Genomic DNA, 72,089 nt, shown 5'->3' on the forward strand with positions numbered 1-72,089 from the left:
GAATGCTTTCCTTCTTGTCACGTGTCAAACATTGATGTCTACTTTATCAGGGTTATTTTTTTGGTAAAATGAGCAAAGTACGACACAAAAATACCCAGTCTACCTTTTGAAAATATTGACACGATACGACATGACTCATATTTAGGGCATGACACGCATAACCCATATTATGAAAAACACGAAAAAGAGTCGTGCTAGCACGACACACACAAATTTACATCACTATATGTAAATATGAATATGTGATCATTAAACTTTAAACTTGTTTGAATTGAGAATATAAAGCTACAGGCCCTAAACATAAAAACTCTTAGAACATTTTTTGTATTTACTTTTTTTTTTTTTGGAAAGCTAATTAATAAAAGAAGAAATAATTAAATCAGAATAGGCAAGTCTGCGTTGATAGCAACACAAGCAACAAAGGGAAACTCTTTATTCCAAATAGCACAAAATCTATTATCAATAACATATTTGGCTAAACAATGAGCAAAACAATTAGCCTCCATCCCAATAAATGAAATAAAAACTAGCAAAGCTAATACTAAAAGTTAAGAAGTTGTTTTGCTGTATTTTTAGTTTTTAAAATTGTGTAAACAAAAAATAATTTTTATTATTTAAAAAATTTAATGGTGTTTGGCTAGTATTTTTTAAAAATTATTTTTAGATTTTTTTTACTAAAAAAAACTTTAATATTTTATACCATATCACAACATGAACCCAATTCACCCAAATCCAAACTCGAGATCTGGCCTTGAGACTCGAATCCTGGCCTAAACTCGACCCGCTTTGGACTTGGACTCGATCCCAGATCTCAGACCTCAGACTTCGGACCTTGACCAAGCCTCAGACCCCAAACTCTGAAAATAACATTTTGATGTTTTTGATTTTTAGTTTTTTTCTTAACTCAATTTTCAAAAAATTGTTTTTAAAAACAAACCCCGTTAGTTATTTATATTCATAATTTAAAAATTAAAAAGAGTTTTTAAGTTATGAAACCAAACAACCTTTAAATTTTTAATGTTCAAAATATATTATTCAAGTCTCTACAATAGCTAGTTTTGCCCATAGTCAAAGAGATGATATTCAAACAATCAGACTCAATAACCACGTTGACCAAACCAAGTTCCGAATTGAGTAGCAACTCCTTAAGGACCAAAAGTTCAGCGAAAAGACTATCAAAATATGTTTGAAAGACCCTGCTTTTGGCACCAATGCATTTACACCACTAGAAATGCTATTGCAACACTGCATATTTCACCCTTATATATCTTCGATCTGCATCTACATTGACTTTAATTATACTCACAACTGAGAGAGTCTATTATTTGGTGTCTGTCTTCTCTTTGCAGATGTTAAGAGTTAGCATGTTGCACTTCTTTAAAATATTCACAGAAATTCCAATACCAATCCACCAAATATTATGTATTTGGTTCTTTTTTCCACACCCTCATTTTATTTTTGACATACCAGTGCTGCTAAGTTAGGACTAGAACAAAAAATCAAAATCATTCTTATCAAGACAGCTCCACATATGAGAGATGAAGAGAAGGGGATCTTGCTCTTCGCATTCTTTTGGCAAGGTTTTTATATTTAGTGTCAATAATTTCAAATAATTCTTACTTACACTGTAATTATATATGCGACATGAGTAGATTATTTTTTTCACAAGAAAATAAATAATACCACTACAAAATTGCACCCTTGAATATTTTTGTCGTTAAAATTCTCTCAAACTTTTGAATATTTTGGTGGTGTTGAATATAGGATTTTGTTTAATTAGTTTTATTCCATGGCTAACCAAATGCTAATATGGTTAATCTCATTAGCACCACATATATTAGGGGTAACAAAATGAGTTTCGACACGGCACACGAACACGAACACGACACGAATTTTACGGGTTAGGGTTGAAAAAATTAGACGCGAGTCGAAAACGGGTCGACACGATTTGACACGAAATAAAAACAGATCAAACACTACACGATCCGCTTAACACGAATGTGACACGTTTAACACGATTTTTTTTAAATATAATAAAATAAAAAATTAATAATAATAATATAATTATATAAAAATATATATTTAGTGATTCAATGTTAGTTAAAAAATTTTAAATTTAATTTTCTTTAACATGAAAATAAAAATATTTTAATTTTTTTCAATTTTTATTATATATATAACAAACTATATCTATTTCTATATAAAGTGTGCCTATATAACCGAATTCTTGGTTTATGAGAAATTCATGGGTAACTTCTTATTTATATTAAAAATATAATGGTTTATTATTAAAAATAATATAATTTATGAGAAATTCATGGGTCACATTTTATTTATATATAATAAAATAAAAATAAAATAAATCTCATTAAATTCAAAAAAAAAAAAAGAAACATCATTAAATACAAACAAAAAAATGACTCAACATCAAATCTTCAATTACACGATACATGTAATTACTCAAACATCACATCTTTCAATTATAAAAAAAATGACTTTTTAGGAGGGAAAATATGGTTGTCTAATAGAGCTAAAACAATATGTTTCCAGTGTGATGAAAAATTAAAGCAACAATTTTGTTAATATCAAAAAGTTTAATTCAATTAATCTTATAATCTTAATTTTACTCTTTCTAGAATCAATATTTGAACAATAATTTGAATTAATCTTATAATCTTAATTTTTTAATTCAATTAATAATTATTTGTCACGTAATTATTAAGTCTTTTCCCTTTAATTTTCCTTTTGTTGATGATGCTAATTTATTCATATTTTGATTTCTACAATTTTTGTGTTCAGACCATTAAAGTAGTGTTCTACTAGGGGATCTAACGAGTTTTGCCATTCGCTAATGGCCTCTAAGAGTTCAAATTCCAGTATTGTATAAATCTTCAATTTGTTCTATTTCTTATATTAACTGAAATTTCGTTACTTTTTTTTTTTTTTTAATTTACAACTTTATTGTTTATATCTTATTAGGGACATTCATGAAAATTAGGGTTTCTTTAAAATATACAATTAATGAGCATTACTTTTTGATCATACTGTATTTTCCATAGTTGAAAACCTCAATAATCTCTATCACTTGATATCAAATAAAATAAAATTATCATGATGTATATATTATGGTTATTTAATGAGTAATTAGTGTGTTAAAATTGTCAAGCTGATATTTAGAATTGTTTATGTTAGGTCCTTTTTGGCAATTTAGTTGTCAAAATATTTTTTAATTAATGTGCATTTTATTGAGCATTCAATTTGTTTTTATCAACTCTAGACCTTTTTTCCAGGGGGAGTTGTGGTTGGTTAGTACTTGTGAACATATCTTTAAAAGTTAGCTTGTTTTTGGTTTCTTTGTGATATTCGATTGTGTTACTCAGGGGGAGTAGTATCTTTTGCTCTTGCTAACTTTGCTGTGCAGGTACTTTTTGTTAAAAATTATTTTGTTCATCTAAAGTGCCAAAGGGGGAGATTGTAAAGTCCTTTTTTGGCAAGTTAGGTGACAAAATAATTTTTCTTTTTTATGGTAAGATTGCTTTGCATTCATTTTCGAAATCTTACCTCTTTATTCGGTTATTAGTTGCCATTTTCCTTGTTTGGAAAGTTGCACTTTCAGCTGAACTTTCCTTTGTTGAAAACTTCTCAAAAGAGAAGGAATTCTCTTTTGGAAAGTTGTCTTTTTTAGGGAAACTTTGATTATTGCTTTTTCCTTATTAATTTCGATTGTATCTTGATACAATCAGAATATCTAATCTGTTTTTGGCAGGAATCAAGCATTAATAGAGGATCGAACCCGATTTTAGTAAGTTTCCCGTTTCTGGGCAGATCTGCTTCGTCAGCATCCGAATCTGATGTAGCAGATCGTGTTTCTTTTGGAAAGTTTGTGTACAGTTGCTAATTCGAACTTGTGGTTGCCTCTTTGGTTTCTATGATCTATAAATAGAGCCTAGAGAGCAACCATTCGAATTACCTCTTCCATTATTCATTTTCTACATTTATCTTTTGAGAGAAGAGAGTCTTTCTTTGTTTTGTGAGAGCCTAGTTGTTCATCTAGGTTCTAGTTGTTCTATTTCTGTTCTTACTCTATCCTAGAGGTTGTGAAGAACTACTTGACTGAACAAGAGATTGGTCTTCGGGAGAAGACTTGTTGAAGCCTTACTTCGGGAGGAAGTAAGCACTTGGTCTTCGGGAGAAGACTTGTTGAAGCCTTACTTCGGGAGGAAGTAAGCACTCACACTTCAAAGACGAAGGGAGTTCGGGCTTGAAGGTGTTTCAAGAAGTCAGATTCATAAAGTGGATTACAAAGGATTGCGGCAATACTTTAGAGGGAGTCTAAACTTGTTTAAGTCAATTGTCTTTGTAATTTTGATACTTTATTAATTGATTTCATTCTCTGGGCGTGGCCCCGTGGACTAGGAGTGTTCGGGAGAACACTGATACCACGTATAAATCTCTTGTGTCAAGTTATTTATTTTTCTGCAAATATTTTATATTCTGCCTGTTCAGATTTGCTGTAGCAGAATTACTTTCTGCTGCTGCAAACGCGTACAGTTTTTATATTTTCTTATATACAACTGACATTTGCAAAAACACGGTTTTTCATTTGGTATCAGAGCGGGACACTAAACTCTTAGTGTGGTCCTATAACATTTTTGTTAGAATGTCATTTTTTGCAGAAGGAAGTTCTATTTCTAGACCACCATTGCTTAATGACTCTAACTATCCTTATTGGAAAGTTAGAATGAGGGCCTTCATCAAATCTCAAGATGAGAAGGCGTGGAGAATGGTTCTATCAGGTTGGTCTCCTCCAGTTGAGACAGATTCTTCAGGTAATACTACTATAAAATCTGAACTGGAATGGTCTATTGAAGATGATAAACTATCTGCCTACAATAGCAAAGCCTTGCATGCTATCTTTAATGGTGTAGGTGAGGGTTACATTAAACTTATATCATCTTGTGTTTCTGCTAAGGAAGCTTGGGAGATTCTTCAAACTCAGTTTGAAGGAACTTCTGATGTGAAAAGATCTAGATTTATCATGCTTCAAACTAAATTTGATGAGCTTAGAATGTCTGATAATGAAACTTTAACTGAATTCTATGAAAAATTATCTGACATTGCTAATGAATATTTTGCTCTTGGAGAAAAGCTTGATGATTCTGTTCTTGTGAGAAAAATTGTTAGAGTTCTTCCAGAAAGGTTTGATACTAAACTTCTGGCAATGGAGGAAGCTAAAGATTTTAGCACTATGAAAGTGGAAGAATTGATGGGTTCCTTACGTACTTTTGAATTAAATCAACAGATTAAACAAAAGGACAAACCCAAATCCATTGCTGATAAAGGTAAAAGTATTGCTTTGAAAGTTGCTGATAATGAAAATTCTGATAGTGAATGTGATGATGAGATTGCTTTATTAACTAAGAATTTTCAGAAATATATGAAAAAGATGGGAAATAAAAAGAATATTTCGAAAGGCTCAAAAGGTAATACTTTCATTAAACCATCTGTCTCTAACAAAAAGGGAATTCAGTGCAGGGAATGTGAAGGTTTTGGGCATATTCAAGCTGAGTGTGCAAACACTTTGAAAAAGAATAAGAAAAGTTTCAATGTCACTTGGAGTGATGATGAAACCGAAAGTGATGAAGATAATTCTGAAAATGTTGCCCTAATCTCTGTTATGTCTAATGTGTTGTGTGATTCACAGGTGAAAGCTAGATTGGTATGTCTGAATAATACCACCGAACAAGAGGAATCAGATTCAGATGAGTCTGAAATCTGTGAAGAGTCTCTTGCTGAATCATACAAAGTCATGTATGAAAAATGGATTCAGGTTGCTTCTGAAAATAGAGAGTTGAATAAATTGAATAAAAAATTGTCTCATCAGATTGAAATGTGTGAATTGAAAATAAAAGAGTATGAGACAAGTTCTTGTGATAAAGATGAAAAAATCACTCTCTTAAAGAAGGAACTTGAAAATTTTAAGAAAAATGTTCAAATGCTTAACCCTGGATCTTCTATTTTTGAAAAAGCTCAGAATGCAGGTCAAAGAGGTTTCGCAGGCCTTGGTTCAAATGGAATGGAAAGTTCTGGAGTCACGAAGTTTGTAAAATCTAGTGTTCCAACGAATCACTCTGAGGCTACAAAGTCTGCTGTAACAGTTTCACAGCCTGTCGCAGCAAGAGCAGTTTCTGATGCTGCAAAATCTCCAGGATTTTCGAAAAGAGTAAGATCTCAGGTAAAAAGATTTGTTCCCACTTGTCATTTTTGTGGTAGAAAAGGACATATCAGACCTAAATGTTTCACGTTGAAAAATCTGTTTAAAACAAATTATTTTGATAATTTGGAAAAATCTCAAAAGAAACATAAAGGTTTGAAACAAATATGGGTGAAAAAGAATTGTCTAGCTGGTTTTTCTGATAAAACTGCTGCATCTCAAATGTGGTATTTTGACAGTGGTTGCTTAAGACATATGACAGGTGACAAGGACTTTTTGACTAACATTCGGCCTATGCAATGTGGAGAAGTCACTTTTGGTAATGGCCTATCTGGAAAAGTTGTTGGTATGGGAACTCTAAATTTTGAAGGGTTACCTAGACTGAAAAATGTGATGTTAGTTGAAGGACTGAGGGCTAATTTACTTAGCATCAGTCAAATTTGTGATCAAGGGTTTACTGTTTCTTTTGATAGTGATCATTGTTATGTTCTGAATGATGACAATGAATGTATCTTGCAAGGATTTCGATCCAATGATAACTGTTACACTCTAACCCCTGTGTTTACTTGTCATTCAGCTATCAACAACACCACAGATCTGTGGCATGCCAAGCTTGGGCATATTAATTTTAAAAACCTGAAAAAATTGTCAAATGTAGGTATTGTCCGAGGACTTCCCAAGCTTGGTAAAGAAAGTGTTGGTAAGTGTGAACCGTGTCAACTTGGGAAGCAATTAAAAAACACTCACAAGCCTGTGTCTCATATCAATACCTCAAAAGTATTGGAATTGCTGCACATGGATCTTATGGGTCCAATCCAAGTTGAAAGTTTGAATGGTAAACGATATATCTTTGTGTGTGTTGATGATTTCTCTCATTTTACTTGGGTAGATTTCTTAAGAGAAAAATCTGACACGTTTGATGCCTTTAAAACTTTTTGTCTGAGATTAAGAGTTGAGAAAGGTTGTAATATTGGGAAAATTGTTCGAATTCGAAGTGATCATGGTAAGGAGTTTGAAAATTCTGTGTATGATGATTTTTGCAAGTCTACAGGTATAACTCATGAATTTTCAGCTCCCAAAACTCCTCAACAAAATGGAGTTGTTGAGAGGAAGAATCGAACATTGCAGGAAATGGCAAGAGTGATGTTAAATAGCAAGAAGTTGACAAAGCGCTTATGGGCTGAAGCTATTAACACAACTTGCTACATAATAAACAGAGTGTTTATTCGTCCAGGTACCTCAAAAACATCTTATGAAATCTGGAAAGGTAAGCGCCCCAATGTAAGTCATTTTCATGTTTTTGGATGTGTGTGTTATGTCTATAGAGATCGTGAGCATATTGGTAAATTTGATGCTAAAAGTGATGTTGGTGTGTTTATTGGATATTCCTTAAACAGTAGAGCTTATCGTGTTTATAACATGAGAACTCAAACTGTTTTGGAATCAGCTAATGTGGTTGTTGATGATTTTAGAGATTTTTCAGAGTTTTCCACAGAAGCCAAGATAGATAGTCTCATGGATACTCCTCCAGAAGTTGCAACAGCAGATCCTGATGCAGCAGAACCTATTGCTGATGCTGCAAATGACGAATCTGCTGCTGCAACTGAGACTGGAGAACCAGAACCGTCTATCTTGACTCATCCAAACATCATCACTGACTCTATTCAGAAAGAACCAAGCACCAGAGTCAAACTGAATCATCCAAAAGATCTCATCCTTGGAAATCCTGAAGAAAGCATGGTAACTCGCAGAAGGTATATTAATTTAATCAGCTTTCTTTGTTTTGTTTCTCAATATGAACCGAAAAATGTGAAGGAAGCCATGACCTTTGAGGAATGGCTCAATGCAATGCAAGAGGAACTCAACCAATTTGTTCGCAACAAGGTATGGATTTTGGTCCGAAGACCAAAAGGTATAAATGTAATTAGAACAAAGTGGTTATTTAAAAATAAAAGTGATGAGTTCGGTACAATTGTGAGAAACAAGGCTCGTTTGGTGGCACAAGGGTACACACAGGTAGAAGGTATTGATTTTGATGAAACTTTTGCTCCTGTTGCAAGATTAGAATCAATTCGTTTACTTTTGTGTATTGCTTGTATTTTGAATATTAAATTGTTTCAAATGGATGTGAAATCTGCCTTCCTAAATGGTATTTTGAATGAGGAAGTTTATGTTGAGCAACCAAAAGGATTCGAAGATCCTCAATTTCCAGACCATGTATACAAGCTTGAAAAAGCTTTGTATGGTCTGAAACAAGCTCCTCGAGCTTGGTATGAAAGGTTGACTCAATTTTTACTTTCTCATGACTATCGCAGAGGTAGTGTGGATAAAACTCTTTTCATCAAGCATATAAAATCTGATTTTATCATTGCTCAAATTTATGTTGATGATATAGTTTTTGGTTCTACATCTAACCATGAAGTGCAGGTATTTGTTGATCAAATGAAAAGTGAATTTGAAATGAGCATGGTTGGTGAGCTTAATTTCTTTCTGGGTCTTCAAGTGAGACAAATGGAAGGAGGTACATTTGTATCTCAAAGTAAGTATGCTAAGAACCTTGTCAAGAAATTCGGCCTTGAATCGGCTAAGCAGGTAAGTACTCCAATGAGCACCACACTGAAATTAACAAAAGATGAGAATGGAGTAAAGGTAGACACTACACTCTATCGTAGCATGATTGGAAGTCTTTTGTATTTAACTGCTAGTCGTCCTGATATCTGTTACAGTGTGGGAGTGTGTGCTAGATATCAAAGTAATCCTATGGAATCTCATGTATCACTCGTAAAAAGGATTATTAGATATGTTAATAGCACTCGATTATGGAATTTGGTACTCAAAAGATACTAATTCAAATCTTGCTTGTTTTAGTGATGCGTATTGGGCAAGTGTGCAATGCTGATGATCGAAAGAGCACAAGTGGAGGGTGTTTCTTTCTTGGGAATAATGTAGTATCTTGGCATAGCAAGAAACAGAATTCCCTCTCCTTGTCCACTGCCGAAGCTAGAGTACATAGCTGCTGGCAGTTGTTGTACTCAACTATTGTGGTTGAAACAAATGTTGATTGATTATGGGTTTGAATTAGGTGTTTTGACTATTTTTTGTGATAATACTAGTGCCATAAATATTTCCAAAAATCTTGTTCAACATTCTAGAACAAAGCACATTGATATAAGACATCACTTTATCAGGGAACTTGTTGAAAATAAATCATTGCAATTAGAATATGTTGATACTGAAAAACAATTAGCTGATATTTTCACAAAGGTCCTAGATGCAAGTCGCTTTGACTCCCTCAGAAAGTCTTTGGGAGTTTGCATTGTTTAATTTTATCATGTTCATAATTTTTGTACAATAGTGTTATGTGATTCTTCTCTAGCTTTTAATCTCCTATCATTGTATTTTGACAAATCATGTTTATGCTTTTGGATTATAATCAGTTAGGATCTCATTCTGATCATACTTTGTGATGTTGTGTTAAAAGGTTCATGTTACTCTTTATTTGTGTCTAGGATTAAATAATGTACTTATACAGAGTTGAGCAATTTTTGTTTCAGTCTTGTCAGGCCCCTTGCTAGAATAGAGCTACCCATACTGAGGTGTGAAAGCCATCTGTTGAGTAAGCTGGAACATTGTAATTAGCAACTATGATGAGGATGCACTACCATAGAAAAGGGCTACCTTCAGTATGGTGTGAAAGCATCCAGTTGCGGGATCAAATTGAAAAAGGCGAAAATAAAAAATCTTGCCAAGGACAATGATCCTATTTTCACTGCACACACTTATGTCTGACAAGTGTGTTCAAATTTGTAAGTCTCCTCTATTAAAATTAAATTGATAATCCTGGTTCACAATTTTTAGTAACATGCATATCTTTTTCCTCAACATCAATTAAGTATGATTTGTCCCTGAGATACTGATTAGTTATTTTCTTTAAAAGCATAACATGTATTGTATTTTGTCAATTGTCAATGATATTGGATTTCTTTGCTTGATTCGAATCACATATATCTATTGTGCACATTGTATTTTATTTTCGGTTTTAATTTAAAAAAAATATATATATATAAAAAAAAAATTAAAATAATAAAAAAGAGGGAGGCGAGTGACTTGCTTCATGGGTTAAGGAAACCTTGTGCCTAAATGGTAAGTATCAACATTCATTCTTCTTTGATTTATTTTTGATATGTTTCCATTTAAAGATTGATCTTTTATATGGTAATGTGTCTTTAATCTTGAAGATTGACTTATTTTTGGAAATATTGTTGGTAATTCTAGTTTCCTTTTATTTTTTTTAAAAAAAAGGGGGAAAGAAGTTGCAAGGAGTGGGCAGTTTCCTTTTGTAATCGTGGGCTGGTGGTTTCTCAAATATGTTAAAATTGGTTTCCTTTTTGCTAAACTCTCCCATGTTTATTTCAACCAATTTTTGTCATTCACTCTCACCACCTACCCGATTCTATTTCTTTGTCTCTCTTGCTTGTTTGCTGTTCATTGTCTCTTTCAGATCAAAATGGTGAGAACAAAGAACCTAGGGCATCCCAAAAAGGAAAATGGTGGAATCTAAACAAGCCCCCTCAAATGCTCTTCTTGCTGCTCCAATCGTCTTGCTGCCATGGAGGAGGTTCAGCAAGAGATGTCCAAGCAGTTGTCCTCATTGATCAAGCTTTATGGGGCATAAGTTTTCTTTCTTTTTGTTTTTGTTAGACATATTTCTATATTTTCATTTCTTTTTGTCTTTGGCCCTTATAGATAAACAAAAAGGGGGAGTAATTGTATACTCAACTGTCTAGGGGGAGTTGAGGTTTGTGTTTGTGTTTGTGTTTGTGTTCATCTTTGGTCGAAGTTAGCTGTTTATTTTGGTTTAATGTTGTGCTTCTCAGGGGGAGTTTTTATGTTTATTTTGCTAACTTTGTTTTGTAGGTGTTTGTTAATTAATAATATTTTGATTATCTAAAGTGCCAAAGGGGGAGATTGTTAGGTCCTTTTTGGCAATTTAGTTGTCAAAATATTTTTTAATTAATGTGCATTTTTATTGAGCATTCAATTTGTTTTTATCAACTCTAGACCTTTTTTCCAGGGGGAGTTGTGGTTGGTTAGTACTTGTGAACATATCTTTTAAAGTTAGCTTGTTTTTGGTTTCTTTGTGATATTCGATTGTGTTACTCAGGGGGAGTAGTATCTTTTGCTCTTGCTAACTTTGCTGTGCAGGTACTTTTTGTTAAAAATTATTTTGTTCATCTAAAGTGCCAAAGGGGGAGATTGTAAAGTCCTTTTTTGGCAAGTTAGGTGACAAAATAATTTTTCCTTTTTATGGTAAGATTGCTTTGCATTCATTTTCGAAATCTTACCTCTTTTATTCGGTTATTAGTTGCCATTTTCCTTGTTTGGAAAGTTGCACTTTCAGCTGAACTTTCCTTTGTTGAAAACTTCTCAAAAGAGAAGGAATTCTCTTTTGGAAAGTTGTCTTTTTTAGGGAAACTTTGATTATTGCCTTTTCCTTATCAATTTCGATTGTATCTTGATACAATCAGAATATCTAATCTGTTTTTGGCAGGAATCAAGCATTAATAGAGGATCGGACCCGATTTTAGTAAGTTTCCCGTTTCTGGGCAGATCTGCTTCGTCAGCATCCGAATCTGATGTAGCAGATCGTGTTTCTTTTGGAAAGTTTGTGTACAGCTGCTAATTCGAACTTGTGGTTGCCTCTTTGGTTTCTATGATCTATAAATAGAGCCTAGAGAGCAACCATTCGAATTACCTCTTCCATTATTCATTTTCTACATTTATCTTTTGAGAGAAGAGAGTCTTTCTTTGTTTTGTGAGAGCCTAGTTGTTCATCTAGGTTCTAGTTGTTCTATTTCTGTTCTTACTCTATCCTAGAGGTTGTGAAGAACTACTTGACTGAACAAGAGATTGGTCTTCGGGAGAAGACTTGTTGAAGCCTTACTTCGGGAGGAAGTAAGCACTTGGTCTTCGGGAGAAGACTTGTTGAAGCCTTACTTCGGGAGAAAGTAAGCACTCACACTTCAAAGACGAAGGGAGTTCGGGCTTGAAGGTGTTTCAAGAAGTCAGATTCATAAAGTGGATTACAAAGGATTGCGGCAATACTTTAGAGGGAGTCTAAACTTGTTTAAGTCAATTGTCTTTGTAATTTTGATACTTTATTAATTGATTTCATTCTCTGGGCGTGGCCCCGTGGACTAGGAGTGTTCGGGAGAACACTGATACCACGTATAAATCTCTTGTGTCAAGTTATTTATTTTTCTGCAAATATTTTATATTCTGCCTGTTCAGATTTGCTATAGCAGAATTACTTTCTGCTGCTGCAAACGCGTACAGTTTTTATATTTTCTTATATACAACTGACATTTGCAAAAACACGGTTTTTCAGTTTATAATTGAATTGTTTCTTTGTCAAAATTAATATTAAATATATTTATATGTTTATAGGTTTATCTATTTTCTCTTAGATCAATCATGCTCATATAGCAAAAAAATCATACTCATATATACATGTTATTTTCATTTTGTAATTTAGATCTTCTTAGTCATTATTTAGTTCACTTAAACCTTTTCCGATTATGGTAACTGAAGTTTTGTTTCTTTTAGGTACTCCATTACAAAAATCTGTATTACATGTATTATTTATTTTTTACTATGAGGAGGTGGATTTCTTTATTGAGAAATATATAGCGTGACAAATTATTGTTCATATATTGAATAATTATTTTTGAATAATGGGATTCATATATATAACTGTGTATATTGAATTCTTTATTCAAATAATTATTTTTTATTTTTACGTGATTATTTATTGTTCATATATTTAGAACCCTATTTGGTTAAAGTTAAGATTATAAGATTAATTAATTTGTGATTTCTTCATATACACATAATAATAATCTCACCTAATAACTAATAATATTTTTTGTTTAATTTTTAATTGTATAACTTTCAAATAACATAGAAAAAAATTAGCATAAAATATAGTATACGTGCCTTGCACGTAGCTTTTTGCTTAGTATACGTAAATGTATATAAGTTTTCTAATGGAGCTTAAATCTATTATTTTTCTCTATAATTCTAGCTTCAATAATAGACACGCCACGATGTTTTGCGGGTCGGGTTAGGGTTGAGATAATTAGACACGAGTCAAAAAATGGGTCGACATGCTTGACACGAAATAAAAAGCGGGTCACATAAAATATGAAACGAGCACGACACGATGACACGTTTTGTCACCTCTAACATATATAAGTTAAATTAAAATTAATTTAAAATTTAAAAAATATTTTTTGATTTTTTGAAATTAGCAATTAATAAGAAAATTTATTTTATTTTATTCTAATTTATTAATTATTTATAAAGATACATCATTTTAAATTTTAAATTGCACATGTAATATTGATATTGATGTTGATATGACAATGACAAATCAATCATATCAACATTTTATTGTCCATATGAAATAAAATTTAACTAAAGATATATTTTAAGAATAATTTAGAGTGAATTTTTTTAACAGGTTAAAAAATTAAGAAGACACAATTTCGGGTAAAAGTCTTAAGTAGCGAAAATAAAATTCAAATACAAAAATCTAACTAGAAATTCCATTGATTTATATACATATATAACATATTTATTTATATAATTCAGTATTAAATTAATACACAAAAATGTCACCCTGCAACCAATTGATGTAAGCTCAGTTTCATCTATTTCCTTTCAATTTGAAATTAGCAGGCCTATATAAAAAACTCTCTCCGTACTAGCTTCTGTACCCGAGTAGTGGTGGTGCGCGTTAGGCTCTGTACTGGTGGCAGCTGTCGTCCCCGATGGCGGGGAGTGGTGGTGCAGACCCTCTGAGGTGTCCTGGGTTTTTTAACCTATCCTCCGTTAGTGAGGTAATGTATTCTCGATCCTCCTTCACTTTTCAAAATCTTGAAATTCTCTGCTTAGTTTCTCCCTGGGTTTGGCTACGGAGTGAGTGCGAAGGTGATTTGGGGTGGTCTGTGCTTAGTTTTCCGGTTCGTATGGAGGCTCGGGTGGGTGTTTCTTCAAAGGGGATTCCGATTGTTGAAGTGATGGAGGAAATTGAGAACTTGTCTTTTGATGATTTTGCTCTTCAAATAGAACCAGACGAATTGACTGCAGCGGACACCATTGCTAAGTCCCTGGTTGGTTGATTTTTTGCTAAAAGAGGTGTTTTCAATGGTACTCTGAGGAGTGTTCTGTCGGGTATGTGGAAACTGACCAGAGGATGGCGTCTCCAAGAAGTGGACAAACAGAGGAAAATCTTTGTGTTTAGGTTGCAGAAGGCCTCCGAAGCACAAGCGATTCTGCGAATGGCCCCTTGGTCTCCCTGTAATGGGTTTATGCTCGTTTGCCAGATGCCACAAGATGGAAGATGGCAGTCTGCGGACCTTAAACATACTGATATCTGGGTTCGGGCTCTTGAAGTTCCTACTCGTTTTCTAACTGATGCAGGGGTGGTTACTATGGCCAATCGTCTGGGCACTTGTGTTTTTGCTTGTCCTACCAGGAGGGGAGGGGTCCTTCTTAATGATTATCTCCGATTCCGGGTTCGTATTGACCTTGAGGCCCCTCTTATGGTCGGTGCTTCTCTACCCGATGAAGGCCATAAGAAGATTTGGGTTTATTTCAAGTATGAGAGACTCCCATTGTTTTGTTACAAATGTTGGTGGGTTGGTCACGAGGAAATGCACTGTTCTGGTAAGAAGAGGCTGTTGACTTTGGATGATGGACGACCGGTCCCTCTATTTGGGCCTTGGCTCCGGTTGGGTTCACGTATTGAGAATGGCTTTTCTGTGTTGGAAGCTGAGGATATTGTTGTTCGCGATAGAATGGAAAGGGATGCTAGACCCAAGGAGGTCCTACCCCTTTGCCCGGGAATGGAGCCGGCTCTGGTGGGGACTCCTATTATGGCGGAGGCGATCCGTGAGCAAGCGGAGTTTGGGTTGGGGGAACCGTCGACTAAAAAGATCAAGGGAAGTGTGGCGAGTCTGAACGATGACGGGAATGCCTCTGGTGCTGGTAATTCGGGGGGAACTCTGTGAAGTCTGCTAGTCAGACGGAATGTTTGAAAGTGGTGGTCGGGGACCAGACGTTCTCTGTGCGCAGGCCTTCAGGGGATCCGGTGGGCCCGCCACCTTCCAACCTGGATGGACCTACTTTGGTTGCCCCATGTCCCTTGGTGTTTAAGGCTCCGGCTGCTAAAGATGGGCCTAGGAAGAGAGGTCGGCCCAAATCAAGAACCCCTTCTCTTGTTGGACCAAAAGGGGTGGCTACCAGGCCTGTTTTTGGGATTTCTTCTCCCCTGGAGGGCTTTCGGTCTGGGTCCAAGAGAAAGAAGGGCCCTGGGTTTGAGTTCATAGGAGAGTCGACTTCGGAGGGGGGTCATTCGGCCCAATTGGGGGGAAACCCGGTCTTGGCTGGTGATGTCTTTTGCAAGGTCAGTGAGAACTCCCCTGGAAAGGGCCGGGTGCAACGGGGCAAGTCTGTGAACAATATCAATGGGGAAGATGGACTTGCATTTGTCAAGGTTGGGAGGCGCCGGAGTGATGATGGCAGTTCAGATCAGTTTCGTGAAGTTAGAAGATGTAGAAAAACCATTGAGGAGGCTACTAAACCGGCCAGTCTCATTGCCCTTGAGAAGGACGATGGCGTGCCCGATGATGCTCGTGACTGTTCCACTTGCAATCCTGGTGCGAAAAATGGTGCCGACAAGAGTTTGGTAATTTTATCTGATTCTACTTCTCTTTTATCTGATGCTAATGTGATACATACCCAAAGTGTGGATGGTACTATATATCTGGAAATTCAGGATTTTACTGTGGCCGAGGAAGCGGGCCTTACCATGCCCCCCACAGCTCCATGATTTTCTTGTCGTGGAATTGCCGGGGCTTGGGGCAAGCTCGGGCAAGACAGGCTCTGCGGAGTCTGGTGGCGGAGGTGAATCCTGATGTCCTATTTCTTATGGATACTAAAATTTCTAGTAACAGTATGCGAAGTTTATGGAGAAGGCTTGGGTTCTCTAGGGCTTCGGTGGTGGATGCCCAGGGCTCTGCTGGTGGATTATGTCTTTGTTGGAAATTGGGTGTCGAGATAGAAATCCTTGGGGCGGATGACCATGTGATATGTGCTAAATTCTCTAATGTTCTCAATAAGCCCCCGTGGGTTGCTTTTTTTGTCTATGGCCCTCCCTATCGGGGAGCTCGTGCTGATTTCTGGGAAAACTTTGGTCTTCAGGTGGTGTCTCTTAATGATCCTTGGGTTGTAATGGGAGATTTAAATCTGGTTTTGAATCAGGCTGAAAAGTTTGGTGGTAATTCGGTTTCTGATGTTGAAAGTGCTCTCCTTAATGACTTCTTGTTAGTTTCGGGTGGCATTGATCTTGGGAGTGTGGGTAATTTTTTCACCTGGTCTAATAAGCGGCAGTTCTCGGAGCTTATCAAAGAAAGGATTGATCGAGTGATCGGGTCTCTTGATTGGATTCTGAGTTTTCAGCAAGCGGGGGTTAAATCTCTTACTATTAAGTCCTCTGATCATGCTCCCATCTTGCTCGATCTGATGCTTGATCGGGATAATTTCCAGAAACCTTTCAGATTTCTTGATGCGTGGACGCGTGACCCTGCTTGTTTTGAGGTTGTTAAAGAGGCTTGGCAGATTAATGTTCGAGGGGTTCGAAGCTTTCAGCTTATGGCAAAGTTGGCTTCTACCCGTAAGCATCTGAGTAAATGGAACAAGGAGTGTTTTGGCTTTTGCAATGAGAAACTGAGGCTCTTGGACAGGTTACTGTTGGAGATCCAATAGAGACCACCTAGTGATGATAATATGAAGTTAGAGGCTGATGTTTTGCTGGAAATGGAGGAAGTGTCTAACCGCCTCAATGATATTTGGCGTCAAAAGTCCCGGGAACTTTGGTTAAAAGATGGAGATCGCAATACCCGGTTCTTTCATACGTCCACTGTGATTCGACGGAAGCGGAATTTCATCTCTGCTATTTCGGAGGATGATGTCCATTGGATTAGTGGTAGGCGGGATATTGGGGATTATTTCACCGAGAATTTTCAGCAGGTGTTTACCTCGGTCAATCCCCCGGTGGATGAGGAGTTGATTGGCATTATCCCACCTATGGTGTCTTCGGTTATGAATGATAGCCTTACTAGTATTCTGTCGCGGGATGAGATTAGACGGGCTGTGTGGTCCATGGGGCCGCTGAAAGCGCCGGGTCCTGATGGAATGCATGGTCGCTTCTACCGTTCCCATTGGGAGATTGTGGCGGATGATGTGATTGGTACGGTCTCTGAGTTTTTCCAATTCGGTAGATTCGTCAAAAGTTTGAATCGAACTTTCATTGTTCTCATCCCCAAAAAGGAGGGGGCTAAGAAATTTGATGACTTCCGCCCCATCTCGCTATGTAACTTTACTTACAAAATCATCTCGAAGATCTTGTCTAATCGGCTTCGGGGCATTCTCCCAAATCTCATTTCGCCGCTACAAGCTGCTTTTGTTCCGGGTCGGTGGATTGCTGAGAATGGTCTAATTGCTCAAGAGATTATGCATTCTTTCAACAGGAAATGCTCTGGGGTGGGATATGTTGGGATGAAACTCGATATGTCTAAGGCATACGACCGTATGGAATGGGGTTTCTTGGACCGGGTTATAGATGCTTTTGGATTTTGTGTGAAGTTTCACCAGTTGATTGCTTGGTGTGTATCCTCGGTTAGCTTTTCTGTCTTGCTCAATGGCGGACCGCTTAAACAATTCTTTCCTTCTCGGGGTTTAAGGCAGGGCGATCCCCTTTCGCCCTACCTTTTTATTCTGGGAGTGAAGTCCTATCACGGTTATTGTTTCGTGAGGAGGTCAATGGAGCTATCCATGGGTGTAAGGTTTGTCCCCAAAGTCCTGCCATTTCTCATTTAATGTATGCGGATGACACTTTTGTTTTCTGTAGGGCTAATAGTGGGGAAGTGGCTCGGGTTCAGGATTGCCTCAATAAATATTGTCTTTGGTCGGGCCAAGTAATTAATGTGGCTAAATCGGCGGTGGTTTTTTCTAAGAATGTCCAGGCTGTTACTATCGGTGAGATTTCTGATAGCTGGGTTTTACGCCTCTTTCCTCTGAGGATAAATTCCTGGGGAACCCCCTATTGTTCTCTCGCAGTAAAAGGAATGACTTCCAGTTTGTGGTTGATCGTGTAAAGAATCGCCTTGAAGGTTGGCGTAGTAAACTATTGTCTCAGGCGGGTCGGACAACCTTGATCAATTCGGTTATCGCTAGTACCCCGATCTACACTATGTCCACTTTCTTGCTTCCTAAGACTATTTGTTCTACGTTGGACAAGTTGGCTCGTAAATTTTGGTGGGTCGGGGCCACGGGTAAAAATAGATTCTTGGCGCTAACAAGTTGGGATTCTATTTGTTTGCCTAAATCTTATGGTGGCCTGGGTATCAAGAAGTTCTTTGACTTAAATATGGCCCTCATCTCTAAACTGGCGTGGGGCCTGGTTAGTGGCAGTATTGCCCTCTGGTGTAGTGTGTTCCATGCGAAATATTGTAAGAGGGGAGATACTTTTTGGAATTGTCCGAACCCTTCCCCTGCCTCCTTCTCGGCTTTGGGTATTTTCTCTTGTCGGGATTTCGTCCGCAAAGAGAGTTGTTGGTTGACTAATGATGGGGGGGATATTGATCTTTGGTGCTCTCCTTGGATCCCGTGGCTATCCTGGGACGAGTACTTGGCTGCCTTCAATCCAAGAATTCGTGATCCCCAGCTTAACACTCTGAGTCCTCTCCTTGATGACGAGGGGGTTTTGCCTCGTGACGTGTTGAATCTATGGTTTATTCCCGAGGTGGCGGAGAAACTGGGAAAGTTCAGATTCCTGGGAGGTCTCTCTAGGAATGTCCTGGTTTGGAGAGATTCGCTTGATGGGCGTTTCTCGGTAAAATGTGCGTATCGTACGTTGATCAAGGGCAGACTCCCGATCCTTAATGGAATTTGGAAGAAGATTTGGGGAGCCCCGGTGCATTTCCGCACCAAATTGTTCCTTTGGAAAGTTGCTCGAAACATCCTTCCCTGTGGCCAAAAACTCCATGATGTTCTGGGTTCTGCTTCTTGTTGTGTTCTCTGTGGTGCCGAGGAGGATTCTTTACTGCATCTCTTCTTACACTGTGGTGTGGCTCGCCATTGCTGGTTGGGAAGCCCATGGGGCATCCGAAGTGACTTGCTCTCCTTTAGTTCCCCTCTGGAGATGGTTCATTGGTTCTTTGACCCAGGTATATCTGAACCCGACTCATCCTTTAACTCTTCTCTGTTCCTCTGGTTTGCTTTGTTTTTGTGTGGGGTCTTGTGGCAAGCCCGTAACAAGGCTTTCCATGAGGGAATCCCGGCTTGTCCTTCGGCTATCCTCATTCAGGTTCAGCGATTGGTGGCGGGGGCAGGTGAGTCGGGTTTGGGTAATACCGTTCAGCCTCCCATTGGTGATGTGGTCCATCAACATGGGGTAGTCTTACCTGCCCATGAGTTTACGGTCTATTGTGATGCGGCTGTCCGTGGGGGCACGGGTTTTTTTGCGGTGGTGGCATTTGATAGCGAGAACACTTTGGTGGCTGCGTTTTCGGCTAAAGCCCCGGTGTCTTCCCCTCTCGAAGCCGAGACGTTGGCCCTCCACCATGCTGTCTCCTTCTGCTCTCTGCGTGGCTGGGATACTGCTGTGGTGTTTTCGAATTGCCAAGTCCTCGTTGATGCGGTTAACAAGCGGGTGGTGCCGGATTGGAAGCTCACCCATGTGTTCCTCTCTCTGTTTTCGGAAGTTTCTTTGGGGGTGTGTGCTGGGGTGTTTTGGATTCCCCGTAGGAATAACGAGGTGGCTCACCGCCTTGCTGCGCGGGCGGCCACCTTGGATGTTTGTCGTGTGTTTGGTGTTGGGGAGGTTGCACCCCTGTTGCAGCCATGAACTGATTCTTGTTTGTTTCTTGGCTTTTGCCTTTTGTTTTAATGAAGTTTTTTCCCAGCCGAAAAAAAAAAAAAAAAAAAAATGTCACCCTGCTGTGCCTACATTACACTTTTTACATTACTGTGTAAATACCATTGACACGATCATGGGTTAATTATATTATATATTACTTTTATTTGAAACCGAAATAAGTGTAGATATACGTCCAATTAATTTCATCCTATGTATACTAAACTAATATAAATAAGGAAGTAGTATCTTCGAGTTGTCCAAACAATAAATAAATAAAACACATAATTTAGTTAACTAACAATAAAATAAGAAACCAACATACATACATACATGTCTAATACTAAGTTTAGCCTTTTCCATATTAATTTTTCACTTCAACTTTTTGGCAAGAACTAGCCTCAAACTCCTCCTAAGCAACACCAACACTCCTTCACCATCACCATCACCATCGCCGCCACCGCTACCTGAGCTAGGAAGCGGAGGCATTGGTTGCAGCCACAGCAGGGTCTTGGCCCTGCCACCAACTGTGACCATCTCAGCCTTGACCACCCTTATTAATCCAACTTCTCCACCACTCTTAGCCGATCTTATAGCATTTATCAACTCCAACATGAGCCCTGGCCTGTCCTCAACACTCAATGTCACTTTTATAAACACTTGACCATCTTTTTCTTCTTCTTTTAATCCTCCAGAGTATTCCAAGCTCAGGCTATCGTCCCCGCTCGGGACGGCGGTGCCACCACAAACAGCATCCACTTCCTCCACTGCCTTCTTCAGCTCCCTCACTCGCCTTATCGTTTCTGCCAGGACCGAAGCCTTGTCCATCTTATATAAATGTAAGACTTTGAAATTAGATGTGATAATACTACAAACAATTATGTATGTATAAATGGATTTTCTTTTTATGTTAAAATATGTAAAAAAAATCTTTACTTTGATCAAATTTGGGAGAATAGTACGAAGAGTGGCGTATTGACTATTGATACGCATTCTTCTAATTCTTTCGGCCTCGCTGTGTTTGAAGGCAACGATTTGCTTTGAATAACTCCTTGATGTGTTACGCCCACCAGCTTGAACCATTTGCATTTTAATGAAAGAAAATGTATACTAATACCAAAGATTAATTAATTGGTAATGTAATAATCTGATATATCGGTTTATGTGTATATAAATGGGGAAAACAAATATCAGGGGGTTTTATATATATGGGGAAGCTTTCTTTTTTTTTTTTAGAAGAGAAGAAAATATTTATGCATTTCGAGTCCTTGTCATATGATTGTGGTATTCAAGGATATATATATATATATATATATATATATATATAGATAGTGTGGTATATCTGTGTTTAAATGAGAAAGATTATAGTAAGATCATATTGTACTCTCTTCATGATTATTGATTGCCATAATGTATTTATTTGGGCTGATTTTTCTCCCTTAAATTATAGGATCCTAATGATCTTAAATGTTGAAAATAAAAAAAAAAAAAAAGCTTGGATATTCCTTATATGTTGAAAATCTTGTAATGGATCTTTTGAATTATTAAGTTTTTTTTTAGTATATCATTAATTGCAGGATGATACAGGAAAACAAAGTGACCAAAAAACATTATAGATTTGATAGTAGTCCTTTAGAGAAGAAAGGGGGAAAAAAAAACCTATTATATACTATGTGCCTATCTAAATAAGTAGGACTTATTCCAGCAAAAAAATAAAAATAAATATTAAGTAGGACTTAATAAGTGTAAAGACTAACATTTGTGTCTGTTATATAACATGAAAGCAACCAACTAAATTGTCATCGATACAGATATTTAGCATTTTTATTTCTCTTTTTACTAAATATGCACAGATATCAAATACTACATAATTAATGCCAATGAGAATTCCTCTTGGTTGGTCAAGGAGTGAGGGTATCTGCAGGATTTGAAAGGGGCGGGCAAATACAGATGCAAACTCAGGATTTTGGAAGAAAATTTGGAACCTTAAGATACCTCCAAAAAGTTAAAAAGAAAATAGTCATGGAGCATTGCTCACTGAATGGATACATTGCTAAGGAACGACAACAGCAAACAACATATTGCAGCATCAGTTATGATTTGTTGGGCAGTCTGGTGGGCTCGAAACGAACTGATTTAGTTGAGTCTCAATCGCATGAGCTTGTGTCATCATCGGTCTTGAGTGATCTGAGTTATGGAAAAGAGAATTGGACAAAGCCACCGTTTAATCTGGTCAAGGTTAATGTAGATGGAGTAGTCTTTGATAAGGAGAATAGACTTGGGTATGGGTGATGGGAGGGATCATAATGCAGTTTCTTAAGAGCAAAACAGGGCTGCTACTTTGGAAAGGTGACACCAATTGTAGCTGAGGCAGCTGGTTTTAAGGAGGCTTTAAGCTGATGCAAGAGATAGGCATGGGACAGTGTCATAATTGAATCAGATTGTCAACAACTAATTCATGCCATAAGTAGTACTGTGGCTTCTCCTTTTGTCTTGACTATTAAGGACTGTAAATAGCAATGTCATCTTATTTTCTTCCAGATTGTGTCAATGGAGTGAGTTCTGCTCCCCCTAAATTATAATCTCCTTGTCTGATTGATCTTTTGAATTAGTAAAGTATGACATTTCATTCAAAAATAAAATACTACATAATCAATCTGAACAAACTAAGCTATAAAATTTGGCATGCCTTGACTAATCTGCTAATAATCAGTGGAAGCATGAAAGCTATAGGCATCTATAGCAAGCATAGTCAATTTTAAAAGTTCAAATGCAAATTTGGATTGCTGTCAAGATAGATAAACTTACAAAGTGGATAAGCTGGGGAAAATCATACTCTTATATAGGTTTTACTTTTTCTAGAGCAATAATATATAAAGGCCTCAAGTGGGATTTCAATTCTCTTGATGTGTTGAGTTAGCAGGTGAGATCTTACTGGCCATCTAAAACACTTCAGGTGAAGAAGAATAACTCAATCAGCAAATAATGTTTACTTCTTAGCTCCATGTATCATGTTGTTGTTGTAACTTGTATTGTATCTATCATCTAATATTAGTACTGACTAAATTCACAATTACATTTTATATATGGGATCATATTCAGAAGAGAAAGCATGTGAAGAAGCCACAAATTACTATAAAAATTGAAAACAATCCATGCTGATGCAAAAGAAACATAACCACATGTCTCAACTTGGTGGTGGGACAGAGTGGAAACATGTAATTTGGGAAGAGGAGATTTCATTCCATGTTAATGACCTAATTGAATTTAATATGTACAGCATTACATATGATAAAATGCTTAAAATGATGACTTCTTTGCTCATACAATCACAAATAAAGGCTCAATTGTTCATGATTACTCCAGGGCACATTAGTCACATTCCATTCCCCAAACGTTATGTATATTTCTAGTCATGCAGTAACCATATATAAATAAAGATGCAAATGGAAGAACAAACTACAGGTCAATTCCAATTTTCCCATTGAGCTGTACAGAATGAAATTGGTTCATCCATAAGAATAGCAAGACTATACAATGACTATTGTTCCACTTCGAAGTAAGTAAAGCATCATGTAAATGTAATCATCAAGACAATATCTATTCTAAATTCTCTGGCTATGAGTCTATCATCATATAATGGAAGAACCATATTCACAGACCAAAAAATCAGAGAAGTTAATCACATTCTTTTCCAATCAAAAAAAGAAACTTACCACACAACCTTTCTCACCAGTCACATAACAAGCCATCAAAAACATCATCTTCTACCTCAGTAAACACTACCCCAGAATGAGCATCTTCATGCCATGCATTAACCTCATTTTCATCTTCTCCATTTACAATCCCTTTCCCCTTATCTACATTGACATCTGAACCTGCCACTCCCATAGCAATGTCACCATCATCACCCACCAACTCGGTAGTTTGAGCTCTCTTTATCGGATTCCCTGCCATCTTATTCGATTTCAAGGCAACAGATTTAATATTCTTCCTCCTCCTTGCCCGAGCTTTGACTATCCTCTTCGGCAAGTTTTGACCAACACCCACCTCTGTTGTCCCAATCTCACTTTCATGCTTACCCAAATTCTCAGTTTCCAAAACCTCTTCCCAAAAGTCATCAACGAAATCTTGGTCATCACCATTTTTTGAATCCACGGAAGAATCGTTACTCTTTCCGTTGTTTCCACTGTGACTAGAATCATCATTTAAAGAAGCCAAACCTTCATCATCATCAGAAATGTCCACCACCCCATGATCATCCAAACCACACTTTCTTTTCTTGACGTCGTTTACGTTAGCATTGTTTTCTTCCTCCGAATACTTTACTGAGAAAACCCCATAACAGAAATAGTATCGACTCTCACCCGGAACCATTATCTCCGGCGACGGAGGGCTGATCGCCACCCCATGAAACCCTCTCTTGCAATTCTGACACCTGAGGCAGCAACCTTCGTACACCTTCTCGTACTCGAACATGCAGTAACAAAAAGGACACACAGTCCAGAAAGTCTCACTATTCTCTCCAGACCCATTTCCATGGTCCGAAACTCCAACCTCTTCTGCTACTTCCGGCAAGTCCCCTATCTCAATGTCGTACTGGGCCTTCTTCTTAGGGTCCGATAACAACCTCCAGGCTTCGAGAAGAAGACCGTAGGCCTCCGTAGAAAATGCGAACTTGTTATTCTTGGGGTTCACGAGAGACACGAGCTTCGAAAACTGATCCCAAATGAGTCTGCGATCATTAGACACGGTACGACTGATTTGGAGTATGGAGTAGTAGTCGAGACGGTTGTTCTTGAGGCGACGCTCCGACGCGTGGAGAACATCAGCGACGGCAAGGACTTGGCTAGCGTCGGCTCTGATGTTTGGGTCGGACTCTTGGGCTTTGACGGCGTAGTTACGGCAGCCCAAGAAATCTCGCCGGGACAGGCATTGTAGAGAGTGGTGAAGGAGCAGTGAGTTTGAGGGTGGAGGTGAAACGTTGCTCTGTAAGTCCACCATTTTCGTGTCTGGTGTTTTAGCTAAAGGAAGGGAAAGAAACGTGTATTGGAAAATGGAATCAAAATAAGAAAACTGACTTCTTTCTTTCCTCTACAATATATTTGTTTTTTCTTTTTTTTTTTTTTTTGAAACGGTCCTAACCCACTAACAAACAAAAGAGCTCTATGAGGGGAGGAGGACACAAAAATATGTACTCATTTTTTACTTCTTTTATGCAATAGAAGAGATTGAAAACAAGTAGGATAGTCGGGTCACAATCTTACTAAGTAACTAATAAAATATACTTAGTCAAGGTGTAAGTAGCCATATTACGAGTTCTAGGACAATACACTAGACTCGCCGTACTAAAGTTATTAAAAGACAAACTAAACTTATTCAAAATAAGTCTTAAAAAAGACTCTAACAACAAATAATTGTTAAATTTAGACACCTAATTAAGATAATCAAACTCAAAAATAATATTATTAAAACTAAATAAACAACATTGTGCATCTACATTTCTAAGGATCACAACTTCACCGATTTCAGATAATAAACCTCCATCCACAAACAAAGATGTTGAAACTAACACCTCTTTGTGATCATTTCTAACAATCATGCCTAACCCACAATACCCATTAGTCAAGTCCAAAGCAGCATTAACATTGGCTTTTATGAAGCCAGAAAGAGGAGGCATCCAATGGATAGCCCTCTCTAACTGCAACTACGAAGAGAGACGTTGAACAATCGGCTCCTCTCCACTAGAATAAACGACTTTATGTTGATAAGCAGCCAAGAAATTATAAACCCATGTTAGCACTAGGTCAGGAGGGATGAGTTTATTATTATGAACCCAATTATTTTTTTCAAAACCAAACTCTCCATAAGACAACTAAAATCAATTCAATCTAATGCTTGGGAAAAGAGTCAATTAAAATGTGAATGAAACCAAAAAAATTCGTACAAGAAGCAAGTGGGTCACCTAGTTGAAAATCACAAAGCTTACAACACTGAGCAAGAGAAGAACAATCCCATAAAGCATGTGTGTAGTCTCTAATTGATCATCACATACTGGGTACACACCATCATTCAAATGACCATAGATAACTTAATTACATATCGGTTCATGTCATATATAATTTATATTATTATAACACCTTGATTTAGATGTCATACTACATCAGCAATTCAAATCGAGAATGCTTGCATTAAATAACGGGCATCAGTGAATCGCGCTAGCAACCGTTGATTAAAGATTTCATAACTTTAATATGTTATTGGCTATTTTATTCATGGCTAAGTGATCTTAATTCTCCATACAATACAAGTCACAATCTCATGTATGAATAAGAAATTTTCTAATATTTATGTATATATGTAAATTATTTAATATAAAATATTAATAATTTAAAATTCAGGTATATATAAAAATGTTCAATTTTTATTGATAAACAGAAATGTCTTTACTGACTTTTCAGAGTATAAACCTTAACAATTGACACATGTCAAAGAAAGCCTTAGTGGATTGACACCTAAGGGTAAGAGAGAGGAATAAATGGAAGAGGTAGCCGGGGAGAAAAGGGGGCCCAAAAGGTGCGGAGAAAAGATCAAGAATGAACAGGGGGTAACGGGTTCCCAACAAAATAAAAATTCTTGACTAGTCTTTTGATCAATAATGAACGATTTTTGGTCAAAACAGTTTGACGTCATCTGTGAAAACTCTTTTACCACTATTTTGAAATTTCTTGATCTTCTTCAGGCCAAATTTTTTCTACAATCTCTATTTCCAAACACATCTCAGCAGAGGTGTTCATCCAATCCAATCTGTACTATTTTGTTTATAGTACATCCGATTCGCACTAAGTGAGGATTTCATATTTGGATCCAATTCAATCTACATAGTAATTCAAATACAATCCAATCTACATAGTAATTCAAATACAATCCAATCTAATCCGTAAAAGTGCAGATTAGATCGGATATTTTGGATTGGTTACTTTTTAATATTTATTAAAAAATAACTTTTTTTAACATAACTAACAACAAAATAAAATAAATTAACAATAAATTAAAATAAATAAAACAAAAGATAACAAATTTAAAGGAATAAGAAAAAAAAATGTATGCATAAAAAAATATGTAATTTTGTTTTAGATTATAATTTCCTTGTATTAAGAATGAAATAATTTGATTTATTAAATTTTGAAATATATTTGTATCATGCATATTAGATTTTAAATTTTTATCTTTTACATATATTAATTGTATATATAATATATAAATATGTGGTGATTGGATTTAATCAGGTACTTTTATATAATAATCAATATCTAATCCATACAAGTGCATATTTTAATTTTCTAATATAGTTCAATCTGCACAAGTACGGATATTCGCACTTTGTGAATTAATTTGGATTAAATCGTGCGTATTAGATCTTTTATGAATATCCCTACATCTCAGGTCACATATAAAAGAATCAGTAGGAGTTGAAAAGTGCACTAAGGTGGTGTTTGATTAGAGGTAATGAAATAGAATGGAAAGGAAGCAATTTTTATTCTATTCTTTTGTTTGGTTGTATATTAAAGTATTGGAATGTCATTCCAATGGAATGACCTTTGCACCATTTTAGTAGAATGACTATTCCATTTTGAAATAGAAAGAAAAACCATTTCAATACATAATGAGAAAAATTTAATAATTTTTTTATGCATTTTAATATTATTCCTTTACATTCCTATTCTTATTCTCATTCTCATTCCTATTCCTACGATTTCATTACTCCCAAAAAATTCACTAACTTACCCAATAATATTTTGTACTCAAATGAAATATCATGAATAAAAAAACATAAAATTTATTTTATTTTCTGAAATGTTATTTTGTCTGAATCATTACTTCATAATAGATAGAATAAACAAAAATAAAGAGATACTGTTAAATACATGCTTACAACAACTCATACATAATTACATATCAGTTTTCAAAAAAAAAAAACTCATAATATATGTGAGATTTGGTCAACTGTGACAAACTAGTCGTGTTACTCGATGAGTTTGCCCTGCGAAACTAGGCATGGCAAAAAGATCCATTCATTCGGATCGGATCAGTGATCCGATCCGACGGATCATTACTGAGTTGGTTTACAAAATTTGAATTATGTCCGATTAAAGAAGAAAGACAAAAAAAAAATGAAATAATTAGAGGAATTATGGGTCGAGATAAGGTAACCGAGCTCTATTCTTTATCTTTAGTGGTTGCAGAAGAACCAAAACCCTGCATGGTTCTCTTAAATGACAGAACCAAGTATGTATAAATCACAGTTGTTGCCACAATAGAGACCCCAATATAGACACACACAGTTGCAGCACACACATAAAGATACCTGAAAAACAAAGAAAATAAAAAGCCCTCACATAAGATAAGTTCATTCACTCTCAAGTCTCATCTTATCAAAGAAACTCCCCTATCCCCCCTCCTTTTTCTTAATGAGATTCTCAGGTGTGAGTATCCTATTTCTTCCCAGCAACAACAAAAATAACATTATGTCAGAGAGACTTACTTTGGAGAGAAAACGCTCCACACAAAGAGATGGTTCCTCATTAATATCAATACAATGGTGTACGACACCAACAAAATGGAGTTCAAGCTCAGTAGAAGTAGACAAGGGAAGCCCAGCAATTTTTTCAGGAGTAGTTTGGAATCCATATTTATTGGAAGTGCAATATAGTTACAGCTCTTAATCGAGATGTACATCACCATGCTAAGAGCGGCTAGCATTGGGGAGGCATAGGTAATCATAAACATCAAAATCCCAGAAAGTATAGTTGAATGACTTGAGATGCCCTGAGGAAAAAAAAAATGCTCAAATTAGTAAGATAATTAGCTTCTGAGATAAAAATCATTGCACAGATCGGAAACTCAACGTGGTTTCTTTTTTAAAAAGAATAATATAGGCTGTTCAAAATGAGGATATACAATAAAAGCTCCAGCAACATCAATGGTGGCTAAAGAATTACTGTTCCCCAAAGCATAATGGCCCGCCATCCCCATATAGTAAAACACTGCAACCTAGACCAAACAATACAGCACAACATTAGTACCGAGAAATAAAATCAAATAAATCAACTTTCAGTAAATATTCTAAACATATGAGAAACCTCTTAAAAAAATTTCCATCATTCAATTTGAGTAAATAATTGTCTGACTTTTAGTCATCCATCAAACTTGATGCTTTTATTGTCTGGCCTACTGGTACCAGAAACTAGTTTGAAATGCGTAGAAAAATATCATATTTATTCAGAAGGAAGATGATTCTAAAACTAACCTCAACCCAGAGCTTGTTATCTTCCCCACTGTGAAAACAATAAAGCATGCCGACTAAAACTTGCAAAAACAGCAATAATATAGGCATTGAATTAATTGGTTGTTGGAGTAACAACTGCAGAAGGCACCAAGAGCATATGTATGCCCACCCAATCACAAACGAGCAATTTCTCAATTCCACCAGCAGAGGCTTGTAACAAAGCTCATCAGGGCCAGAAGCAGATTCATAGGAAAATCTATTTGAGCATGATTTGGAATTCAAACAAGATGATAGCCATGGTAAAGCCACAGTGATACCAAGTGTGGCAAAACCGAGAACTGTATAGATTATTTGTACCAGCATTGTTGCAGTATAGCTAGATGGTGCAAACATGCTATCCTGATGTTTCATAATATGTTGCAAAACCAATAACCCAGGAGTCAAAAAGCAAAATCCAATCACTGCAACAGATTTTCTATTTAAATCAAATACAGATAGAGAAACCAAGCTTAAGGTAATGAATAGAAGGCCTGCAACTAGCTGAAGTGCTTTAAGTAGATGGTCACCCCCAGCTTGCTCAAGCCACTTGGATATATCAGGAAGATCCCTCCAATTCACGCCTCCTTGATGCCAGCCTCTCAAGATCCTACCAGAAATAAGAAGCAAAACTATGGACAATGTTTGAAAACCAATATATTTGTTTTTTCCACTGAACAAATTAAATATATTCTGTGCCCTTTCAACTTGTAAATACTGTGCTGATTTACGCAGTAATAACAAAAGCAATGTCGAACTAACAAAATGCCATATATATTGCTCTTCCTCCACCATAGAACTCGATCCCATACTTACTACAAGGATAAAGATAACACCAATTGCAAAAGCCTCATCTAAATGCCATGCATGCATGATATTACTGTCAAAGTTTGAAACGTATTTCCTTTCTCTGCCATAAACTTCTTTGCACATTAGACATAGAAGGCTCAGCAATATTACACAAGATAGGACCATTGCAACAACTCCAAAACCAAGCAAGTTGAAAGGTTTCTGCATAATTATACAACATTATCAGTATTAAAAAGAAAGAATGAGAAATTTCCATTGTTCCATCCAAACAAGTTGTCACTTTTCATCTTTCATGTTACAAAAGGAAAGAGTTCAAAGCTGTTAGAAAAGTACATACATCGGTGGCTCTGCGTGCTAACCACTCACTTGCAATTCTTAAAAACTCGTTGTATGCTCCAACAGCAATGTTATACTCATCCCCATGGTTAAACCTATTTCCAATGATTTACAATGGAAAGAGAGTACGAGGATATTAGCAGCATGCTTCATAAAATCTTGTGTTGTGATTAATATAATAAACGCTGTGACATACCCACCTCGATACATCCTTAGACATCCAGGAATTATGGAGAAATTCAGCAGTTGTATATAAGCAACAAAATTTCGTCTCCAAGCTACCATTGCACTTACTTATTCCAGAGGTTTTATCAATTGATTCATGATATGGGAAACCTTCACATGATAAACCAGGTAGTTGTGCTTGCAATAATCTAAGCAACTGCCATGAATTCAACTCAAGTGCCCTTAGCTTTTGATCATCTATACAATAAAAATGCTATTATCTCACAAGTTCAATAGGATGTCAGCATGCTGGCTTCGAACTTGAAAACAAGACGCAGAATTTAAAGAATGTGTTAATAAAAAAATTTGTTAAGGCCAAACTATTCCAATGAAAAATGCAGCAAAAACTGTATACTGACATCAATCTTCTATGTAAACTACTGTACCCATAAAAAGAGTCATTAAACAGATAATCAATCTTAAGTTATTGTGTGTGTGTGTGTGAAGAGAGAGAGAGAGAGAGAGAGAGAGAGAGAGAGAGAGAGAGAGAGAGAGAGAGAGAGAGAGAGCTAACCAGCCAAATGCCCAAAAGTTTCTGGAATCAGGATTCCAACATTGTTCTTGGGAATTGGCAAACTAAAAAGAAGAGCTAATGTTGGTGCTATATCAACCTGGTTAAACAAATCGAGATACGAGGTGAATAGGAGGTCACAGAATTAATTTGGAATTATCAATCTGCTTATAAAGAACATTACAGTTGAGGATTAATGCCAAAGTTTATATTTACTGAATGTTTTTCAAAATAATGATGGGTAACTTAATGTTATTGTTAATCTGAGTTAGCTTTGTTAATCTCTGAGTGCTCAAGTTTAATCGTTATGTTAATATCTTATGCATCAATCAATGGGTCATTAATGGAAGGGCTTACTGTTGTCTCTTTTTCAGTATTTGGATAACCGCATAACATGACAGTACGGCATGCCTTGAATGCATGGAGTAGTTACAATCCAAATAAAGATTATCACACCTTGAAAACATAAAACAAACAACTATATAAGCAAACTATTGTAAATGATTTACCTGGTCCACAGTTTTCTGAGAGAATGATTCAAAACGGGAGACATCGTTCAGACCGATAAATAAAGCCAAAGAATCAGTCTCTTCATATGAAGATCCTCCATGATTACCATTCTCAGTCATGCCATGATCACTTACCACTACCTGCAAGGAAAACTCATATCAGGGAAAGTTTACATGTGAGTAGTTAATTACCCACGCTCAGGCGAGTTTCTAAATATGTGATTATATAAACAAAATGAATTCTTAGGAAATGAAAGGTGCAATTAAGAGATACTCTAAATTAGAAAACATTACTGCTATACAAAAACGTAAAAAACATACAGAAGGCAAAGAAATTATCACAAACCAAAAGTGTCCTTCCATGATTATTCATTTGATTCAGAATTCTATTTGTATGAATCATCTTAACCACCTCATCCATCTCCATTAGTTTTGGGGCCATCAAGACACTGAAATAGTTAAACAATACTCAAGAAACAAAAGTATAGAATCAGTTAAGCAAGAAATATACGAAACTGGGGAAAAGAAAAAACCTGTTGCGGCCACCAATATGTCCAACATGATCCAAGCCTAGGTAATGAAGAATCTGAATCATAAACTCAGTCACGAGCATATATTATTATGAAAGTGTCAGAACACACAGTCATCGTTAGATAGGTGAGACACTTAGATTCATTATTTATGTCAACTGCTATGTAAGCCCTTTGTTTTTCATAGAAGAAGTTCAATATTTCCTACATTACATACTCATTTGAGAGCAAGAACAGCAATGACATAAATGGTACAACACTTTCATGAAGACCAACATCATGCTTTAAGGCAAATTGTTTCAGTTAGTACGGAATTTATCAAGAAAAGGTATTTGGAAAATTATACTAACCATGAGATCCCAATCATATCTACTAAGTTCATCAGGCAAATGTCGAGAAACATTTTGATCAACTTGTATAGTATCTTTAACCTGAGACAAGATTTTGATGTATAGTGCAAGTCAATGTATCATACAACTCTCATAGAAGCAAATGATAAATTCGCCAGGCAGAAACGGCAATGGAGATCAATCAAGATTTAGCTAAGAAGTTGATTTGCCACTCCATGATATCCATATTAGGAATTGAATATTTTAAATTTGTAATCCCAATGAGAGCATTGTTATGGTTGATATCAACAATAGAAATACTTACAAAAAAGCTACTAACTCCATCATGCCTCTTAAATAATCCTGGAAACAACTTCAGCCATGTTTCATCACCAAGCATCACCATTTTCCAACCAATCTTAAAAAACTGGTCTGCAATAAAAATAAATAAACAAAAACTAGTTCTATTGCAATTACAGGCATATTCAGTAAAAATAATTATGGTGGACAATGTCCAGTAAATTTGGATGAACTAACCAATAAGATTGTCATCTAAGAGAGCTTGCGTGTTAAAATTAAAAGCCACGTCAAGAAATCCTCCAATTGCTCCAGAAACCAGAGCCTGAAAGCATATGTCCAAAGCATCAGAGGATTAGCAGGTTTACCCAAGAAAGCTATTTTCAGGTGAACATGATATTGTGGTAATGATACCCACTTTCAAACGAGGCATTGTAACAGTAGGAGGTGCAGCCTTTGCATGATACCCAATTGCCATGCCATTTGCTAACAGTGATTGAGTATATGGCATGGCTTCCACCAATTCCCTTCGTGGAGGGTTACCATCCTTGCCAAGCACAAATTCTGCTGGAAGACCATCAATAACCTGAACTAAAGTCATTGAGAGTGACATTTTACTAGCAAGATAATTGGCATAAACCAATATAGATTGATTGAAAAGCTAACTCATAAAGTAGACATACCATTAGTATTAGCTTATCAAATGGGGGAAGCCCAGATAGTTCCTGCATTGCAAGAACAAGATAACTTTACGAATTTCTCTAAATTCATAACCCAGAAACTGTAATTACTGAACAAAAAAAAAAAAAACCAGCTTTGCTAAAATCATAACATCTCTATTAATTTGAATCTATGCGTTCAATGAAGCAAGAACCTGATACAGTGATCTGAGCTTATCAGGAGGGGGAAGTGCCATGCTATGATTTTGAACTGAATCAGACCTCGGTGCACGAAATGCCTCCGGACCACTGAGATTACCAATAAAGAGGGAATTATAAAAATAAAAAATAAATAAAAAATAGTTGGTTTTATACATTTGAGTTGCCAAAATCCATAAAAGGGTACCTAAAACCAGAGAGAGCTGGTTTGACGGGGAAGAATCCGAAAACGAAGAGAGAAAGGCCAATGATTTGGATAAGTACTCCAGTTAAGGTGAAGATGGTGAGGTTAGTACACGTTAAGGAAGACATTTCAGATTATTTCATAACCCAAATTGATGTAGTATTATTAGTATTCAGATTTTCGAGCGTAGGAAAACAAAGAAGAACAAACACTCAACACACGTTTACCCCCTTTTCTCTGCCATTTCAAAGTGTTTGTATTTCTTATTAATTTTGAGCAATTAGTCTGAAGAATATGTCCAATATCCCTTGTTTTGTGATGTGAGATAATTTGAATGAAGGAAGAACCATTGACAAGCTCACGCTACAAATTTGATTGGGAAATTTGATAAACACGTGACTGAACGTTTTGGTCGGGTTTCACTCGGACTCGACCCGGCCAACCTGTTTATTTGGGAAAATCTATTCTCTATAGATGGGTCGGGTCCAACCCGATTAACTCTTTTAGGCGAGTTTGGGTTTGATTTTTGTTAAGAGATTATTTCACAAATATACAAAAAACAATAAATAAATTACAAAAATATAGTTTCACAAAATTTTAAATATTTTAAATATTTTTACGATTTTTTATTTATTTTATTTACAGAAAGTACGGTTTTTTTTATGTTGTACTATTATTAATTTGTTGTTGATTTTTTGTTATTTGTATGTTATTTTTTGTTGTTGTTTTAATGATATTTAGATATTATTTTCATGTTACTTTTATGTAATTTTTTTGTTATTTTCGTGTTATTTTTATGAAAAACTATAAAAATGTAAAAAAAATATTCTTTAAACGTAAAAATGTAATTTTTTTACAAAAATAGTATCTATTATAATTATATTTTTTGTTAATCTGTCGGTTCAGATTGGACTCATACCTACATGTAAACACGACCATTTTAAAAAAATTAATATATAAAAAATAATAATGTATTTTGTTATATAAAATTTTAGTAAAAAATTGTATGTATATATATGTAACATTGGAAGTAAAAATTAAAATATAAATATAATTTTTTTATTATATACTTTATTTAATAGATTGGAGAAGAAAATTTTAGAACTATGTGTATATTATACTAGTGTATAACTATTATTTTATAAATATTTATGTCTTATATTATATGAACATTAATTTATAACTACTTTTTTAATTTAGACATTTTTATAGATATGAATATATCATATGTATAAATTATGGTGGACAATAACTACTAGGAAATGTATAAATAGACTATGAAGTATAGACTTTGAATTTTTAGTTACAATTTATTTTGATACTTTTAGTTTTTATTATCATGTTCATTCATGATTTTCATGAACAATGAACATAGATTTGACTACTGATTTGTTTAGTTTTGAATTAATTGATTTACGTTTCTACTTTGGATTTGAAATGGTTTTCTTTTTAATTTAGGTGATAAAAAAAATAAAAACAAAAAAAATGTTGACTGAGATGACCGTGTCAACCCGTTGACTCGGCCAACCTGGTCAACCCGAACCTGCGAGTCGAAAGCTACAAACCCAAATCCTTTGAACGGGCGGGTTTGGGTTCAATTTTTTAGGCCCAAAACTCGCGAACCCAAAAACCGGTCAACCCTCCCGATGTTCAGTCCTATAACACATGGAATAAAAATAAACTCACATAATAATCATAGGAAAGGTATTCTTTAATTTCAATTGGGTTCCAAAATTATCCCTCTCATTTCTAATTCTCCCAATCTCTCTAACTTCCTTCTCTCTCCTCTTTCTCTCAATCTCTCTGTTCTCTCTCTTCAAAACTCGACCCATTAATGGAGCCGACCATCAACCCAACCATCTCAATCCCCGACAGAGTCGACTCATTCCACGCGAACCGAAGCCATTCGACTGGAATGCCCCCAATGAAGTCGAACCCACTTGAACTAGAAGTGAAATCAACGACCCAAGCTACCATCAGAGGTTTGCCACCACTGATAATGAAAGAACCAGTTAAAGGTTAGTTTTTTTGTTTGTTTTTTTCAATACACCATAAATTGTTGTTTTGGGTGATTAATACATCATTTAAACCAATAAAATTTGTGATTAATGGTTTGATTTTTACTGTTTTCTATTTAGGGAAGGATATGAGTTTCGGGATATGACTTTTTTATGGGTTTTGTATTGTTTTACAATTGAATGATATTGTGCAATTAATTATGCCAAGTTATAATATATAGGTTTTATTGTTTGCAATATTGTGCGATTATTTGCTATTAAATATGCCAAGTAATTATAGTTTTCTGGGTTTTGATATGTTTTGCGATTTTGATATGTTTTCTGTAGTGATTTGCAATGTGTAGGGTTTTAGCGATAATTGAGAGATATGTTTGTGACTTAGTTTGCGACTTTGATGTGTACAGTATCCAAATGTTTAAGCAATTTCGGACATTATTTTGTGATTCCTTACTTCTGTTTTGCGATTTTTGGTCTATTAATGTTTGACTTTGTGCGACTGATATTTATTTTTTCGCTCATCTTTTTTTGTGTTTAAAATGCAGATGGCTCTAGAGTTGATTCTACCATTGTCAGAGCCTTTTTCAAGGCGTAACACATACAAAGGCAACATGTACTTTAATAAAATAAAGTTGAAGTTTGAAGTCTATGGTTTGACTGACAAGGTGAAGGCATCTCCTTTTGAATTTTTTAGGGGTAATAGTGCATCAATAGTTATTGAGGAAAAGGAGGTGAGTGAGGTTAAAAACGATGAAGTGTGGTTTTACGTGGGTAAAACGGAGGCCAAATTCGAGAGGTTAGAGCTCTTGATCACATGCCTAAAGATGAGTGGTGACCCCTCGACAGAAGAATTGAATGGTCAATGCAATTCTGGTCGAATACTGCAAGACCATTTTAACAATAAGAAAAGGGTGAGCTTTAAAACTCTTTGGCTAGCTTTTGAGAAGAATGATATTACAGACGATATGTACAAGTTGGGGTTATGTACATTTGTTGAAAGCGTATTATTCTCCTGGTCCGAGGGTGTGTTTGGACAGATATGCTTAAGTTAGTTGAAAATGAAGATAACTTCTACAACTATCATTGGGGCCTCTTTTCTTATTAGAAATTGTTGTCTTCCACTGCTAAAAATATGTTGCAGTTTAGGCAAAACTACATGGATAAGTTGTCGAGTAAGAAGGATAAGAAGAAGAAGTTCAAGAAAGAGAAAAAAGTCATTCAACTAGAAGCAAAGTATAATGTGTATGAGTATGCACCAGCCCTACAATATAAGGTGTTTGATGTCATGCAAGATGTGGGGAAGAAGTATGGCTAGTGCAAATGGAGCAAATTCCCTCAAATGTTGAACTAGAGCACCCCCGATTCAATTACGAAACATGACCTTAAAAAAAATAATGTGGCAAAGCTGTTTGAGAAAAGGTTATGTGAATCTTTCACTTTCTGTCAATTATATTCTGCTATATGTGTTTTAACATTATTTAGCAGATGTTTAAGATGTTTTATGATATTAAGCGACATGTTTGTGATTTACAATTCAATTTTAGTGATTCTACCTTATGATAAACGACATGTTTGTGATTTATATGTAAGTTTTTACAATTTATATATAGTGACATGTTTGCAATTTCGTGCAATTTGTTGGTTAGATATTGTATATTTTTGTGAGTTCTTATGAGTTTATACGATGTTGTATTGATTTTTATTGTGCGAGTTTATCTTTCAACCTATTTTACAATTATTGTGCGAGGCTATGCGATTTTAATGCAATTTTATTCTTCATTTTGCTAATGGTGGTTCATTAAATTTTGTACTCTCGAAATTGGGAGGTGGACTATTGGAAGACCAAATTTGAGGGTGAAGTCCCCACGGTGGAGATGGGTCGGATGAGATGGAAGAAACAGAAGTTGTTACATAGGATTTCACTGTTTTCGAAACCCAAGCAAAACAAGTGGCTGAATATGTTTAGAGTGCAAAAATCATTCCACCAACACCACTGGACAATCCAACAGAGCCATTGACATCAGCCATAGTGCCCCTACCTCAACTCCTGCAGCCAATAACGCCAACTACCTGGGGTTAGTGAAGAGATTGGAGAAGGTTGGGGTACCCAATAATCTACGATTCTAGCTGGACAGACTGAGATGAAAGCTACCTTTCAAAGTAATCAGAAAGAGATGAAGGATCTTATTATGGATCAAATTGCAACCATCACAGCCAACACAACCACCACAGTCGACATGGGATGAAGGTCAATATCATTGTGATAACGATGATGATGTGTACCCAAAAGATTGGGAACCCAATGTAGATGAGGTTCATTTCCAACGGATGTCATTATTCTTGCCATTGGTGATATAAAGAATTAATTAATTGGAATTGATAATCAATCCTCGTGGGAACGATACTTTATTTATCATTATATTACTTATTTTGATTGTGTATACTTGCGTATCAAATTTACCGAATAGTTTAAACAGATACTTACTACGTGTATAAGAAAAAAATAAACATTTGTGCAACGAAATATTTAAATTTTATTTTAATGATGTAAACTATAGGACTGTTAAAAAAATTACAAACCATCCAACCTGAGTAAACTGCTCAAACCAAACTGAATAAACCAACAAAAAACATAACCCAAATAACTTTACGAAAAATTGAAACTGCCCAATGAATATATTGGACAAGTTGAATATTATTCTAACCCGCTCAAATAACTCGAATAAACCGAATAGACCGATTTAAATATTTTTTCCTAAAATTATTCATATATAATAAATAAATTATGTTTAATAGTTAAGTTATATTACATTTAAAGTTTATATTTTACAGTGTTTAATTTGAAATTTAAAATTTATAGTTGATAATTTTGATTGTATTGAAGTTGAAATTTATAATTTACATATGAGTATATTTTTTTATTCTATTTTTCTAAAAATGTTGTTAAATAATTTAATATTTATTCAATTTATATTTATTTTTTTAACATTAATTTAAACTATCCCTTTTAATCTTACGTATAGTAATATAGTATATATTTATTTTTTCAAACCAATTATTTGAACACTAAAAACTAACAATAATGAAAAAAATAAAAAATAAAGATCGGTTTAAACGGGTTAACCCGACCAAACTAATAAAAATCATAAGACGAGTTACACTTTTTATTTTTTTATTTTTTCATTGGACGAGTTATAATTATATATTTACAACACGGCATTTATATTGGGTTGATAAAAATACATTATAACCCGACCAAACTAACCGATGTATACATAATCATTATAATAAATAAAATATAAAAGCTCTCGTAAATACCAAAATAAATAAAAAGGTGAACCAAATAGGCTTTTTAATAATTGGAATATACAATTACCATAAACATATATAAACACTTGGGAAAATGTGATGTCATAGCAAACTACTTAGAAATGTCTCAATTTTGGAATTTAATAGAAAAAAAAAAAATCATTTTATTAAGATAAAATCAACTGTTACAGAAGAACTAATTAAAACGTGGACAAACATCTATCCAAATATACTCTCCTACAGAACTAGTAACATAAGTATCCAGTGCATGAGCAACACCATTTGTAGAACGTAAAATAGCCTTGCAAGAACTACCATCAACAACTGCTAATAAAGAAATAACATCTAAAATAATTAGTTGAAAAATGCTATTTAAATTGGGATGATTAATCCATCAAATAACCATCGTCGAATCACTTTCAATAGCAGAGATGGGGAATCAAAATTGTTGAGCAAAACACAACCCATTCGAACCGCAAGCAACTTCACCACATTCACACCAAACTCCCCTACTGCCCAATAAGCCCATACCACATCCTCACCATCACGTATCACGCCGAACCCCACAAACCCCTCCCCAAATTCACTGAAGCGTCGATGGTCAAAGAAAAGTGACCTGCCAATAGACGACACCACCTTAGAAGCAGCAACCACCGTCGAAATCAAACCGAGCCATTGGTGCTCATGAAACTCCCACAAAGCCCGTTGTGCTAAGTCGAGAATAAGTTCCAATCTTAATTGCGTCTTACCAAATAAAATAAAATTTCTATCATACAAAAGCATCAACATCACCTCAAACTCACCTTGAGAAAGTTTAAAAAATAGACCAGTAAGAATATCTAGTACTGGGCGATTACAAACCTTTGAATTGGAGACAATAGTCCAACACTCTTTCAGATCATAGTAAGTGTAGAACGAAAAACAAGGATTGCTCTAAGGTCTCAGATTCCTCACCACATCTCGAACAACATAAAGGAAAAATAACTTTTCAAGTACGCAATCTCGAATCTACATGAATGGCATAATAAATAAGGCACCATACAAACACTTTCACTTTTGGAGGGGCCCCTCAATTTCACATACCATTCCACCACCACACCTGCCAAGATGAGTCAGCAGCCCCCTCATCAAATTGAATGAACCATGCCACAAAATAGCCACTTTTAACTGAGTAATTACCATCCCTATCAAAATGCCAACACCACCTATCACCATGAACTCCTCTTGTCGAAGGAGATAAGAGGACTAAGAACATTCTTCATTCTCAATGCAAAGGTCGTGGAGCCAATTTTATACATGACATTACACAAACTAATGGGCCAATACTCTTTAACCAGCTTGAATTTTTTTTAACTCTGGGTATAAACACCATATTTGACTTATTAATATACTCCACAGACCGTTCCTCATTCAAAATAGCCAAGAAGACACATGAAACTCGTTTACCAACCACATCTCAATATTTTTAAAAGAACATTGCATGAAAACGATTGGGGCCATGAGCTTTGGTGGCCCTAATAGCCTTGACTGATCAAAAAATATCATTTGAAGTAAACACAACTATAAGGCATTCATTGTCCCCAGCAGACTTGAGACTGTACTACTTCAATACCTTGCCGAATTTGGTCATTAGTAAGTGAGAAAGTTTGGAAAATACCAGAAAAGTACTGTTCAATCTCATCAACAATATCAACCTCAATTCAAAGTTTTTGACCACTTTCTGTCATAATCTCTGTAATGACGTTCTTTTTTTTTTTTTTCACAGATGCCTTGTTAAGGAAATATTTTGTGTTCCAATCACCCACCATCATCCACTCAGAACGGGATCATTGGTTTTAATACAACTCTTTACAAGTCATAAGGTCTTTAACTTGGAACAGGATCGTTGTTTCCAATACACAATAATATTTCATAAGTTATTTAATCATATGCTTTTTAAGTTATGATGACACTTAATATAAAATTATGATGTTTAGACATAATTTGTAGTTGTATTTTTCAATTATATATTGACCTTACTAATTACTTATTACATGCTAATGCCATAAGATATTAAAATATTAATTATGTATAGTAAGTGGCCTTAAAAATTTCATATTTATAAAAATATTTGACAAATAATATTGTTTAAATAAAAGTAGGGTAAATACTATTTAAACTTTGTATTTTGTAAAAATTATTTATTGGACTCTTTATTTTGTTAAATGACAAATTACATTATGTATTTTCCAAAATAGTACTAAATAGAACTTATTTTTTTGTCAAAATAAAACTTAATAATAACATGATTTAAATGTGTTATGACAAAATTAGTTATGTTTACTGCTAGGGTCGGCCCTATGCTAAGGCGGGCTAGGCCCGCACCTAAAACCCACTCCTATCAGGGACCCAAATAAAAAAAAAAGTTTTAATAAATATACATAAGTTGTTAATAATTTTTAAAAGTACTATTTATTTTTATAAAAAGGTCCAAAAAAATTATTTTTCCTAGGGGCCAAATTTACTCAGGGCCAACTTTGTTTACTGCATCTATTTGTGTTAGAAATTGTCTTTAAGTTGATTATATTAAAAAAAAATTATCAAAAATTGAACACAGTGTCCTATTTATATGCTATTTTGGAAAACACAAAGTCTATCTTGTCATTCAACAAAATAGATGGTGAAATGAATAACTTTTACAAAACAGCACAGGGTCCCAATCAATAACTTTTACAAAACAGTACAAGATCCAAAATAGTGCTAACCCATCAAAATATTATAAAAAAATAATAGAATTTATTTGGTAAATAATAAAATAAAAATATTATAAAATATTAGATTTTTCATTATTATTTTTTGTAAAACATGGTTTGCCTAATTTAGCTATTAATGAAAAAAAAGAAATTCTAGAAATTTATGTAGTAGACCCTTCCTAAAATGTCATTTTGGTAGATTTTTTTATTTATTTCAGCATCCACGAAAGATTTTTAGTCTATTTTGTTTTTTATAATCGCATATGTTGTAGCTATTTAAGATCACTTATAAATTTTTAAGAAATTCTAAATAGTTTACAGTGTCGAAAATAAGGTTTAAACAGCCACTTACTACGTGTATAAGAAAAATAATCGTGCGTGCAATAAAATATGTAAATTTTAACTACTCAATTTTTTAAAAAAATTTACAAATATTTTTAAATAACTATAACTGTACGATCATGAAAAAAAAAAAATAAATTAAAAAATTCTTTTATATACCAAAATAAATAAAAAATATACCAAAAAATTCCTCTAAAGTTCGCTATAGACTTACCCATAAGCTTATAAGTATTTTTTTTTTATAATTTCCTTCACATTTAAAAAAAAAATGCTTTACATTTTCTTTTTCTTTTTTTAGTTACAAGTTTAGGATTTTTTTTATATTAAACAAAGCACCTTATTCATGACTGCCATCATCTATAGTACTTACCAAACATTAAAAACAAGAAAAAGAGTGTAATCTAATAATATTTTTGCTGGGACACTTGTCACTTCAATGACTCTTTGCATCAACAAAAGGGCAACCAACCAGCTCAAAGCCCCATAAAAAAAATTATTAAAAGGATACATATTTTTTTTTTCTTTCAATAGTAATCTTAAATATAAATATAAATAAAAATAGGAAATAAAGCTACTCCTTGTTTACCAACATCTCAGTAAAATTATCCCCCAAATGCCTATGTAGTGTTTCACAGCAACTAAAGGCCAAAAGATATGGTCTCTCTCTCCAACCACACAAGGCTTTTTTTATTATTTTTCTTTTTCCACAACTCTTCACACAAAACGCATTACATTCTCTCTTATATTGGTGACTTTTCTCTTTAACTTCAGAATTGAAAAAAGAAATAAATAAATAAATAAAAACTTTTCCACAAAAACCAAATTAGAAGCACAAAAACAAACCCCCTAAAAAAAAAAAAGCACAAAAACAAACATCATCATCAACTATTTTCTACACCCTAAACTGGTAAGTAAATCCCACCAAAAAGAAATAAAAAAGCCAAAATTAAATTCTCTCTCTCTCTCTCTCTATATATCTGACCCATTTCTCCACTCTCTCAAAATTCCTTTTCATTTCTTGTTCTTACTTTCTTTGTTTTGTTTCCTTTCATTTCATGCTCTCACAACCTCAACTTAGTGGAAAAGTAGAATATATATATATATATATTTATATATATTAAGATAGAGCACCTTTTTTTTCTCTCTCTAATTTTTGGCTCTAGATCTAGAACAATAATTGGTGGGTGTTTTTTTTTTTTCCTTTCTTTCATTCATCTAAAGTCATTAGTATTTAGGGTTTGGAAGTAAGATTCCTGGCTAAATTTGGCAAGATGCCGCCATTTTTGTGATCAAACATGTCTTTGTTTTAACCCAAATAAGCCACATTAAGCTCCATAAATAGAAAAATTTCCCCTTTTGCACATATTAAGTTTTTAAGCTTGTTCTTACTTTGTCTGAGATAGTAGAAGAAGAAGAGAAAGATTTATCTATATCTGGCTATAGGAAGAAGAGGAAGAAGAAAAAGGGTTGAAGTAATTAAAATCGATCTGGGAATATATAATAGGGTAGATAGGGAAAGGAGATTATTATTATTATGGCTAGGGAGAAGATTCAGATAAAGAAGATCGATAACGCGACGGCCAGGCAAGTCACGTTTTCCAAGAGACGAAAAGGTCTTGTCAAGAAAGCTGAGGAGCTCTCTGTTCTTTGTGATGCTGATGTTGGACTCATCATTTTTTCCTCTACTGGAAAACTCTTTGAATACTCAAACACAAGGTATATTTATTTACTTTAATTTTGATCTGATAAGATTAAATTTATATTTATTCATGAGTTGAAAAATATATATAGATTAGGTGACTCTAGCTATCTTAAAGGAAAGTACGTATATATAAATTAAAAGATATATATTATATTAGAAGCTGGTTATAGGTATGTATAGCCTTCTATATATTTTGGAAAAGAAAAGAAAAGAAAAGGGCTGTGTTAGTCTATAATAAGATTTCTAATATTAAGAGGGGGAAAAAGATTTTATAAGAAAATGATAGTTATTAATCCTAATTAATCAATTTCTTTCTTAAAAAAAATTGTTTAGATAAGAAACACAAGGTAACATGCATGAGTAAGTAGGGGTAGTTGTTGAGAATGAAGATATATCATGACCTAGAAGATTCTTATGTAGCTTTAACTTTGCCTTATTAGGTTAGTAAAGCTGTGAATCTTCCATGAAATATTATCATAGTTTCTTATATATATGGTGACCACATAGGATGCTGTATACTTGTACTTTTTTGTTTTTAGACCTCACTTCTATCATTTTCAGCATCTAATTTTAGAAGGGGCGAGAAAGTAGCCCAATGTGGTTAAAATCACATAAAACATTACAAAAAATATGTATAATTGCTCCAAAAAGAAATATATATATAATGTTAATTAATGTGTGTGAATATACATACATAGGGTATTAGTTGCAACTTGCAATGTATGTGATAATTATTAATTTTATTGGTATTTATACACAATGCATATTTATATATTGGTGATAAGATGTTTTGTTTTTTCTCTTGTCTTTTCACATTTGAAAATTATTGAACTCCATTAATTAAACAAAAAGGCTCTATATATTTGTAACTTTATTATGATATTTGAAATGCTGTACCATGGTTTCCATGCCAGTAAAGCTGCACAAGGTTATGATTGGCAAAAGTTTTTGAATCTATACTAGTAATAACTTCAAAGATGAAGGATCTATTAGCAAATATAATTAATGGTACAAGTTGTACAAATTTATATACAAGCACGTGTACTGACTGGTGGTGAGTATATGTGATACTAGTATTGTTATTTGGTATTTTAAGGTACTCAATATCATATTTATATAACCATTATAATTAGTTAGTGGCTTCTTATATTATTTATTTATTTAAAATGTGAGACCCCATATGAAATGCACCAGACTAATAACTTTATGCCATATATTGTTTGGTTTGGTGTAACAAAATTTTTAGAAACCTAATTACTTTCTTGAATTTGATCTCTTACGAACGTAATGGAATGAGTAAAAAACTTCTATTGGAATTTAATAATTATTGCTGGATACTATTCCAAATTTAAATTGCCGTGTACGTACTGATCAGTAGTATAATAAGCTCAGAGATTTGGTTGGAAATTTAATATCCTTTATTTTTAGTAAATGATGCATATTGCTTTTCCTACATATTTGTAGAAAGTTATAATAAGTACACTACAACTATATTTTGTCCAAAACATAAATATAGTAGTACTGGTTAAATTGAAGATGAGTATGTTGAATGATTCACGTATTGTAATTAATTTTTAATATAGTTAATTTTTGGGTGAAATATACATGATACAATTGCTTTAGTTTGTTGGAGGATTTTTAATCAAATTATTGCATTTAAAGGTTAGATATTGAATGACATATACGCCCCATCAAGGAGTATATTGTTTTTTAATCATTTACAGGAGTGCCATTAATGTAACTTCTGAAAATTTCAGGCATAGAATGATATATATATATACAATATCTTTATAATTTGAAATTTATAATTATTATAATTTCTTGTCAATGTCATGATATTAATTATGACATATGTATATATTTAAATGCATACATGTTTAATCAACCATTCGAATATATATGTCTTCTTTGGTCTTGTGAAGCATGAAAGAAATTATAGACAGGCATCACTTGCACTCAAAGAACCTTGAGAAACTCGAACAACCGTCCCTTAAGTTACAGGTAAGTTTGTTAATTATATTAATTTCCATGCACGTGCATGCATATATTATGTATATATAGGTATAGTTTCTATGGTTGGGTTCGAGCATTTCTGTTTTGGCACGTAAAAAAGTTATATTTTTTTTCATATGATTAATGCATATGTTGTTTTTAGGCTAAGTACCATTTTGGTTTGTTCATGTTAGAAATTAGTCTTGGGTTGATTATATTAAAAAAATAGAAAATTACCCCATATGTATACTATTGTTTTTTCAGTGGTTTTTATGTGAGTTGTTATACGGATTTTGGTTGCGATTTAAGTTGCTCCGTTAATTGCAATAGGAGTTTTTATGTGGAATTCGGTAAAAATACCAAAAAAAAAAAAAACTGTTTTGAAGTGTAAAAATAAAAAAAAAAATTGATAAAATTGAGTTCGAGATCTATTTTATACTATTTTGAAAAAAATATTAGTGATTTTTAGAAATTATTTTAAGCTTATATACACTCTACCATATAAGAAATTTTTAATTATAATTTGTACCTAAAATACATCATATACTACATCATCTGTAGATACTAATACTATGTATAATTTACATATACTATCGATGTAAGTGTGTATATATGTAGGAGCAACACACATGCACGTACTACCCTGTACATCTTCTTATTTTGTAACAAAAATAATTTTTAAAATATAAAATAAAATAGATAGATGTATAGCAAATTAGCAATATATATTAGCATATAACTCAACTCAGCATTTAATTAATACGAAATTATTTACATTGATTATATATTTCTTTTTAAAAATATATATTGTAATTTGTTTATGTCTTTTATTCCCCACACAATTATGAATTAAATGTTTGATATTGTAGCTAGTGGAGAACAACACCTACTCTAAATTGTGCAAGGAAATATCTGAGAAAAGCCATCACCTTAGGTGTGTTTATGTGTATAATTTACATACCTATGTAGATATAAATTCTTATTTTTTTATCCTTCAATTGTTTTTTCAAAAAATGGAATATATATATATATATAGAGATTGATCAGACACATATAAACACCTCCAAATTTTATATAGGCAATTGAGAGGAGAAGAACTCCATGGATTAAACATAGAGGAGCTGCAGCGGTTAGAGAAATCCCTTGAAGTTGGACTAAGTCGAGTCATTGAAAAGAAGGTAAGATGATCAACCAATTCAATAAATAAATATCTATATATGTACATATTAGGATATTATAATCTAAATTATTTATTTTATTTTTTTGAAAGAAAATGTTGCCTGAATTATTGATTCATCATCTGAATTGCATCCTTATTTTTTGGCAATCTCTTTATACTATTTGAATTATATTTTTCCATTCAAAAAATGAGCAGCCATCAATTCTTCTGAATTGCAAGCAAAGAGAACTGTTCAACATCTTAATGTAAGATATGATTGAAAGTTCTAATTCTACTGTCTCAAATAGTCAGGTTCAATAATTGATTGGAAAAGAAAAACCTTATAACTTAGCTAATTTTTGTTTGTTGCAACTTATTAGTATTTATTAATTTTTCTCCTTCAGGGTGAGAAGATTATGAAGGAAATCAATGAGCTTCAAATGAAGGTTAGTGAATTAAGTTACTATTATGAATCGCTAAAGAATTAATAATGGATCAATTAATATATATATATATATATATATATACATAGTAACTAACAAGTTAATCTTTTTTTTTTTTGTAAAAAGTTCTTTTGTTCATATGGAAAAAAAGAGACAAGTATTAGGAAATTTAAATTACAATTGTAGCGAAAGTAATCGAAAGAAAAGTATACTTAAAGATAGTAAATGAATGTAACATTAACCTATGCTACAAAGTTTTGCATACTATCTTACTTTCAAATTTAAAAAAAAATGGAAAAATATTATATTAAACAATATATGGTGCATGATGGACATAATTAATAACACCATTATTTTACCAATTAATCAAGCCCTTGTACGTATATGTGATATGAACTCTTATATATATACTTCTAACATTATGGCATTAATATTAATTTTCGCAGGGAAAGCAATTGATGGAAGAGAATGAAAGATTAAGACAGCAAGTATGTATATGTATATATATATATATATATGGCCGATCTTACTCGATTTGCTTATTATAGACACATATATAATATATTGATTAATTAATTAAGGTGGTGGAGATTTGTAATGGGCGAAGTAGAGAAGGTGGAACCACTACTAATACTGATTCGGAGTATGTAATCACTACTGAGGAGGGTCAGTCATCGGAGTCTGTCACCAATGTATGTAACTCCAATGGTCCTCCTCAAGATTACGATAGTACTTCCGATACCTCTCTCAAGTTGGGGTGAGTTCATATTTAATTTGTTAATTAATTAATTATAATATATATTATTAATTATGCACCGAGCCTTATTATTGTGTTTACATTCATATTTTTGCAGGCTACCCTACGCTGGGTGATTGTGGATCGTGGGTGTCTAACTCTAAATGCAAAGTTAGATTAATAGTGTCTACAAAAGAGAAAAGTTTGACCAAGCAAAATAATTAACCAATATGACTGTTAATTAATTATGTATCACGAATATATTAATATATGATCATATTTTCAGCTCCAATACTAATTAATTAAACTTGAAGTAATTCTATTTATGATGTCTTTTTTACTACTTTTGATATATGATGGATAAACTGATCACCCCTCTGGATCGTATTTACAAATTAATCTGTTTTTATAAATAATGCTGGACCAAGCCCATATTTAAATATAATTAATCTGTTTTTATAATATATGATCATATTTTCAGCTCCAATACTAATTAATTAAACTTGAAGTAATTCTATTTATGATGTCTTTTTTACTACTTTTGATATATTATTGATTAAACTGATCACCCCTCTGGATCGTATTTACAAATTAATCTGTTTTTATAAATAATGCTGTACCAAGCCCATATTTACAAATTGTTTTGTTGGTATTGGACCCATGCTGGAATTCAACAGGCAGACCTATTTTTACAAGGGGATTTTTTTTTTTTTTGAATGGAAAATGTAAAACTTCATTAACCAACAAACTCCGTCACCAAACAAGGTAACAAATCAGTAGGAACAGACTCCATACTGAAGGTACGATCAGGATACAACTTAGAGGCTCTAGCGAAGCTATGAGCCACTGAATTAGCAGATCGTTTAACAAAAATAACCTCAACGGTACTCAAATCCGCAAGCAAATTTTTACAAATTCGAATGACTTGACCAAACAAAGAAATCATACAAATAGAACTCCGTAATGCTTGCACAACCCCAAGACAATCACTCTCCACAGTCACATGATGCCATTGCTTCAATTTGATCCAAGTGAGAGCTTCCTTAACAGAGATAGCTTCGGCAAGGATTGGTTCCACCATGTTCATCGCCAAGATGGATCGGCCCTCAATTAACCAACCTCGGTCATCCCGCGCTACCATACCCGACCCAAAAGACCGCCCATCATCAAATAAAGCTGCGTCTACATTAACCTTAATGCTATTAGCAAGAGGAGGGGACCAATGCTCTGCACCATCATGAATCTGATCATCAGAGTATGATGTGCCAAGGACAGAGTTTTGAGCATTATTCCATTGATTAAGGTAGTGTTTAGCAAACCCAACTATATCATCAACACGAGTCGTCTTTCCCTTCCAAACCAACTCATTGCGCGCATTCCAAATGGCCCAACACACAGCAGCCACGAGAGCCTTTTTTTCAGCATTCAGCTTGCTGAAAACCAAGGTGCACCAGTCAAGAAATGAAATACTTGTGTCACTAGTAGTGCCGATGCCCACCCTATTCCAGCATAATTTGATCACATTGCAAGTGACCAAACAATGAGTAATGGTTTCAGTTTCCACCCGGCAAAGAGGACAGAGAGAGCTTACCTCCACATGTTTAGTTCGAAGTTGTATCATTGTCGGAAGGCAACCCACCGCCGGACGCCACATCAGGTTTTTGATCTTGGGTGGTAGCTTTAGGCTCCAAAGTTTACTCCAAAAGTTGTTATCATTCGACTCGTACCATCCACCTTTAAGCCTTTGGAGTAAATTATAAGCACTTTTAACCGAATAAAAGCCCGAGGTCTCTTTAGACCAAACAAAATGATCTTCCAAGTTGTTGTCACTCAAAGGAATGGACATGATCAAATGTTTATCCCTATCAACAAAGAGATCATCTAGAATCTCCACATCCCACCGGGAGCCATCCGAGGTTAGGATGTTGTTTACCGTAGCAGCTGAAAGAGCAGGATGATCCGAAATGACAAAGGGATTGACTTCATCTGGCAACCAAGGAGATTGGAGTATTGGAATATTATTACCTGATCCAATACTCCAACGAACTCCTTTTCTTACTAAATCTTGGGATTCCCATATACTCCTCCAAACAAAACTCGAGTTTGAGCCTATCGAGGCTGATAGAAAGTCCCCCTGAGGAAAATATCTGGCTTTAAAAACTCGAGTTACCAAAGAATCTGGTCTTGTAAGAAGCCTCCACCCTTGTTTTCCCAACATAGCCAAGTTAAAGTCCCGCAGATTTCGAAATCCCAATCCTCCCCCTTTCTTATGTTTGCAGAGTTTATCCCATGACAACCAATGAATTCCCTTTCCACTATCCTTGTTAGTCTGCCACCAATAACTCGCCATCATACTTTCAATACTCCGACTGATTTCTTTTGGGAGGAGAAAAACACTCATCGCATAACTTGGTAGTGCCTGGACCACAGTTTTCACCAAAACTTCCTTCCCAGCCCTTGAGAGGAACTTGCCTTCCCATTGTTGCAACCTTTTCCTGACTTTATCTTTGAGGTAGCCAAGAACAACGGTTTTTTTGCGGGACATGGTGCTTGGGAGCCCCAAATAGAAACTATCCTCAGTTTCAATACTCATTTGTAGTCTCTGGCTAATAACATTTCTGACCGTGGTAGTAGTATTAGTGCTGAAGAAAATGGATGACTTTGATAAATTCACCTCTTGACCTGATGCCCTTTCAAATTTGGTCAGCAGTTCTCGAACCCGATGAGCTTCAACTTCTGATGCTTGACAATACAGGTAGCTATCATCCGCGAAAAGCATGTGAGAAACTCGAGGTGCCCCATTAGCCACCTTGCACCCATGGATCCAACCTTGTCTTTCAAGGGGATTTTAATTACTGAATTATATATAATATTTCTAGAGATAGAAAGGAATGGATCTAATTCAAGTATCATAAACTTTCGGCATTGTGTTTTAACTGTGGGTATATATTGCTCATACTTACGAGTCTTGTGATAGACCAAAACAGTTTGCCTATCCTCTGATTGGTGGTGCTGTTCCTCTCTACGGTGCGTGGATGAAGGTGGGTGTTCCTATCCGTAATTATTTGCCTGAAAATTCTTGAACAAACTAGAAAATTTGGGGGAGCGGTGCCGGCAAGCAATGGAGAAAATAGAGGCAAGAAGGTAATTACAGAAGAGGATAGAGACATGTCGAAAAAGAAGGTACAGTCTCAGAAAGACGTTGGTGTTGAAGGTAGTAGCTCGGCTAGGATCCCACAATTGGGGAAGGGTCATACTGTCCAGGGAAAGCCATGCTTTCCTAGACCTTATGGTTCCAACCTTTTGGAAAATCATGGTACAAAGTGTGTGAAACTAGCGGGTAATAACAAGAATTCCCATCCAATAACATGTATCGATAATAGGAGAAGAGACGTCGGGATTATTTTGAGTTGTATGGCTGATATTGGGCCTACCAAAGACCAATTAGTGGAAATTCCTCATGAGGAAGTGTGCAAGTCTCGAACTCCACATCAACACCCCGAGCCCAATTATGTTAACTGGCCCAATAAAGTGAATTTGATGGAGGCGGTGGAGAATGTTTTGGACAAAGCCCAAGTTGAAGCTCAAGGGGCCCAAGTGAGTATTTCTAGTGATGAAATATAACTTTCACTGAGTGGACAAAAGTTGGCAGGCCCCAAGAAGAGAAAGGCAAGTATGTGTATTATTCCTGTAGTCTATCTTGAGGCAGAAGGAGAGAACACGGAGGAGGGGCCTCAAGGAAAACAGTCTTTCCTCCCTACTCTTGAAGTCAATACTTTTGTAGCAGTGAAAGTCGACAGCGATATTGGGGATTCTTCCTCCAAAAGATGGCCGGAGAAGAGACAGAAAGGTGCATCGAGTACAAGAGGAACTAACCGGAGAAAGGCCAACAATATGGGTGCGGCTCAAAACCGATTTGACACAAATTGCCAGCAGGTTAGTGACTCGTGTTCAGAGGATTTTGAACTAAATTTAGTTGATGTTGCTGTCCAAGAGATTCAAAATTTTCAAGTGGGCGAGGAGGCGGCCCTTATCAAGCCCCCCTCCCCAATGAGGCTCTTATCTTGGAATTGTCGGGGCACGCTGAGAGCCCCGACGTCCAAAGAAATTCATGCTTGGGCAAGGAGATACAAACCGAAGTGTATCTTTCTTATGGAGACCAAAACAAAAGAGGAGGGGATTGTTGGGAATATTTTACCAAGATCTAGATTTACTAACAAGTATGCTGAATTAACATCCTAAATATGAATATCTCTAAAACAATGAAATTAAACACATAAGAGTTTAGAAAACCTTACATTGATTGCAGCGGAATAATATGACTTCTTCCGCTCAGATCTCTAACCCTTGTTCCTTTCTGTCGCAGAGTATTATCAAGATCTGAGCTTGGATCTTTTTCTCTCTTTTGGGTTAGTTACCACCGTCTTCCTCACTATGATTGAGTCTTAACTTGTTATGTGTGGGCATGACACTCTACCACTAAGGGAGAATTGGATGAAGAACAATTAAGGAGGTTTCGAAATCAGAATATAGAAGGTGTCTCTCATTTAGTAGTTGTCAGAGAATGAAAACTAGGCTTGGTTTGGTTGAAGTCATTAGTTGGATGAGATGAGAGCATCATGTTCATTTTATAGTGTTTTAACTAGGGCTTAGATTTGAATTATATGGATTAAAAAACAATAAAATATTGGGCAAAAAACCACTAGAGTGGCCGACCACTTAAGGACCAATCTCTAGTTACAATTTTGCCACTTTATTTCAACCAGTTATTCTTCTTTCAATAATACCATATTTCCAATTTCAATCCTATAAATGCCAAAACTATTTATAAAAGGCCTTCTTTTCCTTCCACCTAAGCTGCACATTAAAAGCCCAAAGCCAATCTCAGGGAACAGTGAAGCTTCATAGGGTCTTTCTGTCCAGGTCCAGGTAGTCTGCATCTTCACATACATGTCTATTTCACCGAGCCTCTATCCGAGATAGTGTCAAGATCGTTATGCCTTTCGTGTGGGTCGAAACTTACCTAACAAGGAATTTTGCTACCTTAGAACCGTTATAGTTACGACCGCCGTTCACCGGGGCTTCGATCGCTGGCTCCCCTGTCATTAGGTCACCAACTTCCTTGACCTTTCGGCACTGGGCACGCATCAGTCCCTAATAATTATAATTAATTATCAAATAAAATTTTCATTTATATTATTTATTAATTAGACCATGCAAAGTCTCTTAATTAACAAATTAACCGTAAAACTTCTTTTCTTCACAGTTAAGCCCCTGCTTAGTTAAAATTCATAAATAAGACATAGTCTAATTTTAGAATTATAATTAATGAATTAAAATTAATTAACTGCCAGCACTATTATCTCAACTAGTGAGGGGACCATGGGCCTATATAACCGAACTTTTAATAAGTAGATCTAGAATTCACAAAGTAAATTCCTTAACTTATTAATTCCGCCTTGCGCCACTATAGATTTGGAATTGCACTCTCAATTATATAGAACGCTTTATATATACCAAGATATCGATAGGTTATGATTATCCATTGTTACAATCCTAATAGTCAAAGATCTTCTATAGATGATCTACATCGAGAAGGGATAAATTTATCGTTCTACCCTTCAATGTATTTTATCCTTAAAACACTTAGCTACCTATAAATGATATTTTAGTAAACTAATATAATTACTGAAATGAGATCTTAATCATTTATCTCTATTCAGCCAAGCTCGAAGGAAATCATCGTTTCACTTCTAAATACTTATAGAAGTTATAGATTCCATATCTATGATTAGTGCTCCCACTCAATCGAACAACCATCTTCCCAAGCTGTAAGTATCCGCCAAAACCATTGGTTAGCTTTCACGAACAACTTGAAGAATATAAATAATACAACTAAGCTGAACCTAACCATATTAGGATTAAGATCCATAGACATAAGATCAACCAACGATATTGACTTAAAAAGATATAACGGTAAGTTTATGATATCTTCATATGTCCATGCAAACACATCTCGATACCTATACAGTAATTCTATCAATTCAGCTCGTATGGCTATAAGCAAATCGATAGAAATGAACACAAGTTTCTTTTCTTCAAGATTTTTGGACAAATTAATTTCTTCCAACTTGTTAGTTTCAGGTTTTGGCTCTTCTTGTAGCACAAGTGACATTGACCTGTCTTCCACCTTCTTTATAGGACTATCAACTTATGGATGAGATTAGGGGTGTTCATAAAAACCGATAAACCAAAACCGACCAGACCATAACCAAATTTTTGGTTCCACGTCATCACCGAATTTGGCGGTCGGTTTCGGTTTCAGTTTTTTTGACATGGCAGTCGATTTCAGTTTTTGAAATAAAAAAATAGTTAAACCAAAAAACTGCCAAAAGCGTCAAAAACCGTCCAAAACTGCCAAATCGAAAAACCGCCAAAAACCGTACAGTCGGTTTTATACGGTTATAATTTCTAAACAGTCGGTTATAAAATTGTAAAAACCGACCATAACCGACCGATTTTCACCCGTAGATGAGATAGAATGAACTCATTCTCAACCTCTTCTGTCATAGCAATGGTGGGGTCAGACATGCTAGCTGGCCCCGCACACTGTCATAAATGATATGCTCTTTTCCCATTAGGTAATGTAACCTTTTGAACCTTCTTTTCTCTTTTGGGCTTGGCAATTGAAAGATTATTTGTTGCTTCATATTCCTCCCATTTTGGTAAAACGCAGCGCACGTGGTCTTGTAACCATTTCCATGTTATATTCTGAAAGCTTGTGAAAGAACATTGCCTCAGCCATGTGAGCTTCGTCTTTAGCAAAAGGTGCTTTAGTAGCTGTGATATGAACGTCTTTTTCCCGATTGTGTGCCTTGACACATTGATGCATTGTCGATGGCATGCAATGATGTATATGAATCCACTGTCATCCCAACAAGAGATGGTATGAAGTGTCTGCTTATATCACATGGAACCGAGTGGGTCCTCTGATTGGTCTAACCTCTAGTTCAACAATAACATACCCCATAGTTTGTACAAACTTGGCAGTAAATCTAGTGAGCATGATTGGTTGCAGGATCAATCCCCCTTTTACCTCTTTTATAGCAGAATATATTTCAACTGGCATGAGATTTATTGAAGCTCTATTATCTACTAAAGCACGTTTCACTACCATTGATTTTTGCCTCGACGTATAACGGTCAATTGTGAAGGAATAGAGAAGTTTGTATGTCAGCATTGGTGAAACAATCGCTCCTTCAAATTTTTTAGCAATATTACGCATTGGGCGCTCTACCATATAACAAGAAGGGTCGTGTTATTGGGAAATTTTAAGCAAAACTTCTGTAGCCTCAGTTCTTGCATCTTGCTCGAATTCTAAACAATCAAAGAAGTTACAAAATAATTAGTTTTTAACAACAGCTCTAGCATGCTGTCTGTTTTTGGTGGTTCTTCTATAATTTCCTTGATATGTATGCCTCGTGATATCCCACTTGAAATGAGGACAAACTCTTATGTGATGTCATAGCGGCTCCTTCGTTTTGATGTTGGAGAAACGACATTTGTTCCACTTCATTTTGATCCAAGATAATTTCCCCTTTTGCTAATCGCTCATAAAAAATCTTCCATAGAGTGTAGTATCCCATGGTTAGGTGGTTAATCTTTTGGTGGAAGTGACAATAGAGTTCGTGTTGCTTTTCTTCTAGAGTAGGTAGTTTTGTGACAAATGGTAGTACTACTTCTCCATCCCTGATCCATGCTTCCAGTAGACTACAAATTCTTTCTTTGTTACAAAGAAACTCCGTCTGTTTATCATTTTGTCGGCCTTTTTTATGAACATAAAAGTTTCGTTTCTCTTGTGCCTGTGCTATGTCAGCACCACGTTTTGAACCTTTTCATGGCCAATTTTAATCGTTTTGGTCGGATGGCTTGGCCAGCCGACAAACAATGCCTTCATTATTCCTTGATTTAGCTATAGGCCCTACAAAATTATATAGCATGGTTTTCGATATGTAGGCGATATTCATCAAGCACACCTTTGATACAAGTTTTGACTAGATCTTTTTCAGCCATGGTTTCAGCACAATCGAGAGCTTTTTCTCAAAACTTTTGAACATAATTAACAAGCCTTTCTCCAAAGCTTTGTCTTTCTCCTGACAAGTCAACTATGCTCCATTTGTCTTCAATCATGAAGAATTTGGCGCAGAATTGAGAGACCATATCGTCCCAACTCCTTATACTTCCTGAAGTCAAGCTTGCGTACCAAGAGTGAGTGCAATCAATGAAAGATTTTGAAAACTCTCAGATCCTTAGTTCAAAATCATGTGCGTAGACTCCCAAATCATCAATGAATTGGATGATATGTTCTTTAGCATTGCCAAATTTCTCATTGTACTTTCAGAATACGGGACTCATATAACCTTGTGGGTAAGGTTTCAATGTAACTTCCAAGGGGTAAGGTGGGTGAAAATCGATAGAAGTTACAAATTATGATGACTTTCCTCTTTCAGCTTTAAGAAGACCGATAAACTCGACTTTTGTGACAAAATCGAAAGAAGATTGGGCTTCTTCACAAACCCTTTCAACAATCTCAGAAGTTCCGATTCCTCGAACATTATCAGGTGCTGCGTAAGTTCTTTGTTCAATAGTATGTACTTGCCTTATTGGAGATTCATTCATCACACGCTCTTCAGGTAAGCCGCTTCTGTCAACAGATGCTTCTTGGTGTGTTTGTGGCTGAAGTGAACTCAACAGTTGCATCATGCTGTCTTGGGATTTTTGAAGCTTTTCCAAGCTAGCTAACACAACATCATCTGTGTTTGTCAGATTAGTACTATTATTTTTGTTGTTGTCATTTCGCAAGCTTTCTGATCTGATCCAATTGTCTTGCTCTCGGGTATCGAAGATAGGCATTTCGATTCAAATAAGAGAACAAACTTGAGAGTTTTCCTTTATGTATTTACAGGAATTTATATATATATTTTAAGAAAAACACTCCCCAATTGAATTGCCAAAATATTCAGAGGTTAGCTAAATTTTTAATAATACGGATATAAATATTGCTTTAAATATACACATATAGCATATGTATGAATTCAAATATAGACACATATCATTTATATATTGCTTTAAATAAAAAAATTATGTAGTACAGCAAATTGTATTTGCCTATGTTTACAGTAGCAAGCAGTCTGTTGTGCATCTTTATCAATATGAAAGATTACAAAGATCAAGAGCAAATGGTGTCTATCTTCTTGCAAAAAGATTAATTTTGGGCACATGTGATAACTTAGATTAGGTTGGTTTTTTGTGTATATTTGGTGGATAAATGGGGTGTATTAGACAATATAATTGTGTTTGTAAGAAGAGAGAAATGATTGTGAATAGAGGAATTTATAATTCATGAACAACCTTAGTGAGCTGACGTGTTGAAAGGTGGTGTGAACAGTTTGGTTTTCGTAAAAGGTTATGAAATAGGTAGCTTAGTTTTTATCAAAGGTTATGAAATAAGCAGCCTGGTTTTCCTAGAGGGTTATAAAATAAGCAACCTGGATTTTTATAGAAGCTCATTAAATGAGCAGTCTGGTTTCTATGGAAGCTTGTTAAATAGGCAGCCTAGTGAATGGTAATGGTGTGATTAATTAAAGAGAGTTATTAAGAACGAGATGGATGTGTATGAAAGAGAATTGATGAGATGGGATAATTGTGTGTAAGGGAGGAGAATAGGGAGCAGTGATAAAAAATGAGATTTTTAGAGAGAGACTCTTCTCCGCTTCTGAAGTACGTTATATGTAATACCCTAGATTTAAGAAATAGATTAGCAAAACCCTAATTAGATAATTATGAATAATTAAGAAATTATATTATTATATAATGTAATATATGAAAATTTATATGATTTATGCTATGTAAAGACCCCGTTGGTGAGCCAGGGCACTTTAGTAATTTTGACCCGAGAAGGGTAAAATGACGAAATTAATTTAGTTACGTGCTTAATGGAACTATATTATTATATAGTATGACTGTGTTGTCTTTTCAAATGTGTTCTGACAGGTTGGCGCGGTATAGTCACAACCGGGTATTTCGTGCCGGACTGGGTTCGAGCCCGAAATGCAATTTGAATGGAATTAATTGGCATTTTATTTTATAATAAGAAATCTAAATTTTATTTGGAAATAAATGAGAGTGAATTGACAATTATGCCTTGTGAGTGAATATACTTGTCATTTGGCCCTAGGGGCATTTTGGTCTTTTGACCTTATTTGATTTATTTTGATAAAAGCTGAATTTTGAGGAAATGAATTAGAAAATTTTGGGTTCTCTTTCCCTCTAACCCGACTCTCTCTCTCTCTCTCTCTCTCTCTCTCTCTCTCTCTCTCTCTCTCCCTCTCTAACCCTCTTGAGTTTTTCAAGTTAAATTTGAAGAAATTGGTTGGATTTGAAGCATAATCTTGGTGGATCTTTGAGCTTACCTTTGGATTGAAGTTGAGGTAGCCTTCTATGATTTTAATCTTAGTTTTAACTACTGAATTTATTGTTGAAAAGCATGAGTTTGTTGAAGATGATGATAGGTTGCATGGTAGTGATGTTCTTTTGTTAATTTGAGTGAGTGTTGCTTGGATTTTTGGTGTATTGGTTGTTTGATCTCTAGAGGGAATTCTAGGGTTTTTCTCTTGCCTTGAATTCAAGTTATTTGTTAATGGTACGTTGCTGATGGGAATTTATTGGGATGCATGGTTTTGAAGCTCTAGTTCAAGAGCTTAAACTTTGCTAAGTTAAAGCATGATTTTGGGTTATTTGTGCAATCTTAATTTTTAGAGTTGTAGTTGATGTTGTTAGCTCTCTGTTGTGATGATTTTTATCTGTAAGAAGTTAATTTTTGATATGATTTGATTAAGATTCAAATATATGGAAAAGTGAGCATTTTTAGACCTTAAAATCTGGTTTTCTGGGTTTTTCGAACCCAGTGACTGCAGCCAGATTTATGGTTGCCGCGGCCAAAAACCTAGCAGAGAGCCATCCCTTTTCCCGATTTTGTTTTGGCCATTACTTTTGACTCGGGACTCCGTTTTGGACGTTCTTTATATCGTTGGAAAGATCGTTCCGAGCTCTATATGATTATTTATATTTTGAATGCCAACCTTATATTATGTGAAAGTGGAATTAGGGATTAACCCTATTTGTGAAATCTCAGATTGTGTGACTAGGATTACCGGCACCTGATCAGGAGCACCCAGGGGTTTGGAATCTCTGTTATTGCGGGACAACAGGTAAGACAGTAGTTTGCACGTAGAGTATGCGCGATGGCGCTTATATGTGAGTAATTGTAACCGGGATTAGGGTTATTACCTTAATATGAGCGGTTAATAGCCTAGGGTTATTACCCTAGTGATATAAGTTGAGTAAATATTATGCCATGCTAAGTATATGATTATATTGAGATTTAAGGGTTATGTGTTCAAGGCATAATCGGGTTGGACTCGGTAACCATAACCGAGATGAACCATTCTAAGGCCTTATTGTATTTAAACGTGTGAGAGCAACACGTAGGTCTACGCCACGTAGACATAAATAGACGTGTGAGAGTAACACGCAGGTTTACGTCACGAAAACATAAACAGGCATGTGAGCCCAACATGCAGGTCTGTGTCACATAGACAGATTTGAATGGCATTACTGTTTATATTATATGATGAGCATATTTTTGATATATTTTATACTGTCTTGCTGGGCTTGGCTCACGGGTGCTCTACTGTGCAGGAAAGGGTAAGACTGTTGTTGATCAGCCATGAGTGCAGGAGCTGGATGAAGAATGTACATGTCCGGGCCATATCAGACCAAGCGGGTTGGGGTCTACCAGTGTTGTGTTTTTGAGACTCTGTTTTGCTGCTTAGGCCGGTTGAAAGAAAAGGACTTGTAATAATATTTTGTAAATATTTTTTTGGATCCCAACTTCTTTAACTTTTAGTTTATAAAGTTTTAAAAAAAATATTACAATATTTCCATTCCTAGTGTTATTAAAGTTTAAATTCTGCGCTAATTTTATTAGTAATCCTGAGTTAGGGGATTAGGGTTTTATAAGTATTTTGGGTAGCGTGCCTAATTACTTAGGGCGTTACATTATATGTCCCCTCAAACTTCCTTTTATAGGAGCAGAGCATATAACCTATCCTATCCTGCATACAACCTACCCTATATATAATCTCCTTGCACTAACCTTATCTCTTAATCAACTTGTTGATCGATAAAGTAGTATCTCATTCGTAATTAAATACTTCACCCAAGAGTTTTTATTAAAGGTAATAACCCTTCCTTTTATACCTTTTTATTTTATCAACAATTTTCAGGTGGAGTTTGACGAGAATGGCTAAGCTTATGGAGTGACCTCAGAAGGAGAAACTGCAAAATGTAAAAAAGTTGTTTGTGATCCTTCATATCTCCCTGACAAGGTAAGCCTTTTTTGGCCAAAATGAAACATCTGTAGAAGTTATTCATAGTTTATCATATTGTGTTGTGACTTTTGGCTTATTGAAAATGCAAGTTTGTGTTCTGTGGCTCAACATGTGAAGAAGGTTGGCAAAGTTGCTCGTGCAATATATGTATTATGAGTCATAATAAGATTATGTATCAATTAGTATATATATATATCAGTTAGTGTTAGTGTGTTCTGTTAGTATGCTGCTATGGTTGTTAGGTTGTTGTATGTTATTTGTTATTTTCGTTTATATTGTTCCTATTTTTATGGTGTTCCTTGATTTGAGGAATTCTGTTTTCATACTCTCTGCTTGCCTATATAAAGGCTTGATTCCTTTTGTATTTTTCATTCAATTCATTCAATAAAGACACTTTATTGTTCTTCCCTTTCTTCTGCAATATGGTATCATAGCAAGGAAGATATACTTCCTTTTGATCCTGATTTCCACTGTTCTTCATCGCTGTGTTCTTTGTTCAACTTCCCCGGCAACGTTCGATGTCTGCAGTTGAAGAATTCATTTCTTCAATCGACATTCTTCTAGGGGTGTTCATCAAACCGCTCAAACTGCTCAAACCCCCCGCATCGCACCACACCGCAAAAAAAAATGCGATTTGAAATTCTTTGCGGTGCGGTTGCGATTTGAATTTTTCCTAAACCGCGCGGTGCGGTGCTGTTGGGTTTTGTGCCCTAAATAAAACCCATTTCAATATAATCAGATTTACTTATTAATAAAGATCAGAAATAACATTTTATGTTGCATGGTTCACATGATTTATTTCATGATTATATATATAATGTTTGAATTCTATTTAAGTCCAGAACATATGAATTTGTTAATGATTATAATGTTGACAGCACAGTGGAATATAATCTTAATTATATGTTCGAAAGTTTATTCCCTGATTTGTCAGTTCACTGAATTTAGACTGGCATGATATAATCAGCGATATGTATTCTTACACCTTGGATAAGTGTTATGTCCTTTCCAGGGCATTGGCAAAGTTTACCAGTATCGGATGTATGGAGTATACATCGGAAGGGACCGATATTGAACTTTGATTAGATATATTAAAATTTACCATAATATCTATTCAAATCAATATCACCTGTTGATCCTATATCAAATGATCTTAATCCTGATATGGTTAGGTCGATCTCAAGAGTATTATACATGTTTTTGATTTGTTAGTTAAGCCTACTTTTGGGTCAGGGTGATACGTACATTTTGGGAACATGATAGTATAATTGAGTGGGAGCGCTATCATAAATATGGAGTCTATAACTTCTTTAGGAATTTAGAAGTGAAACGATGATATCATTCGAGCTTGGCTAAACAGAGATAAATGGTGGAGATCTCATTTCACTTAGCTAAAATATCATTTATACGGAGCTAAGTGTTTTAAGGATAAAATACATTGAAGGTGTAACGGTAATTTAGTTCCTATTCAATGTAGATCATCTATTAGAGGGTCATTGATCAAATTAGGATTATAACAATGGATAACTAATAGCGTATCTATATCGTGGAACATATAGAGCGTTCTATATGACTGAGAGTGCGATTCTAAGTTCTAAGTGTGGATTCAATAAGGAATTAATAAGTTAGGGAATTTACTTGGTAAATTCGGTTCGACTTATTGGAAGCTCGGTTATATAGGCCCATGGTCCCCATACTAGTTGAGACCATACTGCTTGTAAGACTCAGTTAATTGATTTTAATTAATCAATTATAATTCTAAAGTTAGACTATGTCTACTTTATGAATTTTCACTAAGCAAGGGCGAAATTATAAAGAAAAGAGATTCTAGGTTTATTTATTAATTAAGAGACTTTATATATCTAAATTAATAAATATATTAAATGACAATATTATTTAATAATTATTTTTTAAGTTATTAAATAATTAGAATTGGCATTTAAATGGTTAAATTAGAAAATTGACATTTTTGAGAAAATGGGATTGAAAAATGACAAAATAGCAAAATTGCAAAGTGAGGCCCATTATCCATATCATGGCCGCCCACTATGCAAGAATTTTACCATTTATATTTTCATTATTTTAATGCCATACAATTCTAACCTAAACCTAGATGGCTTTCTATAAATAGAAAGTGATGGCTTCAGGAAACTATGAAAAATGCATCTAATTTCTTTCAGAGAAAAACCTGAGCCTCCAAGCCGCCACTCTTCTACTCTTTTCTTCTCCTCAATTTTGAAATACCCTAGTGATAGAGTAGTGCCCACACACATCAAGTGGTATCTCAATCATAGTGGGGAAGATTGTGTAGAATCCAATCAACAAGAAGGAGAATCAGCATCAAAGGAAGGAGAGAAAGAGATCCAGGTTCAGATCTTGATTATGTTCTGCTACAGAAAGGAATCAAGGGCTAGAGATCTGAACAGAAGGAGTTATTATATTCCGTTGCACCCAATGTAAGGTTTCCTAAACTTTATATGTGTTTATTTCATTGTTTTAGAATTTATATTAGGATGTTAATGAAACATACTTGGTAGTAAATCTAGATCCTGGTAAAATATTTCCAACAGGTGCGGTTTGCGGTTTTGAATTGTTAATATGCGGTTCAAACCGCACTGCACCGCATATTATAAAAATACCAATTTTTATATTTATTTAAGTCCAATATGTGAAGCCCCAACCTAAGCCCACTAATTATTGTATTGTTGAAAGTTGAAACTTTTTTTTCATATTTACTTTCAAGCCTTAGGATATTTTTGACAAGTGTTGCTCAAACTTTATTGTATTTGTGATAGTTTAATTATTTAGTGATAGTCCAAACCGTAAAAACCGCATAAACCGCACCGCACCGCACCATTTTTTGCGGTGCAGTTTTTGTGGTTTTTTAGTTTCGCGGTGCGGGTGCGGTTTGGAAAATTGAAAAAATTGCATGTGTGGGTTGGTTTGAAAAAATAGTCAAAAACCGCACCACCCACACCGCGAACACCCCTACATTCTTCTTCTTCTACATTGTTCTCTCTAAGTTCTATTAGACGCACAAATCGCATCATTCTGATCCCACCATGTCAAATAACCAAGAAACAGAGCATGACAATGAAGCTCCTGCCCAGATCAACAATGGCGATAATCAAGTTTAAGCACTGGTATTAGAACGAATACTCAAATAACAAGATCAAGAAATTCTATTGAAGATCCCTCTGATCCTTATTATCTACACCACAGAGATAATCCTGGAAACGTCCTAGTATCTCAATTGCTCACTGGATAGGACAATTACATTGCTTGGTGTCGAGTAATGGAGTTGGCCATTTCAGTCAAGAACAAATTGGGGTTCTTGAACGGTTCCATACCTAAACCTCCTATGTCTGATCAAACACTCTATCATGCTTGGATTCGCAACAACAATATAGTGATTTCTTGGATAATCAACTCGGTTTCTAAGGAGATTTCTTCCAGCATTCTCTACGACGAGTCAGCTGCTGCAATATGGAATGATCTCAGGGTCAGATTTCAGCAGAGGAATGGTGCACATATCTACAATCTCAAGAAAATTTTGATGAAACAAGAAACTAAGTCTGTTAGTATGTATTTCACCAAGCTCAAAACAGTGTGGGAACAATTGTCTAACTTCAGACCTAGTTGCACATGTAATGGTTGTACATGTGGGGGAGTTAAGAAGTTGCAAGAACACCACAACATGGAATACATCATGTCTTTTCTCATGGGATTATCCGATCTCTATTCATAAGTGAGAGGTAATATTCTTGTTATGGATCCTTTACCTGAGATTAAAAAAGTTTTTCATTTAGTCACACGGGAAGAGAATCAAAGAGGGGGGCAAAATGTTTCCGTCGATCCCAACTCCAACATGGCTTTTGCCTTTCAAGGAGAAAGAAACTTAGGGAAACCAGAACCTCCCAAGAATCAAGCACAAAAACGTGGCAGGCCCTTTTGCACACACTGCAATATGCATGGACACACAATCGAGAAGTGCTACAAGATACACGAGTATCCACCTGGATACAACAAAGCAGGAAAATCAAAAGAGGCAGCTGCTAATCAATTTCAGACCTCAAATGAAGTTGGTTCGAATACTAATGACAACAATACACTGCTGCCTCAATTGCCACCAAACCAATACCAACAACTTCTCAATCTCCTTGCATCTCAAACTACAAGTCTGCCTGCCACCGATCATGGTCCCTCGACAGGTAGTTCAGGTATCGTGTTAACCAATTGTGCTTTCTTGCTTAAAAACAAATCTTGGATAGTGGATTCAGGTGCCACTAGACACATTTGTTCTAATTTGAGTTTTTTTTCAAAGTGTTGATTCTATCAATTCAACTAAATTAATTCTACCTAACAATAATCATGTCATGGTTCACAAATGTGGTAATATACGCATCAGCAACAATCTGGTTTTAAAAGAAGTTCTTTATGTCCCTACTTTCCAATATAACATTATTTCTGTTAGTTGTTTGACAAAAGACAATAACTATGTTCTCAAATTCTTTTCTAATAAGTTTCACATACAGGAAACACACACCAAGAAGACGATTGGCAAAGGTGAATCAGCTAATGGTCTCTATCTTTTGGACACCACAACCGTTTCTATCAATGCCTTCGCATCCGCTGAAATTCGGCATAGAAGATTAGGCCATTTGTCAAATAAATGTCTTGATTTGCTTAGTGATTGTTTACATTGTAAAACAAAATATTTGCACAATATTGAACCTTGCTATATCTGTCCTCTAGAAAAGCAAAGAAAGCTTCCTTTTCTTAATAATAAAAGCTTTACTACTCATTGCTTTGATCTTATACATTGTGATATATGGGGGCCTTATCATGTTACTTCCCACTCTAATCACAAATATTTTCTTACCTTAATTGATGATCATTCAAGATTTACTTGGATTTATCTTCTTAAACAAAAATCGGATGTTCTTTTTATTATACCTGAGTTTATTTCTTATGTGCAAACTCAATACAATTGTGTTTTCAAACATTTCAGATCCGACAATGCACCTGAACTCACTTTCAAAGATTTTTTCTCTAAACATGGTATTTTACATGACTTTTCTTGCATTGAAACTCCTAAGCAAAATGTCGTTGCTGAAAGAAAACATCAACACCTTCTAAATGTTGCTAGAGCCTTGCTTTTTCAGTCTAAAGTTCCCATACAATATTGGACAGAATGTCTACTCACTGCTGATTTTTAAATCAATAGCACGCCTACACCGAATCTAAAGAACAAAACGCCTTATGACATTTCATTTGGTAAACAACCTGATTATGATGGATTAAGATGTTTTGGATGCCTTGCCTTTACCATTACTTTTCATAGAACTAAGTTCGAGCCTCAGGCAAGGACATGTGTGTTTTTGGGATATCCAAGGGGAGTTAAAGGGTGTCGGTTATATGATCTAAACACAAAACAGATTTTTATCTCTAGAAATGTTATTTTTCATGAACATGTATTTCCTTTTCACAAACTTAACACAACTAGTCATAATATTAATCCTTTTTTACCTCTCATTCTCCCAAATGAGCATATAACTAACACACATGTTGATGATTACCCTTTGCAACATCCCAGTTCTGTTTCCCCTGATCCTATTCTGCAAGATATTGCAGCAAAACACCAGCAAATGACGTTGAGGAGCATGAAGAAAGCTCAACTCAGCCCGATCCTTCACCTACACCAAACATCATGCCTAGAAGAACTACTAGAGTGTCACGGCCACCTAGTTATCTACAAGATTTTGAGTGTTAAAACCTACTGGAAGATAAAACTTCCATCTCTTATCCCATCTCAAAATATATCTCTTATTCCAAACTTTCAAAAGCTTATAAAATTTTTGTTCTTGCAGTAACAGCTGAATTCGAGCCTCAAAGCTACAAGCAGGCCATTCAATTCAAGAAATGGCTTCAAGCCATGGACAATGAGCTTTTAGCACTCATCACCAACAAAACTTGGACTGTGGTGCCTCTCCCACCTAACAAGCGAGCTATAGGATGTCGTTGGGTGTACACAATTAAGTACAACATCGATGGAAGTGTAGAATGGCTCAAAGCATGCCTTGTAGCACAGGGATACACTCAACAAGAAGGCTTGGATTTTTTTGACACTTTCTCACCCGTAGCAAAGATGGTCACTTTCAAAATCTTACTCGCCATCGTCACTATCAAGCAATGGTACACTTTGCAACTCGACATCAATAACGCTTTCCTAAATGGTGACTTAGACGAAGAAGTTTACATGCAAATCCCACAAGGTCTCCAACTCCCTTCCTCAATCACGGGTCACAACCTTGTATGTAAACTCCATAAATCTATCTATGGTCTACGCCAATCCTCAAGACAATGGTATAAGAAACTCACCGATGCTCTTCTTGAAGAGGGATTCACTCAATTGCAAGCTAATTACACTCTCTTCACTCGCGAAACACACAACACATTTGTGGTGCTTCTTGTTTACGTAGATGATATTATACTTGTTGGACCCAACTTAAACATTTTGTACCAATTACAAGACGCCCTTCAGGCCAAATTCAAGCTCAATACCCTCGGCCCTCTCAAGTATTATCTTGGTTTCGAGATCGCAAGAGCCAATTCCGGTCTCTTTCTTTCACAATGCAAGTATACTCTCCAACTACTTGCTGATACGGGGTATACTAATAGCAAACCTGCCAAAGCCCCCATGGATCCAAGACTAAGACTCAATGATCAAGACGGGAACACCCTCGACAATCCGTCTCACTATAGACAACTCATTAGATGCCTCCTATACTTAACACTCTCATGACTTGACATCACGTTTGCTGTCAATACTCTCAGCCAGTTTATGTCTTGTCCTCCAACAACACCCTTGACAGCTCTACATCATCTTCTCCGCTATTAAAAAGGATCACCAGGACAAGGAATTCTATACTCACCAACATCTTCTCTTCATCTCCGTGGGTTCTTAGATTCAGATTGGGCTACTTGTCCAATCACTCGTCGATCCACTACCGGCTATTGCATCTTCATTGGTGACTGCCTCATCTCTTGGAAGACAAAGAAACAGCCCAATGTCTCCAAAAGCTCTACTGAAGCAGAGTACCGTGCTTTGGCTGCCACCACGAGTGAAATCACTTGGATACCGTATTTACTCCAAGATCTTCACATTGATCAACCTACACTGGCATTCATCTACTGCGACAACTAATCGGAAATACACATCGCAAATAATCCAACATTTCACAAACGCACAAAACACATCGAATTACACTGCCACTTCATTCGTGAAAAAATTGCCAAATCAGCCATAAGCCTCATTCCTGTTAGCAGTAACCTTCAACTCGCAGATGCATTTACCAAGCCTCTCCCCTCCACTATCCTCACTTCACACTTGTCCAAGATGGCCATTCATGATATCTATGGTCCATCTTGAGGGGGGTAACAAGATTATGTATCAGTTAGTATATATACCAGTTAGTGTTAGTGTGTTCTGTTAGTATGCTGCTATGGTTGTTAGGTTGTTGTCTATTATCTGTTATTTCCGTTTATATTGTTCCTGTTTTTATGGTGTTCCTTGATTTGAGGAATTTTGTTTTCATACTCTCTGCTTGCCTATGTATTTTTCATTCAATTCATTCAATAAAGACACTTTATTGTTCTTCCCTTTCTTCCGCAATAAGTCTTCCTATTCCACACTCCAATGATTCACATTCAGCTTAGGTCATCCTACCCCACAAGCAACTTGGACGTAAATCTGATATGTAAGTTATGAGTTCGAGTACTTTGTTGTTTCTTTCTATTGGAAAATTGTTGTGCTCCAATAGAAATATCAAACCAACAAGATTACAACTCAATGACAAATAATACAAAGGACAAAACATGTATAAATAATATTACAGCACTAAACAAAATATACACATAAAATAGAGAATAGAGATGAAGAGAGGGATTACAACTCAAAGCCATAAGCTACACATAAACACAATATATAAATAGCATAAATATAAAAGAGATGTGAGAGCAATCTCAACACCATATACACGAAAAGTGTATAATAGGAGAATCACAAAACTTGAACAAGGTCTTACACCTTTATCCAAAAGCTTATTTCCCTCTACCACAAGCACTTAGGGAAAAGAAAAGAATGAAAATAGCTTTCTGGATTTATCAAGCCTATAGTGTTTCTAGCAATGTGCTCTCTTGATAGAAACTTGTTCTCCCAAAGTAAACTGAAGACCTCTATTTATAGTGTTTTGAGGATCACATTTAAAAATCAAATTCTTTCATCACATGGTTGTTACCAACACATTAGTTTGTGTTTAATGGAAGAAAAACGTTGGACAAGAGAGCTGGAAACAAGCTCAATTAATTTATATACGTTTATGAACGTTTTTCAAAAATCTGGTTTCAGATGTTGGAAAACAACCATAAAACAATATAAAAACAACTATTAAACAACTGTTTCTAGAGAATTCAAAATGTAACTCCTCTCCGAGTTAAATCTTTTCCTAACGTCCCAATACCCATTTAAATTATATAATTGAGTATTGTAACAGTTTCTAACAGCTAGAAACTTATCCCATTAATTCCATAACTCCCATATGTAACAACTCACATAATTACATATTTATCAATTTTGATCCTTAGGTTACAATCTATTTTCAGATTTGTAACTCCTCATATGTTACAATGTTATGTGTATTATTATATTGTATATGATACAATATAACCTCCAACACATAATATATTTAGTCTCATATTAATATATAATATGTCACATTTGAATATTTTAATCTATATAATATTATAACAAATAATATAAAATTCCCCCACTAGATTAAAATTTGTGACACACCATTGTAACATTATTTAATCAATCAATATCTCATATATCCCCCACTTTGATTGAATAAATCAAACACTTTTACAAAGATCTTGCTTAGATGCATAAAGTAAAATGTCTTTCGACTTGAATTTTACCTTAGTGTAGTTACCACAAAGTTTGTTGAAATTTTGGTTGCCGAAGCATTGAACCACTATTTCTTTAATACAAACCGGTGATAACACACACATCTTTACTAGAGTTCACTTGAGACCTCATTATATCTCGCTTGTGCACCGCTAATGGCCATGTGCAACATCTATTTCATGGACTCTCTAGAGAATAACTCCCAATTCTCATAAGAGGCGGCACCACCTCTAGTCCATATAGGTGGAAATTAGTGTCTGACAACTTCTCTTTAGACATATCATTTCATTAAAAAAAACCTTTCAGTTTTAACCCTCTAAATATTACCATTAGTACTCTTTCATAGATGAGACAAGTTGAGTACTACTTTTTCACTCTATTGACTTGTTATTACCTATTGAACTTAAGACTAGATTTTTACTAGTGTTAAAATAGGTTACCATCAATGAGTAAAATTCTAAGGGAGTTTAGGTCCCATCCCTCAAAAATTTCATGCTTTAATCTTGTATGGAGATCAAGCGATTTGTTATAACCACACACTTTTCGATTCCAAGCGAATCTTGCTAGCCAAAATTAGTGTCCATTGTTACATGGTCACTTTTCTCCTTAAATATATTTAAGCTTTGAAAATTAAATCACATAAGATTAATTTTCACATTTACTCAATTTCTCACAAATTTTGATACCAAGCATATCAAAATATAATACACTAACTTTAGACACCAAACATGTTTAAGTTATACTCAAGTCTTAGGCACCAAGCATGCCTAAATTTCTCGCGTTGGAGTATCACCTCCACACTTTTCACATTTCACTATCAAGATACTATCTTGATTTTAAAATATAGAAGACCTCTTTGTCTCTATAATTTCTCTTCAATTTCCTTCTTGAAATTATTTTTACTAAAATTTGACACCAAAATATGTCAAAATTTCTCATATGCACATAGCCAAAATTGATTTAGAATTTGAGTTCAAAATCAAATTAATAACTAATCAACAATGTCTCATCATATTTTGATTAAGTTTGTGGCTCACCCCCACATTTCTACCATAAAGTGTATATAAAATGTCACTTTTGTATGTTTTCTCTTGAAATGACTCTTTAAAGTCACTTTGAAAATGCCATTTGATATTTTTAGTTTTCTCAACAAAACTAAAATATCAAACTCACATCACCATTTAAAAAATAATGTGATTATTTTACCCATAATTTTAAGATTATCTCCTCATTGAGATTAGCCCAAAATTATACCAAAGTTGACAAAATTCTCATCAATTTTGTTCACTACTTTGATTATTTAAGATTCAAAATTGATTCTCCAATTTTGTTCTTTTCACAATTTTTGAATCCACCATGATTCACTTTGATATGAGTCTAAAATTGCTCTTCCAATTATGACTCATTTTACAAGTTTAGATCCACTTTGATCTATCTTTGGCAAGATAAACCCAAAAAAGAATAACTCTCATAGTTCATTTTCTCATATCAAAAAATGAGAGAAAACTACTAATGGAAAATTAATTCCAAAACTCTTTATTCTCAAAAATGATGAACACATCTTTCAATCATCATCATCATTATTATTATCATATACACTAAATATGATTAGTTACACATATATTATTATAGAAAAATTCTATGGTAGGTGTTGAGAATCATGGGGTTCCATCTCAAAACCAATTGGCAATGAGTGGAGTAGCCCATGTTCTTATATATGGCTCAATTCTCTACCATTTATTCTATGTGGGACAATGTCCACAACATTCCCCCTCAAGATGATGGCTATTTTTTGCTCATCAATCTTGAACCGTATCAGAGTGGACATGGTCACTATCTGTATAGGTGCGGATCGGATAGGATCACTTGCATGAGGATATGGCTCTGATACCATGTTGAGAATCATGGGGTTCCATCTCAAAACCAATTGGCAATGAGTGGAGTAGCCCATGTTCTTATATATGGCTCAATTCTCTACCATTTATTCTATGTGGGACAATGTCCACAACAGTAGGTACCCTTGTTTTGTCTATATAGTATAGTGACATTTTTTTGACCATTGATAAAGATGACTTTTGAAAGTACAAGATAATTATTGTATAACTCAATG

The 72,089-nt window shown here is 35.0% G+C and overlaps 6 protein-coding genes across 8 annotated transcripts; 3 read left to right on the forward strand and 3 right to left on the reverse strand.

Annotated features, from left to right (window-relative positions):
* The first annotated feature begins 17,065 nt into the window (after window positions 1-17,065).
* LOC133037085 (uncharacterized) lies at window positions 17,066-20,186 on the forward strand. The gene is made up of 3 exons (XM_061113900.1): window positions 17,066-18,123; window positions 18,189-18,255; window positions 18,333-20,186. Exons 1-3 carry the CDS (start codon window positions 17,066-17,068, stop codon window positions 20,184-20,186), a joined length of 2,979 nt encoding a protein of 992 aa, XP_060969883.1.
* A 369-nt stretch (window positions 20,187-20,555) lies between these two features.
* Window positions 20,556-21,421, reverse strand: LOC115712041 (transcription factor bHLH131). The gene is made up of 2 exons (XM_030640252.2): window positions 21,132-21,421; window positions 20,556-21,023 (listed from the first exon to the last, which is right to left on the reverse strand). The coding sequence occupies exons 1-2, from the start codon at window positions 21,282-21,284 to the stop codon at window positions 20,568-20,570; spliced, it is 609 nt and encodes a 202-aa protein (XP_030496112.2). The 5' UTR covers window positions 21,285-21,421; the 3' UTR covers window positions 20,556-20,567.
* Window positions 21,422-21,782: 361 nt separating this feature from the next.
* LOC133037321 (uncharacterized) lies at window positions 21,783-25,296 on the reverse strand. Its single transcript, XM_061114339.1, has 2 exons — window positions 23,912-25,296; window positions 21,783-22,786 (listed from the first exon to the last, which is right to left on the reverse strand). Exon 1 carries the CDS (start codon window positions 25,197-25,199, stop codon window positions 23,925-23,927), a length of 1,275 nt encoding a protein of 424 aa, XP_060970322.1. The 5' UTR covers window positions 25,200-25,296; the 3' UTR covers window positions 21,783-22,786; window positions 23,912-23,924.
* Window positions 25,297-28,122: 2,826 nt separating this feature from the next.
* Window positions 28,123-34,470, reverse strand: LOC133037322 (GPI ethanolamine phosphate transferase 2-like). Of its 3 annotated transcripts, XM_061114340.1 has the most exons (17): window positions 34,133-34,470; window positions 33,942-34,035; window positions 33,751-33,792; window positions 33,486-33,653; window positions 33,308-33,392; window positions 33,096-33,202; window positions 32,792-32,872; window positions 32,445-32,497; window positions 32,258-32,360; window positions 31,912-32,052; window positions 31,406-31,502; window positions 30,867-31,089; window positions 30,668-30,761; window positions 29,506-30,531; window positions 29,157-29,249; window positions 28,741-29,024; window positions 28,123-28,563 (listed from the first exon to the last, which is right to left on the reverse strand). In XM_061114340.1, the coding sequence occupies exons 1-17, from the start codon at window positions 34,255-34,257 to the stop codon at window positions 28,416-28,418; spliced, it is 2,964 nt and encodes a 987-aa protein (XP_060970323.1). In that variant the 5' UTR covers window positions 34,258-34,470; the 3' UTR covers window positions 28,123-28,415. The 3 variants fall into 3 exon arrangements, with proteins under 3 accessions (XP_060970323.1, XP_060970324.1, XP_060970325.1); XM_061114341.1 differs by lacking the exon at window positions 34,133-34,470 and having other exon boundaries at window positions 28,125-28,563; window positions 33,486-33,658; XM_061114342.1 differs by lacking the exon at window positions 34,133-34,470 and having other exon boundaries at window positions 28,126-28,563; window positions 33,096-33,197; window positions 33,486-33,658.
* A 9,018-nt stretch (window positions 34,471-43,488) lies between these two features.
* On the forward strand, window positions 43,489-48,888 carry LOC133037323 (MADS-box protein JOINTLESS-like). The gene is made up of 8 exons (XM_061114343.1): window positions 43,489-44,243; window positions 46,152-46,230; window positions 47,091-47,155; window positions 47,300-47,399; window positions 47,785-47,826; window positions 48,270-48,311; window positions 48,405-48,580; window positions 48,678-48,888. The coding sequence occupies exons 1-8, from the start codon at window positions 44,062-44,064 to the stop codon at window positions 48,694-48,696; spliced, it is 705 nt and encodes a 234-aa protein (XP_060970326.1). The 5' UTR covers window positions 43,489-44,061; the 3' UTR covers window positions 48,697-48,888.
* A 15,418-nt stretch (window positions 48,889-64,306) lies between these two features.
* LOC133037087 (uncharacterized) lies at window positions 64,307-64,759 on the forward strand. Its single transcript, XM_061113901.1, has one exon. The coding sequence runs from the start codon at window positions 64,307-64,309 to the stop codon at window positions 64,757-64,759; it is 453 nt and encodes a 150-aa protein (XP_060969884.1).
* Window positions 64,760-72,089: the final 7,330 nt, after the last annotated feature.

This window comes from Cannabis sativa, chromosome 4 (genome assembly GCF_029168945.1).
Source record: "Cannabis sativa cultivar Pink pepper isolate KNU-18-1 chromosome 4, ASM2916894v1, whole genome shotgun sequence".
In the NCBI taxonomy this organism is placed as follows: Eukaryota; Viridiplantae; Streptophyta; class Magnoliopsida; order Rosales; family Cannabaceae; genus Cannabis; species Cannabis sativa.

Coding starts and splice junctions, on each gene's coding strand:
- LOC133037085 (XM_061113900.1), top strand. CDS start 17,066: ATGAAGTTAGAGGCTGATGTTTTGCTGGAAATGGAGGAAGTGTCTAAC. Junction 18,124..18,188: donor GAGCTATCCATGGGTGTAAG/GTTTGTCCCCAA, acceptor TGTTTTCTGTAG/GGCTAATAGTGGGGAAGTGG. Junction 18,256..18,332: donor ATTGTCTTTGGTCGGGCCAA/GTAATTAATGTG, acceptor GATTTCTGATAG/CTGGGTTTTACGCCTCTTTC.
- LOC133037321 (XM_061114339.1), bottom strand. CDS start 25,199: ATGGTGGACTTACAGAGCAACGTTTCACCTCCACCCTCAAACTCACTG.
- LOC133037322 (XM_061114340.1), bottom strand. CDS start 34,257: ATGTCTTCCTTAACGTGTACTAACCTCACCATCTTCACCTTAACTGGA. Junction 30,762..30,866: donor ATGTCTAAGGATGTATCGAG/GTGGGTATGTCA, acceptor CATTGGAAATAG/GTTTAACCATGGGGATGAGT. Junction 30,532..30,667: donor TAGCACGCAGAGCCACCGAT/GTATGTACTTTT, acceptor ATAATTATGCAG/AAACCTTTCAACTTGCTTGG.
- LOC133037087 (XM_061113901.1), top strand. CDS start 64,307: ATGGAGTTGGCCATTTCAGTCAAGAACAAATTGGGGTTCTTGAACGGT.
- LOC133037323 (XM_061114343.1), top strand. CDS start 44,062: ATGGCTAGGGAGAAGATTCAGATAAAGAAGATCGATAACGCGACGGCC. Junction 46,231..47,090: donor AACCGTCCCTTAAGTTACAG/GTAAGTTTGTTA, acceptor TTGATATTGTAG/CTAGTGGAGAACAACACCTA. Junction 47,400..47,784: donor GTCGAGTCATTGAAAAGAAG/GTAAGATGATCA, acceptor TTTCTCCTTCAG/GGTGAGAAGATTATGAAGGA.
- LOC115712041 (XM_030640252.2), bottom strand. CDS start 21,284: ATGCAAATGGTTCAAGCTGGTGGGCGTAACACATCAAGGAGTTATTCA. Junction 21,024..21,131: donor TTCTCCCAAATTTGATCAAA/GTAAAGATTTTT, acceptor CATTTATATAAG/ATGGACAAGGCTTCGGTCCT.